The sequence below is a fragment of the Paroedura picta genome, chromosome 5, assembly GCF_049243985.1.
Source record: "Paroedura picta isolate Pp20150507F chromosome 5, Ppicta_v3.0, whole genome shotgun sequence".
NCBI lineage: Eukaryota > Metazoa > Chordata > Lepidosauria > Squamata > Gekkonidae > Paroedura > Paroedura picta.
Window position 1 is genome coordinate 28,638,319 of NC_135373.1, and position 72,089 is coordinate 28,710,407.

At 47.6% G+C, this 72,089-nt stretch overlaps 2 long non-coding RNA genes across 2 annotated transcripts in view; one reads left to right on the plus strand and one right to left on the minus strand.

The window, feature by feature from the left end:
- The first annotated feature begins 3,340 nt into the window (after nucleotides 1–3,340).
- Nucleotides 3,341–30,526, plus strand: LOC143837295 (uncharacterized). The gene is made up of 3 exons (XR_013230948.1): nucleotides 3,341–3,472; nucleotides 20,792–21,009; nucleotides 29,499–30,526. It is a non-coding gene; the product is annotated as an uncharacterized LOC143837295 (long non-coding RNA).
- A 36,743-nt stretch (nucleotides 30,527–67,269) lies between these two features.
- LOC143837296 (uncharacterized) overlaps nucleotides 67,270–72,089 on the minus strand; it is a 5,922-nt gene continuing 1,102 nt past the window's right edge. Inside the window, exon 2 of the long non-coding RNA XR_013230949.1 lies at nucleotides 67,270–68,656. This is a non-coding gene — a long non-coding RNA (uncharacterized LOC143837296). The remainder of the gene's footprint in view (nucleotides 68,657–72,089) is intronic.

Consider the following 72,089-nt stretch of genomic DNA (forward strand, 5'->3'; position numbering starts at 1 on the left):
GCACATGCCGCAATTGGACTCCTGGCCAGTGACAGGAGAAAAACACAAATGCGGAATGCCAGGCACAAATTTGGGGTCTACATATAGAATCCAGTGCAGTGAAAACTCGCTGTAAAATCATAACTGTGGAATCTGTCATACATTGTTCAAAACCTAGGTGCCATTAGGAGGTTCACCAGCGGGGCAGAACTCCAGAAGTTGCACCCTATGATTGATCGCTCCCTATATGCTTTCCTACAATGAGGTAAATTTTGCCTCCAAACCAAAGTTCCCTGTCCTACCCTGTCATTGTTTGATCTCTTTAGCTTTGTTCAGCCCTGGGAGTGTCTGGGAAGGAGAGCAGTCTTTTCACTAAAACCCTTTTAGCCACAGTGCCACAGAGATGTTTTTATAAGCTGCTAAATAAAAGATTTTATTGACAAAGAAGGAAGGGTGGTTGGGATCAAGCTTTTTATATATATACAATTCAGTCCAAACAGAGTGTTCCATCTATACCTTGGGGTAATAGCCACTCATGGACCTCTTTCAAGCAGGAAGCAGGCTAGGGTAGGTTACCATTCTAGTCAATTGGCAACCGTTCCCATCTGCAACCCAGGCTGTTTCTGGAGCTGATGCCCAAACATGGAGGTGGGGCCCAACACCGAGGCCTCCCTGAGTGGCACATCCTCTGAATGTCATTGAAATGAGAGACACATTTGGGGTGTCCTGAACTGAAAGATCTCATATAGGAATTTCAAGATGGTTCATGTGCATTTGAAAGAACCTAGCAAACAGGGCCAGTCCCATGTGTCTATAGGTCTTGGGCAGAGAGTACCTGGGAACCCCCTCCCCTGCTATGCTTACTGTCGTGTCCCTCCCTGATAGTTCCCTATCCACCTGCATTCTCCTCCCCCATTCCTAGACATTCATCTTCTCTTATCCACTTACACGTTTCCCAGTCCTCCCAGTGTTTGCACACACTTCCCTAATTGTGCTGAACGAAATGTAGGGACTCCTGCCTCCCAGTGGGACCTGGGAATGCCCTGAAATTATAGCTCATTCCTACAGTTTGTCTGGATAAAATTTACAGGACTATAGCCTGGCTGCCCAAGATCCCATCTTTGAAATATCTTTTCCTTCTTGCTACCCGCAAAGCAAACCCCCCCCCCTAACCAAACTCCCACCCACACCTCCCCCATGAAAGTCAAGCACCTATTTGCAATTAAGCATCTATTCTGGTGGATTGTCAGTGCCTTTTATCTTCACTTGGGCAATCGCTGCTCAGGACGTCCTCAAACATCATCCATTCTTGTCACAGACTGGGAAACCTCCAGTGACGTCATGCTAATATGTGGACAGGCCACCCAACTTTTTACCTTTCTTTTGTAATCCCATTAAGTTATTGTTCAGGCTTCCTGCTCGAGCACATGGCTAGAGGCCATATTTCAGCTGTGAGAACAGCTTTTTTAGCTCTATTTGGGTGTTCAGTGATTAGCCCCTCAGGGCTGCCTGCCAGCTCCAGATGCCACCGTGCGCTGTCATGCCGCTGGTCATGTGTCACTCTCCTCCGCTCTTCGATATTTTTGGATTGGTAAATATACTCTGAACACCTTCATTTCCTCCATTGCCTCTCTTAGGAACCTGTATGTTTTGCTCTTGCATGGTTGAGTTCTGAATGTACTCCAATATTTTCCCCAAACAAATCTCCTTAGCCTAAATCGACATTGTTATTTTTAAAGGGTTTCTCCCTGGAAAAAGGAGCTTATAAACATTGGTTAAAAAGAACCTGCAGTTGCCCAGCCTATTGCTATGTGTTCAAATTTCCCATAATTCCCCCCATGGGGTCCTTTTTAGGTAACTGTAGTACTCTACTATCCTTTTCCTAGCATCCCCCAAGTGTTTTTAGAAAGTGGGTGGGGCTAGGTGGAGCTTTTCCCCAGCCAGGCTTCTGATTGGCTGCCTAGATTAAGAGTTGACTTGTCAAACAGAGCTTCTGCCTTAAACTTTGAAGAGTTGCTATGAGAATCGCACAGCATATCCTGGCTTCCTACAATTTCTGAGCTTGACTTCACTCTCCTGCGGCAGCCGTTTGACTGTCACACCCACCACCCTGAGTCAGGATTCCATATTTGCCCATGAACTCAAAAAGGTTTGGGGGGCCCTGCTCTACAATCAACATGACATCCACACTACAAAGTTACATGTTCTCCAAGGGAATCGATTTTTGTAGGCTGGAGATCAGCCATATTTCCAGGACACCTCCAGGCCCCACCTGAAGAAGAGAAGAACTGGAATTTTATACCCCACTTTTCACTGCCTGACGGAGTCCCAAAGCAGCTTACAAACCCCTTCTTTTTCCTTGCCCCGCAACACACACCCAGTGAGGTAGGTGGGGCTGAGAGAGCTCTAACAACTCTGTAAGAACAGCCCTAACAGGACTTTGTCTAGTCTAAGGTTACCCTGCATGTGGAGGAGTGGGGAATCAAACCTGGTTCTTCAGATTACAATTTCTCGCCCTTCAACACTATGCCACACCGGAAGTTGGTAACTCTCCTTCTCTTTTTCTGTGTGAGAGAGAGAGAGAGAGAGAGAGAAAGAGAGGGAGAGAGAGAGAGAGAGAGACAGAGAGAGAGAGTATTCTCTACCTCTTTGTGTGGAACCCTCTTGTTATTGGGGGGGCTGAACCAAAGACTGCCATGAACCCCTCATTCCTGCCCCACCTGCCTTTCTCTCCTTGTTTGTAATTTTCCCACTGCTCCCAGAACTCCCACTCCGCCCTGACATCTCGGTTCAGCTTAGGAGCATCACCCCTCCCCTTGCCTCAGCTATGCATTTCAAAGACTCATCCCGCTTCCACGGCTCTTCCCTATCTCCCTCCATGTATGTTTGTTCTTCCTGGTTAGGCAAAACAACAGATGTTGGAAATGCTTTCACACCTTCCCTTATCAGAGAACTCTTATCCCAGTTTCCTGCATGAATGCCTGGTTCTCACCCCAGGCAGCTTTGTTGCCCCCTTCCCACGGCCCAGGTATATAAGCTATGCCACCCTGGTGACTCTGTCAAGGATTCTGTCTGTGAGCATATGCAAAGTGCAGACTCTGGATTGTGACTTTCCCAGTAAAGACTTTTGCTTAAAACTTCACCCAGATGTCTTATGTGTGAGTTCGCTGGGCCTCAACAGCTTGGTTCCTGACAAAGACCTGGAAAATGGACAGAGGGGGAAGCCCCTGCTGGTTTGGCTCCCATGCACTGGCAAACATAACAGGCAATCTCTGGGCAGCCAGCCATCTGGCAGCTTCCTTTGTCAACTCAACCAGGCCAACTGAAAGTCCAGAGTACTTTGTCAGATACGTAATTGGGACTCTGATTCTATTCTTTTTCGTAACGTCAACAAGGAAAGAGTAGGAGATGAAAAACCTTGACAATTGAATCACCGCCTGGAATTTTAACAGCCCATCATAAAGACACAGACCAGGATGAAACTTTTCAGAAGGTAAAGAAAAAGCCAGAGTGCTCAAATGATGGGGGGCTATGGTCAGACTGTCAACTCCAGGCTAGGATATGGGGGGGGGGGTATGGGGAAGATTGGATTTGGGAGGAGGGACCTTGGAAGGGACTAATGCCATAACAGCCACTCTCCAGTGTGTACTTGAGGGACTGCGTCCCCCAATATGTTTCCCGGAGACCATGCACTCTGCAAATACTAACTTCTTGGTGATCCCTGGTGAAGAAGAAGAAGAAGAAGAAGAAGAAGAAGAAGAAGAAGAAGAAGAAGAAGAAGAAGAAGAAGAAGAAGAAGAAGAAGAAGAAGAAGAAGAAGAAGAAGAAGAAGAGTTGGTTCTTATATGCCACTTTTCTCTCTCTGAAGGAGTCTCAAGAAGGCTTACATTCGCCTTCCCTTTCCTCTTCCCACAACAGACACCCTTTAGGGTAGGTGAGGCTGAGAGAGCCCAGATATTACTGAAGAAAAAGAAGAGTTGGTTCTTATGTGCCACTTTTCTCCACCTGAAGGAGCCTCAGAGTGGCTTATATTTGCCTTCCCTTTCCTCTCCCCACAACAGACACCCTGTGAGGTGGGTAAGGCTGACAAAGATGCCTGCCAGGCATCGACCAGAGCCAGGGTCTTTTCTGCCCTGGCTCCAACTTAGTGGAATTAGTTAATAGTTGAAATCCAGGCCCTGACAGAGCTGTCCGAGTTCCACAGGGCTGCAAGATGGCTCTTCTGCCAGTCCTATGGTGGAGGTTATGGCAAATGGATATCATACTGGCCTCCTCCATAGTCGGTCTGGTAGGAGACAAAAAGGCAGTCGGGGGGGGGGAGAGAAAGATGGATAAGTTGAGCTGTGTTTTAAATTGCTTTAATGATGCTTTAATTACCCCAAGTCCGCTTGCAGGGAGGGCCGGTATAAAAATCAGATTATAAATCACTTGACTGTAGTACATGTATGGGCCCCCCAGCTCCAGGGGCCCCACGTTGCTATAGGGACGCTTCACACTGTGACTGTTAGGGGCCTTCATACTTGTGTGACTTGCAGACCACAAGAATGAAAAAGGACAATACTCATGCTCTGTTAGTAAGTGAGCATGCACATCTCGCATTGAGCATGCATGCAGACCATGCTTAGATATTGGGGCATTGTACTTGTGTGCCCTACCAAGGCTTGAGAAACAGCAAGGATGAATGTGAGGACTACCATCATGCTTTCCTTTGCCAAGATTCCCCCCCAAACAAATTGAGGTTGACTCTTTGTATTATAGTGGTAAATAGTGAGCTAGGTAAAGGTAAAGGTATCCCCTGTGCAAGCACCGGGTCATGTCTGACCCTTGGGGTGACGCCCTCTAGCGTTTTCATGGCAAACTCAATACGGGGTGGTTTGCCAGTGCCTTCCCCAGTCTTTACCGTTTACCCCCCAGGAAGCTGGGTACTCATTTTACCGACCTCGGAAGGATGGAAGGCTAAGTCAACCTTGAGCCGGCTGCTGGGATCGAACTCCCAACCTCATGGTCAGAGCTTCAGACAGCATGTCGCTGCCTTACAACTCTGTGCCACAAGAAGCTCTTAAATAGTGAGCTACTGATATGCTATTGAAGTTCAAGGAAACATTTTCAGCAAAGCAAAGCTGTCAGTTGCTTCCAAATTTCTACTATCCTCGGGAAGGGTTCCCCACTTTTACATATTCAAGACAAGTAAGAGGGCCAGGTGTGCTCTGCAAAGGCCCTGCTATGGACTCTGCAAATCCTTAAACTGGGCCTGACCCTACATATCCCAATGACTCATTCTAGCGTTAATTACTACAGCAATTCAAGTCAAGGGGCGTTTCAAAGGTGTTTAATGCCAGTAACTTCTGTGGAAGCTTCTTGCTTATATTAAACAACAATATGCATAATAATTACAAGTACAAAAGGCAGTCAGATGCACAGGAGCCCTTCTTTGCCAATGGTTGCTCATCCAGCTGGTCTGTGACAATTTTAATCCCTCTTTGTTCCTTGTACCTTTCATCTCTTCTGGAACTTTGATTACAAGTCTTCCATAACAGCCGTAAGCAACAACCGCATCACAATAGAAGAAGAAGAAAAGTTGGTTCTTATATGCCCCTTTTCTCTACCCGAAGGAGGCTCAAAGCGGCTTACAGTCACCTTCCCTTTCCTCTCCCCACAACAGACACCCTGTGAGGGAGGTGAGGCTGAGAGAGCCCTGATATTACTGATGAAGAAGAAGAGTTGGTTTTTATATGCTGCTTTTCTCTACCCAAAGAAGGCTCAAAGCGGCTTACAGTCGCCTTCCCTTTCCTCTCCCCACACCCTATGAAGTGGGTGAGGCTGAGAGAGCCCTGATATTACTGCTCTGTCAGGACAGCTTTCTCAGTGCTGTTATGAGCCCAAGGTCAACCTGCTGGCAGCATGTGGGGGAGTGCAGAATCAAACCCGGCTCACCAGATTAGAAGTCCGCACTCCTAACCACTACACCAAACTCATATTACCACAAAACTTTCTGATAAGGTCTCTAAGAATTCTTTATTTTGCGTGGTGAAATTTGCTGCCAAGGCCCAGCCAACTTATGGCGAGCTTTCTTGGGGGTTTCGAGGCAAGGACTGGAGAGAGGACTGGCTTTGTGTTGTAGTCCTCGACTTCCTCGGTATAGTTACCAGCTCTGAACAGGGAAAAGCCTGGAGACTTGGGATGAGGTGGAGCCTGGGGAGTGCGGAATTTGGGGAGAGGAGAAACCGCCTTCCAAAGCAGCCATTTCCCCCTAAGGAAGCTGATCTCTGTTGTCTGAAGTTCAATTGTCACGGCAGGAGATCTCCAGGCCCCACCTGGAAGTTGGCAACCATCTTCCTTGGTGGCCTTCCATCCAAATACTAACCACAGCAGACTTTGCACAGCAGCTTCAATCTGAGGAGAGCGGGGTAACCCGGGTGCATAAGAATCTTATATTTCACGTTGTTAATACATTCTGTGTTGATGCTTCATTCCTAATGCCTCTTTAACTGCCTGTCATCTCATCGTGTTGTATTAATGCAAGCTCACCACAGGAATCAAGTGGCTTTTAAAATGTTCACACCTCAGACTGCAATCACAATAATGCACACAATAATCAACACAATCCCCACGCCGAGCGCAGAGTGGGCTAAGATCCGCGCCATCTTGGAATTCTGCTGAGCTGCAGCGAGGTTCCCCACAAGATTGGCCTCCCGGGTCTGAGGAGAAAGGAGAAAAGAAAGAATGGATAAGGGAAAACAGGAGATCAATCAAAATCACCAGCATGAGGGAAGAGGTTATCTTCTTCCTTTTACTGCACCGTGAACCTTTGCAACGGCCAAGGTTAAACTCCAGGAAAAGGTGCAAAATAGATTCCCCTTCAAAGGTATCTATCTACACAGGTATTGTTTGGCAGGAGATTGTAAAAGGCCACTGCAGGAGGGCAAGTCCCCACCACCGAGAGAGTGAATGAGGCACCTTTTCAACCATTGCACTGAGCTGCAGTAGAACACTGTGTTGGTAGAAAGAGAATCTTTTGGCCATGGACTCAAGGCAACGGTTCAAGAAAACAGTCAGCAAAAGAACACAAGAGATAACACTTTACAAGAAGATCGTATCAGAGGGCGGCCATGTTGGTCTGCAGTAGAATACCTGCTAGATTTGAGTCCAGTAGCACATCTGAGGATGGAAGCTTTGACCCTGAGAAGCTTACAACTGGGAATTATTGTGGGACTTTGAAGTGCTACTAGCCTTAAACCTAGCAGACATATTCTAAGACTTAACCAGTAGATGGGCCCATGTCTCCTTCCCTACCCAACCAAAGATGCTGGTCAAACTAGAACTGAAGCTTTCTCCAGCCAAGCAATTGCCATTGCATTGATGAAATCCCCCAGGAAACGTAATGTTGGAACTTAGGGACTTGGCTTGGTCCTGAGTCCCCCAAGAGAAATAAAGCTGCAGTGTGACAAAGTGTTTGAAAGTATGAGTTGCTTTGAGGTTTAAAAGAGAGCGACCTTTACTGGGAAAGATTATTTACCAATACATATCATAGTCACCTGGTTCAGTCTCCTTATTGAAGCAGAGTACAAAAACTTAAAGAGTAGTTACAAAAGCACCACATTGCAAGCCTCTATGCCTGCATTGCAGACAGGACTACATCCCGCACATCAGCAGATGGAGAGCTGAGACTAATGGTGGCTGTTCGCGAATGTCAGTGAAGGCACACCGAGCTCTTTCTGCTCTTCTTGAAGAAGAAGGAATTTGGTGGCACCCCCAACTTTAAAAAGGGAATCCCCAGGACATGGTTTTGAGGTTTTTCCATTGCAACCTGTCCACTGACCACTTGATGTCACTAGCAAGCACTTAGATACAGCTCAGCTGCTTAAACAGCTTAACAACAGCCCTTCGGGGCAGACTTCACCAAATTACTTGCTGATTGCAATTCCAGCACAAAGTTGAGAAGAAAAAAAAGAAAACATATATGCCTGTTGACCGATTTACTGAAAAGCACCATCTTGATTGACAGGAAATACCTGAAGATTTTGGGGTAGAGCCTGAAGAGGGAGGGAGGGGAGGGGCTTCAATGGGGTCTAATGCCATAGAGTCCACCTTTCAAAGTGGCCATTTTCTGCAGATGAGCTAATCTCTGTCTTCTGGAGATCAGTTTGAATCCCACATCTCCAACGACTTCCTGGAGGTTACAGCCAAACAAAAACAGGGATTTGCGCAGGATGTGCAGATAACACAATAGGCCATGAATCACTGCACTAGAGAGCCATTAATGAGCAATCCATACACATTCCGCAATTGTCAACCTAAGGATTCAAGGCCTAGCTCTAAAATGGCTCCAGTCTTTCCTCCAAGGCAGAAAATATCCCAGTAGTGAGCCCTAATATGCAGAGTCCCAAAGGGAACTATTCTCTCCCCAATGTTATTTACTGGTCAGGAATTTTGGGCTCGGTTATCACAAATATGCTGGTGACATCCAGATATTTCTGCTGATGAGTGACCATCTGTCAGCATCCCCAGGCTCCCTGGCCAAATGTCTGGAGGCAGTGGTAGTCTGGCTCAAGAGGAGTTGTTGTTGTTGTTTGTTGTTTGTTTGTTGTTGTTGTTGTTAAGTGCAAAGTCGTGTCTGACCCATCACGACCCCATAGACAATGATTCTCCAGGCCTTCCTGTCCTTTACCATTCCCCGGAGTCCATTTAAGCATGCACCTACTGCTTCCGTGACTCCATCCAGCCATCTCATTCTCTGTCGTCCCCTTCTTCTTTTGCCCTCAATCGCTCCCAGCATTAGGCTCTTCTTCAGGGAGTCCTTCCTTCTCATGAGGTGGCCAAAGTATTTGAGTTTCATCTTCAGGATCTGGCCTTCTAAGGAGCAGTCAGGGCTGATCTCCTCTAGCACTGACCGGTTTGTTCGCCTTGCAGTCCTGCCGCACATGCGCGGCCGCCGGATCGCCCTCCCCCACCCACCGGTCCGCAGCCTAAAAAAGGTTGCGGACCACTGATTTAGACTATGTAATTACTATCAGATAATTATGAATTGCCCCTATTTTGATGGTGTTTTTATATGCCCTTAAAGTTTTTTTGAAACTGTGGTGGTCAGTTGCCACTTGTCCTACATCTGTATTTGGTAACATTTTTCTCTGATTTGCAGAGGACTCCATGTCAGCAGGAGCCAAAGAGAACACAGCCCAAGGCAGGCATTTGGTTGCAGGGTCTGTGGCTGGGCTCCAATACAACTCTACCCAACTTCAAGCAACAGCTAGCCCCAAAGTGTGAACACCTCCAGGTTGGAAAATACATGGAGATTGTAGGGGTGGAGCCAAAGAAGGGCAAGGTTTGGGGATGGGAAGGACTTCAGGGTGGGCACAATTGCCAAAACTCTTCCAACATGCCCACTTTCTTTTGGTGAACTGACACCTGTCCCCTGGAGAGCCGTTGTAATCAAAGGATCTCCTTTTCCCACCTGGAAGCTGGCAACCTGTATCTCAATTTCCCTGTTCTCCATCTAATGGACTGTTGATGATTCTGCAGGTCTTCTCTACTGAGCAACTTTTAAGTCCGCAAAACAGTTTGCAAAAATTAAAGGCAAAAGAAAAGGATTGAAAATTAAAATTCAGAACAAGAGAGACTGTCCCAGAAGGCAAGTAATTTCTTCCCAACAGCAGAGTTGAAGGGAAAACACAAATAGGGATGTGGCCGTACTGAAAAACCCGAACCCATCAATTCTAAACCTACATGTAGCCAAAGCCAAACTCACTTCTGCAATAAATAACCGGACACAAAAGCTGATATTTCAATCAAGAATGCTGCACAATGAGATTCTCCATTCTACTGAAAACCAAAAACAAATGTATTACAGGCCTTAACAAGCCAAACCAGAATAATCAATCTGGGCCCTTGATTTGCCTTCTTTTGGGTCAGATGGTGACCCACCTCCTGTAGCTGATCAAGGAAAGACTCACTTGCAAGGAGTAAACCAAGGCTGCGATTCCCAGAGGCAGGCAACAGAAAAGCATGGTGAAGATGGAATATGCCAGGTGGTCTGGTTCATTGGTGGGCTGAACAGCAGTAACAACAACAGTGGTGTGCATCGGAGGCTGGACAATAGGCCCTTGGCCAGGCACTGCAGGGTAATAAGGCTGGTTCTGGGCTAGCATGGGGGGATTTGTTGGCCCATCAGCAAGAGGTGGTTTTTGATTGGAGGATTCTATTTCAGAATACGGTGGCAGATCCAGTGCACCTTTTTGGTCATTCAGGTGTTCCATAGTGAAAAGGTCTCTTTGCCTTCTTCCTGCTACTCCCCACCGAATATTCTGTTCTCTTCTCCTGGATGCAGGCTGGTCTTCTTCAATATGTTCTGCTCCTCAGCCTGCTACCTTCTGATATAGCCCTTTGGAGGCTGGGTAGAGCAAACCCCCCCACCTATCCAGGCCAGAAATAAGGAAGAGCCAGCAAATGGTTGGGCAAGGCATTGTGCAAAGAACCAGCCTCAAAGATTGACAAAATAGGTGAGAGTTTGGGGAAGAAGACGGAAGGACGAAACTGCCCTCCTGCCAAAGAACAGAAGTTTTGCTTTTTGCATATTTACTACAGGACACTCTGTACCAGGTTTTCTCAACAAGGATTTCATGAAACCCTGGGGTTTCTTCATGGCCCTGGGAGTTATGGGTGGGAGTTAATTAATTTTAGAAATATTTTTTAATTTGTTAAACATTTATTGGGTGATATGACAACAAGTGGTCATATCAACCCTTCCCCCCCTTCCCAAATGGCCAGTGATGGGCCTGGAGGGGGTGGAAAGGGAAGGGACCCCAGGTGGACATGTGCCCAGCTATGCTTCCCAATCATATTCTGCACGATCGCATATGCTGCCCAATCGCACCACTTCTGGGGTTTCTCGAAGCTTGAAGAATGTTTCAGGGGTAAAAGGGTTAAAAAAAAGTTGAAAAAGGCTGGTCTACACGATTTCACAAGACATGAGGTTTACTCTTGTTTCCAAAGAGGTATGCCATTTGGAAAGACCAAAATACATTTCCTGCTATGGATATTACATTTTCCCGTTCTCTCATCAAAAGTAGAGCCATGCCGGGAAGACGACTGAAGATTGCACCATAAAAAAGCTGGACTTCTGTTCAGCTCTTAAGCCATGCCGAGGGTCAGGAGCTTCTGCACCTGGCTGACCTGAGCAGATACGCAAATCTGCTCACCGGTCGCCCCAGGAACCGGGAACGGCATCCTGAGGGTCCTACAGATCTGTGGGGAGATAGGAGGACCGAACTCCCCGGATTAATAGCGGCCTGTGCTCAAGGTCACGATGGCGTCTTTGTCGCAAACAACTTTACAAGCTTGAAACGACCAGCTGACCTTATATTCTTCCCAGACCATCATTTACCAGATCGACAGGAGCAGAAGCTGACAGAAGCTGGAATCTGCAACAGTAAGAATTGAAAGCTTTCTGGCTTTTCTCTCTCTTCTCCCACAAGCTCTTTCCTCCCCCCCCCCCTCAACCAATTCACAGGCGAATTCCTTCTTTAGCCGAGTGAGAGACTCCCAGCTAATTATACCCATTAACCAAACAAAGAGAGTGCTTTGAAGATTTATTGGTGAAAGTTCAGTGGGGGAATTTGACTTGATACGGAGATCGACAAACTGATAATTTGGGATCGCTCGTGCTCCCGCGAGACCTCACGAGACTTTCTGTTTATAGTTTGTGACTGCCTAGAACTATGGAAGAATTAACTAAGGCACAGCTTTTCCATTTGTTATGCAAAGGAAACTCAAAGATACTGAAAGCAGTCAATAAGCTGGAAAAGGAAATTCATGGGACTAAGGGGGAGCTTTTGGATGGAGCCCATGGTCCGGAGAGACCAGCTGATGACGTAGCTCAGCTAACAATAAATCAAGTGAAACTTCAATGTCTGGAAGTTAATCAACTGGAGGGAGAGAGTGCCAGAGATGTAAAAACCCAAAGTACCTTTGAAGAACCTGGGAAAACAGATTCAAGGAAGGAAAGTACCAAAAACCTGGAAGTCTATTCAGAGCAGGAAATGATTTGGATCAGCAAAATAAAAAGAGTCTATTCAAAAGCGACAGCAACTAGGAAGCTATCAGGAGATATTCCTGTGCGACCAGAGGAAGAGATCCAGATTGACAAAGGATTCAGAGCCTCCTCAAAGGCGACTACAAGCAAGAATCAAGTAAGAGATTTCTTTGGCCCTGACAGAAGGACAATCAGAAACACTCTACTATGGAAAAAAACACAATTTCATTTTCTGCGACCACCTGAAAGATGAGCTGAACAATGGAGTATTCTCCTGGCTTCCTGTGGGAAAAATAGCAGCAGTAACTTTTAGGACAGGTCCAATATATGAAGGGAACTGACTTTATATCATCTAAGACAATAATAGAATATATCCTTATAATAGATTATACTCTCCTATGTATCAACAACTACTTTGTTAAGAAAGATGGTAATAACTCCTAGATCAGGATTAATATGCGATGGGAATTGAATATGTATGTCAATATGTATGCTAAAAGAGGATGACAAACCATATTTCATAGGCATTAACAAGACGGCAGTAGTAATTCTTGGGTCAGGGCCAATTTATGAAGGAGACTGACCTAATATCATTTAAGATAATAACAGAATGTATTCTTATAACAGATCATACTCTCATATGTATTAACAATCACTTGGCTAAGAAAAATGGTAAAAACTTCTAGATTAGGAATAATATGTGATGGGAACTAAATATCTATGTTAAAAGAGATGGCAAACCATATCAACTGGTCGCTTTTTCTTCACAATTTCTCTGTAAATGCTTTATATAATAATAAACAATAAAATTATTTAAAAAAAAAAGTAGAGCCATGCTCTCACCCACCAATTACCATTCCCAAACAAACAAAAGTCACTGAAAATTGTTCAGCTGGAGATCAGAAACTGGGCCTCTGCTTGGCTTACAGAAGGTCACAGGTTCAATTCCATGCATCTCCAGTGTAAAGGAATAGCCTGGAGGTGATGAGACCTCTGCCTGAGTCCCTGGAGAGTCACTTTCTGTCTGAGAAGATAATACTGACTCTGATGGACCAGTGGACATTTATTTGACACCCAAATTGTTGCACCTGTATTGATGGAACACTGACAGAACCAAAAATTTAAAGCCATTTTTTGTGTGCCCAGTACCTACAAAATTCCTCACTTCTATCTGCTTAGTTTTGATCCATGATCTATGTTCCCATATCCTTGTTCTTATAGCTCTCTCACTCATGCCAATGTATTTTTTGTTACATGCACAGACAATTATGTAGATTACCCTTTGTGGGCTAAAAGGTAAAGGTAAAGGTATCCCATGTGCAAGCACCGAGTCATGCCCTTGGGGTGACGCCCTCTAGCGTTTTCTTGGCAGACTCAATACGGGGTGGTTTGCCAGTGCCTTCCCCAGTCATTACCGTTTACCCCCCAGCAAGCTGGGTACTCATTTTACCGACCTCGGAAGGATGGAAGGCTGAGTCAACCTTGAGCCGGCTGCTGGGATTGAACTCCCAGCCTCATGGGCAAAGCTGTCAGACGGCTGCCTTACCACTCTGCGCCACAAGAGGCTCTTTTGGGGGCTACAATTGCTCAAAAAAATCAATGTGTAGCTTGAATTCCAGAAGAAGAAGAAGAAGAGTTTTCTATACCAGGAGTCCCAAAGCAACTTACAGTCTCCTTCCCTTTCTTCTCCCCACAACAGACAATCTGGGAGATCCAGGTTCAAATCACTCCATTCTGAAAGATCATTGGATGGTGTGCAACCAGCCACACATTGACTTGCAAGAGGGCATTTAGGCTGGAATAAGATGCGACACCACAATGTTGGGTATGAACATGGCCACAGCTTTATTGCCTCCCCACGGGAGAGTTGGCACAGCATGGGAGAGGGAGCCTGACCTAGCAGTCAGTTGACTGCACCAAACCCTCAGAGTCCAGAGGCACCCTGGGAATCCTCACCATTCCCAGCAGGGATAGCAGATCCCCTTGCCTTCTGAAATCTGCCCTACTGGAAGCGACATATGTGGGGGAGCCAATGAATGTCCACCTCATTTGGCTACCCGCTGGCCACCTAGCAAACAAGCCCCTGGCTGCCCATCAGGGTCAGCCACACTCATTTACATGCTGCCTCCTAGGGAGGCCCGAACCTCGTGGAGTCCTACCGCCCACGGGACTCCCTGCCAACAGGCTCCATCCCATGCAAACCCGCAACTGTGATGCATTATCAACAGTGAAATGATCCCTCATAACATAGAAAAGGCTGTATTAACACAGGGTGGGCGGGAGGAAAGCCGCTCTCTGCAGCATTCTGGGCAAGAGGCCCGGTACCCGTGCATGTGTTGCCTTTTATAGGCGCCACAGGTCCCGCCTCACCGTGATGCCATGTGCACTGCATGCCAGCAGCGCACCCAGCCAACAGGCTGCTTGGGTTGTCATGTCTGCATCCAGCGAGCCCTCTGTGGGCATCAATGAGTGGACATAGTAAGTCTCAACCTCTTTTTCTCAGCCTAACCTCACAAGACTATTGCAAGGATAAAAAGGGGCACAGAGTAGAACATGAATGGATTAGAACTGTACTATAATGCATTGGTATGTGCCAATCTCTCAGCTGCCCTTCAAATGAATTGACAAATATAAAAGAAACCTATAGGATGCTACTCTGTGTCAAAAATCTCTTAAATCAGTAAAGATGAATGGATTCTTTAATCATGTGTACCTTCCGTTACATTCAGCTTTTTACAAACTGCATTTTACCAAAAAAAATGTTGAACATAACAGAGAAAAACACATTCATCTTTATCTGGTCCTGGCCCCTACCTGGCGGAATGAGCTCCCGGAAGAGCTGCGGGCCCTGCAGGATCTTTCAGCATTCCGCAGGGCCTGCAAAACGGAGCTCTTCCGCCAGGTCTACAGTTGAGGCCAGGACACCAGGAAGATCTGGACTCCCTCCTGGACTATTCTACAGGCAGCTTGAGATTGTTTTCCATGCCCACCCCCGGAGTTGGTTTTAAGGGGGCATTTTAGCTTTTTTTAGATCGCGGCGTATGTCTTGGATGTTGGCTATTGTTAGGTATTGTTGTATTTTTAGGGGTATTTTACTGGGATTTTTTATTGAATGTAACCCGCCACAAGCCTTCCTGGGAGCGGTAGGCTAAAAAGCGAAAAATAAAAATAAAAATCCCCTCACGAGGATTACATATGTGAAATAAGTGAGAGATGCCATTAAGCATAACAGAGATAAACGTCCATCTTTACATACAAAAGTAGCTATGTTGTTCCCTCTCCTCTCAGGAGCAAATGAGCAAGGCAGATTTTGCTACAAGGGAGTTCCCTGATGACACAGATTGGCAAAGTTTCCCAAGGAATCAAAATGGCAGCCAACCACTGGCTGGATCCTGGTTTCAAGTATAATACAGGCTTTATCAAGCTACATTTTGCATTTGAAGCTCAAAGATAACAAATGTATGATCATATTAATAAAAAGATTACTAGTAATTCAATATTAAAAATGTTCAATGATGCAACACAATTGTTTTGAGTACTGTAAGAACTTGCACCTCAGCAATTTCCCCTTTCAGTGTGTTCTTGAAGTTCCCTTGTAATAAAACAGCTACTTTGAGGTCACCTATCAAATGTCCTGGAGCGATGAAGTATTCTACAGCAGTGGTCCCCAACCCGCGGGCCGCGGCCCGGCATGGCGCCGGCCCGCGGCTCCTTCCTCCCTCCCCCCCCGAAGCGAGAAGCTCGCCAGGCCGCGAGCAAATCGGCCGCCAAAGCGGCCGATTAGCTCATGGCCCGGCGAGCTTCTTGTTTCGGGAGAGGAGGGAAGAGAAGCTTGCCGAGCCGCAAGCTAATCGGCCGCTTTAGCGGCACGATTTGCTGGCGGCCCGGAGGGGCTGGGAGGGGGAGCCGTGGCCGCCGGCATGGCGGCGGTGCAAACGCGCATGCGCGGACTGCCGCGCACGCCCGTTTGCGCCCCTGCCGGGCACAAATGCGCGTGCACAGCAGTCCATGCATACGCGTTTGCGCTGGGGCTGCCGCGCGTGCGCGGACCCCCGGGCCGCCCTCTCCCCCCACTCCGGAGCAGCGGTCTGCAGTGGCCGAAAGCTTGCGGACCGTTGTTCTACAGGTTTCTCAGTCTTGGGATGCTCGATGTCAGATTTGTGTACATTTATCCATTCATCCTATGCAGAGAATAGAAGGTGTTGGAGTTTAGCAAGTGTCATCATATGAGCCATGAAAGAGTTAAACTATTGTTTTGTGGTTCACCTGTTTAGCTAATTAGAATAGGATCTATTAAGTGTCAAGTAGCTGTTTCCTACCAGGAAAGGGAAATCCTGTGTGGTAGCTTTAGGATTTACTATTGGTTGACCAATGTACTGGACATTGATAACATGTTTTCTATCATGTAGAAGAAGAAGAAGAGTTGGTTCTTATATGCCGCTTTTCTCTTCCCAAAGGAGGCTCAAAGCGGCTTACAGTCACCTTCTCTTTCCTCTCCCTACAATAGACATCCTGTAAGGGAGGTGAGGCTGAGAGAGCTCTGATATCACGGCTCGGTCAGAACAGTTTTATCAGTGCTGTGGCTAGCCCAAGGTCACCCAGCTGGCTGCATGTGGGGGAGTGCAGAATCGAACCCGGCATGCCAGGTTAGAAATCTGCACTCCTAACCACTACAACCAAACCACCACACCAAACATGTACACAGGGGGAGGAGGTTATGGTGCAATTTCCTGTATCTTTGGTCTCACTCTGATGCTCAAAGTGGAGGCCAAAATGATAAATTAAGAGGGTAGGACCCAGTGAAGGATCAAATACAAATCAAGTATTGAGGCACTGGGATACCAAGCTGGCAAACAAAATATCCAAACTAGGCTTCTGTAGAGTCTTCAATTTTCTGGAACGCCATAAGCTACGAGCAGCTGTTGTTATAACGACCTTATGCTCTGTTTAAGAGACATATATTTACTAATCTGAAGTTTGTCTGAAAACAATACATTTAACGTCCCTTGACAAAGCTAGTGGGCGAAACACGTTGGGACTGCTTTGAACAATAAAGTATAAAGAAATAATAGAAGATTGGAGACTCTACAGAAGTCTGTTTTGGATATTTTGTTAGCCACCTTGGTATCCCAAAGAAGAAGCCAGCATGGTGAAGGCCTAGAAAGCTCAGCTCGTCAGGAGGTTATTTTCTTTTAACCTTCAGGTAACTTTTCCTCAAGTTCTTTTTATAAACTTTTTATAGAAGCTAAATACACCTGTCTTGCATGATCATTTATTTTTACACCAACAAAAAGGCATTGTTGACATTTAATGATATATAAACAATGTTAAAAGATGAGCACCTGAAGTAATGTGCATGCACATGAAAGCTGGACTAAAGCTTCATTGGTCTTAAAGTTGTCATTGGACTCTAACGGTGTTCTGCTACTACAGACCAACACAGCCACACACTTGAATCTAAATAACAGACAATACACGTTTTCAAACCCTTCAGCTCCAAACAAGACGTGGTAGAAGAGTTACTATACAGGTTAAATTGGCTTAGACCGCAGAAAAGAGATTCCATGCTGCACCAAGAGCTATTGGGCAACTGTGTAACTAAAGTGCTGGTCCTAAGAGACCCAGGTTCAAGTCCCTACTGGTGCTCCAAGCCTCAGTTACTTCACAGGATGGTTGTTGGTGGGCTTGGTGAGTCAGTTGGGTAAGGCAGCTTGGTGTAGTGGTTAGAAGTGCCAACTTCTAATCTGGCGAGACGGGTTTGATTCCACACTCCCCCACATGCAGCCAGCTTGGGCGACCTTGGGCTCGCCACAGCACTGATAAAACTGTTCTGACTGAGCAGTAGTATCAGGGCTCTCTCAGCCTCCCCTCCCTCACGGGGTGTCTGCTGTGGGGAGAGGAAAGGAAGGCGATTGTAAGCCGCTTTGAGACTCCTTTGGGTAGAGAAAATACAGCACTAAAACACAGTTTTAAACCCTTGCAGTCTTCCTGCAGCAGCTGCTAGCTGTTGCTGGAGGTCAGATGCAGTGTGTCCAGCTTGGAGAGCTTGGTATTGGATGGCAGCCCTCAGGGCAGGCTGGTCTTGAGGCATGAAAATGCCTTGGTCAGTGCACACATTAACGGGTTCCTTTCTCAGAGAGAAGCATTGGCAGCATTCTTTTTGAGCTCTGTTGAGGCCAACAGCTGCCTGTTCTATTGATGCCGTCAACAGTGCCAGGAGCTCTAGCAGCGCACCTTTTCTAATTTTTATTATCCCACCACTGGTATGGCTCATAAGGGCACGTTTGAGTTGGGATGTCACCCTTTTCAATGCCCGCCCCCCATGGCTACAGGCCTACACCCAAAGGCAGGCATATGTTTGAGATCACTCTGACTTTCCTCACCTGCTTCCCCATTTCTGTTCTTGGTGAGGGTGGGACATACTTTGGCTTGCATACCAAAGCACAGTTCAGGAAGGAAATGCTGTTGTACAACTAAATACATAAAGATGTGTGTTTCTTCGAAGTAAGCTTTTGCAACTGTTCCATGCCACTTGGTCCTTTCAAAAAGGTTTCATTCATCATCTCCATAATGGTCCACATGCAAGAACCCACGTTCTCTAGGTTCATAACCTAAGCATTATGATCTAGACCCCTCCCCCTAGGTCTTTCTCCAGATGTAGCGGGAATTAATAGGATTTTTATAGGAAGTTGTAGGGCAGGAGATTCAGGACTCTCGACTACAGAAAGCTTTTCCCCCAGAGAAAGTGGCTCCTTCGGACTCTGTTGAGGTCCCTTCCCTCCTCAAACCCTTCTTTCCCCATGGGCCACCCCAAAAATCTCCATATACCTCCCCACTAAGAGCTGGATGTGGTGATGGCTGCCAACTCAGAAGACTTTAAAAATGGCACTTCTCATGTTCTTATGAACCTTCTGTCTGGAGAAACACATGTAAGCAAACCCCAAAGATTCTCTTTCATTATCCAGATGTAAACAGGAGTTTTACAGTCCCTAAAGGGCTAACAAAGGTTTGATTCTGACATTAGCTTTGGTAGATGACAGCACTTCAGCATTTCCTTTTCCTGCACCAGGTTAATCTAGCTACCCATCTGGACATGTGTACTAAAAGAACTTGCAAATGTAATTTCTGAGCCTCTGGCCATTATTTTTGACAATTCTTGAAGAACAGGTGAAGTGCCAGAAGATTTGAGGTGGGCAAATCTTGTCCCCATCTTCAAGAAGAGGAAAAAAGAGGATCCTGGTAACTACTAACCCATCAATCTGATGTATATAACTGGCAAATTTTTAGAACAAATCATCAGTCAGTCCTAGAGCAGCTAGAGCAGATGGCTGTAATTACTAAGAGTCAGCATAGTTTTCTCAAGAACAAGTAATGTCAGACTAACCTTATTTCTGTTTTTGAGGAAGTTACTACCTTGCTAGATCAGGGGAATGCTATGGACATAGTTTACCTTGATTTCAGTAAGGCTCTTGATAAGGTTCCACATGATATTCTTGTTAACAATTTGGTAAAATTCAGTATGGATCCTATTACTGTTACGTGAATCGAGAACTGGTTGACAGATCGCTTCCAAAGGGTGTTTGGAAATGGTTCGTCATCTTCTTGGAGAGGAGTGAGGAGTGGAGTGCCTCAGGGATCTGTCCTGGGCCCTGTGTTGTTCAACATATTTATAAAAGATTTGGATGAAGGAATACAGGGGGTACTTATTAAATTTGCAGATGACACTAAACTGAGAGGGGTAGCAACACACCAGAAGACCAAATTAAGATACAAGATGATCTTGACATGCTAGAAAACTGGGCTAAAATAAATTTTAATAGTGAAAAATGTAAAGTTCTTCGTCTAGGTAGGAAAAATCATATGCATCATTATAGGATAGTGGTAGTAGTGTGTGTGAAAAGGATCTGGGGGTCTTAGTAGACCAGACACTGAACATGAGTCAACAGTGTGATTCAATAGCTAAAAAGGCAAACAGGATTTGGGCAGTATTAAAAGAAGTATAGCATCCAGATCACATGAGGTGATGTTACCGCTTTACTCCGCTCTGGTAAGACCTCTCTTGGAGTACTGTGTTCAGTTTTGGGCACCACAACTGAAGAAAGATGTAGAGAAACTGGAGCATGCCCAGAGGAGGGCTACAAAGATGGTGATGGGTTTGGAGACCAAGTCATAAGAGAAAAGGTTGAGGGAGCTTGGTCTGTCTAGCCTGAAGAGAAGATGACTGATATGATAACCATCTTTACATACTTGAAGGGTTGTCATATAGAATATGGAGCAGAGTTCTTTTCTGTTGCCCCAGGGAGTGACCAGAACCAATGGGTTGAAATAAATTCAAAATAATTTTTGGCTAAACATCTGGAATAAGTTGCTGACATTTAGAGTGGTTCCTCGGTGGAACAGGCTTCTTCTGGAGGTGGTGAGTTCTCTTTCTCTGGAAGTCTTTAAGCAGAGGCTAAATAGCCATCTGACAGAAATGCTGATTTTATGCAAGGTAGATTGTGAGTGGGTGACAGGAAGGGATGTGCCAATATTTGTCTCTTGTGGCTCTTCCTTGCATACCCAGGGAATTGCTGATTGCCACTATGGGATGGTAGGTGAATTTCCTCCAGGACATGCTTGATTCTGAAGATTTTGGTGTGGGGGATCATTTGGACTTGAAATTGGGGTCCCTGTGGGTAGGCAGGTAGTTGTGAGTTCCTGCATTGTGCAGGGGATTTGACTAGATGACCCTGGAAGTCATTCCAATTCTATTATTCTATGATTTTATATTTTGTATCTTGGCAGAACCACAACAATAAAATCTTTCACCAGGGGCAAAAAGACTGAAGTGGCAATCACCAAAAATAAGAGAGACCAGAAAAGACTACAATGAAGATGAACAATTAGATCTGAGTCCAGTAACACCATAAGAACAAAAGTAGAACTCTACCAGGTCAAAACCATGGTCTACCTACTCCAAAAGCCTACAGTGCCCAACCAGTTCTTCTGGAAGACCAACAACTGTAAGCTCCTGTCTTCTATTAATGGGGTCCTAAGTTGCTGGAGACATACTTCAGCATCCCAACATTAAGGTTGCAATATAGTATATTTATTTCAAAAATGTATGTCCTCCCTTCTTCAGTCTGGAGAACTCCCAAGTATCACCCAGAACAATAGTCAATGAGTGCAGATCAAACAAATTCTTCTATTTAATAGGTGTGTAAAAGCCAACAAAGAAGGAGTCAGGAGATGGCCTTCAAAGAGCAAGTCCTATGTTCACTCTCTGACATCTTTCCACTAAAAAGGTCTCCAAACAGCAAAAGGTTTTACTCACCCTGAGTTCATGCTCAGAAACAGTTCACACTCAGCTAGAGGGATCCATTTGCTCACTCAGAGTAGGGGTAAGGAGGGAAGGCCATTGTATTTTGCCTGTTTGAAATTTGCAAGCCTACTTGGGTCATGGAGAAAATCGATAGACATTTTAAGACATGTCAGTTGTATGGTTAAGTAGTCGAGTTCCTCCTCTGCTGTGAAGATGAGGGTTGTTGCTATGTATGTACATGGCATCAACTTGCAACAAATTTAAGGTGACCCCAGCAAGGGGCTTTCAAGACAAATGAGAAGCATAGGTGGGTTGTCATTGCCTTTCTCCCCAGAGTCCTCCTTGGAGATTCTCCATCCAAGAATCAACCCCACTTAGCTTCTGAGATCTGACAAGACTGGACTATCCTATGACATTACCCATCATTACCAAGGGACTGTCAGTGCCCAGAACTTCCCCAATAAGCAGACTCTTGGTTGAAGGAAACAGAAGCATGAGGTTCTTTGCCAAAACTGAAGTTAGCACATGTATGACTGCTCCACAGCCCAGCCCCCAGGCACCCTTTGGCACACAAAATGCCAGGTGATACAACTTGATGTTGCCATGCCACAAGCCTGCAAAAGTGATTAAACAAACTGGCCAAGACATATCAAGACCTCAGTCCCAGCCATCCAAGGTCAAGAGATAGCCAGGAAACTCAGAGGGATTGCTTTGGAAATTAACTGCATACTTCCCCGGGGTTAGAACGTTAAGAAAGCAACGTTTCTTAAATATCTCCCAGCAGACACCAAAAGCACAGGCCCAACCCTTTGGACAGTAATGAATAAATGAATCCAAGTGCACAGTGTGGACATACAAAAAGCACGTCACTCATATCACTACAAGCAAGCCTCAAAGAAACAGCCCCATGCATCTGGACAGATCAACACAATGCAGAATATGAAATAATAAAATATTATGGCAAGAACCTGTGATAATGGGATCCTGTCAGGGACCTTGTTAGGTGACCATAACAAACAGGCAGATTTCTATGGGACTCAGTGATCCTCGAGCTTTATGGCACCTTATATATCCCAACAACATGTCTTTTTTTTGTCCTGAAAGTAATTAGAGGAAAACCCTTTTTCATCCCAAGTGGCATTTCAAAGATTTTTTTTCAAATGATAGCTCAGCCAGTCAGTCTCAATTTATTTTAATCCCTCTGTACCTCTTGCATTGCAAAACTTCTAGTGGTTTGATTACAAACCTTCTTCTCCAAAAATGGTTTTCCTCTTTCATAACACCTGGTGGTCGCCAGCTCATCAACCGCATCGCAATGTTCATGATCACAAAACATTCTGGTGAAAACCTAAGAGGTGTTTACTTTTTGGGCAGTGAAAAGTGCCATCAAGGTCAATTTATAGCCAACTTGTGGCGACCCTTCATGGGGGTTTCAAGGTAGGAGCTGAACAGAGGTGATTTGTCATTGCATGCCTTCATGTCTCAACCTCCTTGATAGGGTTGCTTGCTCTGAGTGTGGAAATATCTGGAGATTTTGAGTGGCCTGAAGAGGAGCCTGACCAAAACTAGGAGGAGGAGAAGTCCCAAAGCAGCTTACAACCACCTTTCCTTTCCTCTACCTGAATCAGACACCCTGTGAGGAAGATCTAAGAGAACTTCTCTGTGAGAACAGCTCTAAAAGAGCTGTGACTTGCCCAAGGTCTCCCAGCTGGCTGCATGCGTAGGAGTGGAGAATCAAACCCAGTTCTCCAGATTAGAGTCTGCCACTCTTTAACTACTATACCATGCTGGAGTTTGGGGAGATGAGAGACATCAGTGGAATATAATGTCAACAATTTTTTTTCCCCAAGAGGACGGAACTATGTTGTCTGGAGATCAAGTGTAATGGTAGGAGATCTCCAGTCCCCACCTAGAGGCTGACAACCCTATTCCTTGGTGGTCTCCCATCCAAATCCTAATCAAGGCTGACCCTGCTTAACAGCTGAGATCTGAGGGAAGTGGGTTAGCCTTATACAGAGGTTTTACTGGCACAAAGACAGTCGATATATATAATTAAGTTATTTAGCTTGTTAATTAACTCCAAGGCCCTTGCCCAATTGTTATACGGGTCACCACTGAGCATTACTACTAACACTTCCCAAGTGGAGAGGATACAATCCAAGTTTTTAAGAACAGTACCTCATGTCCCAACCAGTATATCTAATGCTGCAGTTCAGGTTGAGACAGGGATGGTAGTGGTCCAGACCAAAATGTGGATTGTCATGCATTTGTATTGGTTAAAATAGCTTCCCCCAACTCACCCCAGGGCTTAACCTATTGATTATTGTTGGATTCACTCGTGGCTCCATGGCTAAGAGCTCTTTAAAGAAAATTAAGCTCTTATGGTCTTTAACAACAACCACTTCTGTCTTTGGGCTTTGCACAAGCGAAAGTTTAAAAGTTCTGAAGGTGGAAAGACAGCATGATCCAAACAGGATCCAAAACTCCCCAGTTTCCTTTCTTCCATTCTTCCATTCTTCCATTCTTCCATTCTTCCATTCTTCCTTCCTCCAGTTTATATACTGCCCCTCAACGTTACTACCAATGCCTTAAAGGTAAAGGTAAAGGTATCCCCTGTGCAAGCACCGGGTCATGTCTGACCCTTGGGGTAACGCCCTCTAGCGTTTTCATGGCAGACTCAATATGGGGTGGTTTGCCAGTGCCTTCCCCAGTCATGACCGTTTACCCCCCAGCAAGCTGGGTACTCATTTTACCGACCTCGGAAGGATGGAAGGCTGAGTCAACCTTGAGCCAGCTGCTGGGATTGAACTCCCAGCCTCATGGTCAGAGCTTCAGATAGCATGTCGCTGCCTTACCACTCTGCGCCACAAGAGGCTCATCACCAATGCCTTACCTTTTCAATATAACCAATATTGCCAATAGGAGAACTTAATATATTGCATTATATTGTTTTTACATTGGTACTTTTGAGAGTACATTTTAAAATAGTGGTCCCCAACCCCCGTTCCGGAGACCGGGACCGGTCCGTTGATCAGTCAGTACCGGGCCGCGGCTCCTCCTCATCCTCCTCCCCCGCTGCTGCCCCGGGGGCTGCCCTGCCACTCTGCCGCCAGCTCACCTTTGGTGCTGTCTGGCATCCTCCAAGGCTGGGGCTCCCCTCTGCATGGCACTGCACAGCTGCTGCTGACAGCGCCCCCCAGCTGGTGATGGGAAGTCAGGGGCGCCGGTGGGAAAGCAAGCAGAGCAGGGGCTTCGGCGGCGGTGACGTCCCTCAGCAAAAGACTACCCCCCCTGGACCTCAATAAAATTGTCAAGCGTTGACCGATCCTCGGTGATAAAAGGGTTTTAAAAGATCCCTTTACAACAGGGATGGCCAAACTGTGGCTCTCCAGATGTCCAAGGACTACATTTCCCATGAGCCCCTGCCAGCATGTTTTCCAAGAGCATATGTGTATCTGCCAGAACAAGGACATAGGAGACAGCAGAACATGTGACGTCTGAATGTGAGATTTACAGTCATATTTGGCAAGAGCTCATAGCCCCCTCCCAATAGGTTTCCTTGCTAGCCAGAAAACCACCAAGTTTATAAAAGCACTCTTAGACTGGAACCGTGAGCTTTGGAATAAAGTGGCGAAAAGTGCTTGGTTTGCTAGAGAGCCAACTTGGTGTAGTGGTTAGGAGTGCAGACTTCTAATATGGTGAGCCAGGTTTAATTCTCTGCTCCTCCCCCACATGCAACCAGCTGGGTGACCTTGGGCTCCCCACAGCACTGAGAAAGCTGTTCTGACCGAGCAGGAATATCAGGGCTCTCTCAGCCTCACCCACCTCACAGGGTCTGTTGTGGGGAGAGGAAAAGGAAGGCAAATATAAGCCACTGAGATGCCTTCAGGTAGATAAAAGCAGCCTATAAGAACCAACTCTTCTTCTGCTGCTAGTAAGATTTGAAAAATCCTGGACTAGACCCAAAAAAGAAGAAATACACTTATGTTCATTTTATTACTTTATTACATTGTATTAACCAGCTAACTGTATACTCCTAGTCACATGAATCTATTGCAATTGCAATGGTTTAAAGGAAGATTTATTCAGTTTATGTTTTATTATTATATCACTTGAGCATTAGTACCAATACGGCGTCTGCTATTTGATATTCTGGTCGATGACTTGAATAAGTGATTTGATTCGATTCCAGTGGGCTGTCCTGGGATCATAAGAATCTGACGTCTTATATTGCTAATACATCGTATGTTGCTGCTTTGTTCCTGATGCCTCCTGAACGGCGTGTCTCTTCAATTCGCATGAATACAGGCTCAAACTAAGATTTCTTTGTACATATCCATAATTCTTAACAAAACTTCGAATGAAGTAGAAGACGAACAGGGAGGTAACATGGCGGACAAAGATTTTGCGTGTGTCCTCCGAGCTACTAATTATAGGCCACCACAATCAAAACTATGTATATGATAACAAACACAAGCCCCACACCAAGCGCAGAGTGGGCTAAGATCCGTGCCATCCTGGAGTTCTGCTGAGCCTCAGTGAGGTTTCCCTTGTGGTTGGCATCCCGAGTCTAAAGAGAAAGGAGAAAGGAAAGATTTAATAAAGGAAAACATGAAACCGAGCAACATCTCCGGCTTACGGAAAGAGGTGATTCTGAGCGGGGGTGGAACACTGTGTTGGCGGATGGAGAATCTTTTGGCCATGGACTCAAGGCTACCATCCAAGAAAATAATCTGCAATAGAACACACTAGGGCCTATTCTGCACACAATAGATAATGCACTTCCAGTGCATTTTAGAAGAAGATTTTCCTGTTCTGTACAGAAAAATTCAGCTGCCAAAGCACATTGAAAGTGCATTATCCTAAGTGTGTAGAATGGGCCTAGGTAACAGTTTATGTAGGTAAAAAATATCCCAAGAAGATCATTTCCGAAGGCAGTCATGTTGGTCTGTGGGTGAATAGAGCAATTTGAGTCCATTAGCACACCTGAGGATGGGAACTTTGACTCTGGGAAGCTTACACCTGGAAAACCTTGTTGGGCACTAAAGTGCTACTAGACGAATTGAGCAGACATATGCCAAGATATGTTCAAATTAGGAGCTGGTAGATGGTCCCGTGTCCCCTTCCCTACCCCACCAAAGATCCTGGTCAGACTGGAACAGCAGTTCTCTCAAGCTGAGCAATTAAATCCCCCGGAAATTTAAATCCCTAGCTAAGTTGAAAAAGAAAACTTATATGCCTGTCAAAAGGTCTCCTGAAAAGCACCATCTTGACTGATCAAGAATTGGCAGCTTCTGGTTGGAATTACCTGGAAGTGTTGGGGGTGGAACCTGAGGAGGGGAGGGATTTCATTGGGGTCTAAAGCCATAGAGCCCATCTTCCAAACTGGTTGTTTTCTGCAGATGAGCTGATCGCTGTCTCCTGAAGGTCTGCTGTAATCCCAGAAGATCTCCAGCTGCCTCCTGGAGATTGGCAACCCTAACCAGGTATCAGCCACCTGGTTAGCGAGGAAAACCTCCCATGGGGAGAAGCTTCAGGTATTTTCAGCTGTCCTTCAGGCTCCAGCAGGGGAGGGCATAGGGTTGCCAGTCTCCAGGTAGGGCTGATATCCAGAGTGCAAAGATCAATTCCCCCCTAATAAAATGACTGCTTCAGAGGAAGGCCTGGACTGCTTCAAAGCCCTGCTGAACTCCCTCCTTTCCCCAAACCCACCCTCCCCAGGCTCCATTTCAAAGCTCCAAGCATTTTCCAACCTAGAGCTGGCAGCTCTAGGAGGGCATTTTTCACATGCTCTGAAGTATGAGCCAGCCTGAAGATGCTCTAGGGTGGTCAGCTTTGAGTGGGGAAATATCTGGGGATTTGGGGGTGGAGCCTAGAGAGGGGCAACACCTCATCAGAGTATGATGCTATAAAGTCCGCCCTTGAAAGCAGCCATTTTCTCCAGGAGGAACTGAGCTCTGTTGCCTGGAATTGTGATTTCAGGAGATATCCAGGCCTCACCTGGAGGTTGGCAATCCTAGTCCCACATGATCAGTTACGTGGCTTTGAGTTATTTAGAGCGGGATTCTCTGTTATGGAAATCATGACTGCTAGCAGGTGAAGGTGTCCCCAACTCCAGGTGGTGGGTGGAGGAGATCTCCCATCCCACTATTACAACTAATCTCCAGGTAACAGAGCTCATGTCCCCTGGAGAAAATGGGCTCTTGGAAGCTGGACTCTAAGGCATTATGCCCCAAACACTTCCCCCCCTTACACTCCATCTCCCAAATCTCCCGGTGTTTTCTAACCCAGAGTTAGCAATCCTATACCAAGGTTTTGTTGCTGTTCTCAGTTCCGTCATGTTTATTGCAACAAACTGTTTAAACCCGGGACTTTATTAGGCTTCCCGTTGACACTACAGACAAAAGACCATAAAATATTGATGCAATGTCATGTAGTCCACCCTCCAAAGCATCCATTTTCTCCAGGGGAGGTGACCTCTATAGTTTGGAGAGGATCTACAATTCCAAGGGATCACCAGGTCCACCTAGAGGTTGGCATTGCTAGGGAATGCAAAGTGCTACGATGCCACATCTCAGCTTTTCTCTTGCTGTGCGTCACGGGGTGGGGAGATGGAATGATGGGGTTACTGGTTTTCATGGCAGTGTCCTTAGCATTAGGGCCCAGCTTTGGTGGGAGGCCTACAGTTGGGTTTCCCAGTAAGACTCCGTTTAACTCTTTGGGGGGGGGGGGAGCAGAAAGACCGATCAAATGTGCCTCTTAAAAAAGACCACCAGTGGTGGGGATGATATAGAACAGGGATAGTCAGCCTGTGGTCCTCCAGATGCCCATGGACTACAATTGGGAATTGTAGTCCATGAACATCTGGAGGACCACAGGTTGACTACCCCTGATACAGAAGACAGATTCAGAGGTTGGCCTGCAGTTAGATTTGAATCCAGGAGCACCTTAGAGCCCAACAAAACTTTCACGGGATGGCCTTTTTATTACAATATGTACCTTCTGTAGTGTGTATGATTAACAGAATACAGGGAATGTCCTGCAGGGGGTATAGAAGGAGATATTACATTACTATATTTATGTCAGGAACATCGCCCTCTGCATTTTTAAACTCTGGCAACGCTTTAGAGGGTCAAAGTTCCCTTTTGTCAGAAACAACAGGGGAACCTAATCTTGTTGAATCTATGGGCATTCCAGGAATGTTATAGAGTCAGGGGGGATCATGTCCCAAAATGGTTCCCATGGGGAAGCTAGGCCAATCACAAAATGTTCAGAGGTTGCAAGCCCAACTTACAGTCAAAGTCACTTTTGCCCCCATTGGTGCTTCTCACAGACAAAGGAGATGCCTCCTGGACCTCTTCCCAATTAGCTCCTTCTCCAGTTTGGGGAAGGGAGTCCAGAATTGGCTCTTAGAGTTTAGGAAGAAGCCAATGGATCCCGGTAACATGGAGCCCACAGGCACCATGTTGGAATCTCTGCCCTCTAATGCAGTGGTCCCCAACCTTTATTAGGCTGGGGACCGGCAGGGCATCGGGCCGCGGCCGCGGGCCGCGCCCGCAGGCTGCACCCGCAAATCGGGCCGCGCCCGCGGATTGGGCCGGCGCGGGCGCGGGCGCGGGCGCGGCCTGCACGGGCGCAGCCCGGCCCTGATTCCCTCTCCCCGCCCTCCCGCAGTAAGTAACTTCCCGGGCCGCAAGCTTGCGGCCTGGGAAGTTTTTTACTGCGGGGGGGCGGGGAGAGGGAGCCGCGGCCCGGCGCCATGGCCTTTGCGGCCCGGTGCCGGGCCGTGGCCCGCAGGTTGGGGACCACTGCTCTAATGTCCTGCTTGCTGAAAAATTAGAAATGGTGAAACTGTTGTGTGATAAGAAGTCCTAAGGAACCCAGTTGCCCAGAAGTCACCAGCTAGAATCATAGAATCATAGAATCATAGAGTTGGAAGGGGCCATACAGGCCATCTAGTCCAACCCCCTGCTCAACGCAGGATCAGCCCTAAGCATCCTAAAGCATCCAAGAAAAGTATGTATCCAACCTTTGCTTGAAGACTGCCAGTGAAGGGGAGTTCACCACCTCCTTAGGCAGCCTGTTCCACTGCTGAACTACTCTGACTGTGAACATTTTTTTTCCTGATATCTAGCCTATATCATTGTACTTGTAGTTTAAACCCATTACTGCATATCCTCTCCTCTGCAGCCAACAGAAACAGCATCAGAATCAACCTCTCCGTCAGATGGTCATCCAGCCTCTGTTTAAAAATTTCCAAAGATGGAGAACCCACCACCTCCCGAGGAAACCTGTTCCACTGAGAAACCGCTCTAACTGTCAGGAACTTCTTCCAGATGTTTAGATGGAATTTCTTTTGAATTAATGCTGCAGTGCTCAGTTGCCACTTGGTCTACATCTGTATTCAGTTACATTTTCTCTCATTTGCAAATGACTCGATGTCAGCAGGAGCCAAAGAGAACCCACACCCAAAGCAGGCATTCAGTTGCAGGTTCTGTGGCTGGGCTCCAATACAATTCTACGGGACCAAGCAACAGCCAGTCCCATAAGGTGAACAGCTCCAGGTTGGGAAATACATGGAGATTGTAGGGGTGGAGCAAAAGAAGGACAGGGTTTGGGGAAAGGAAGGACTTCAGGGGGGGTACAATTGCCAAAACTCTTCCAACATGGCTACTTTCTTTCAGTGAACTGATATCTGCCCCCTGGAGATCCGCTGTAATCAAAGGATCTCTTTTTCCCACCTGGAAGCTGGCAACCTTTATCTCCATTTCCCCGTTCTCCATCTAATTCTGATTCCATCTAAATCTGATTCTGCAGATTTTCTTTACTGAACAATTTTAAGACCCCAAAACAGTATATAAAAATTAAAGCTAGAAGACAAGGATCCTAAAGCTAGAAGACAAATTATAGTTCAGACCAAGAGAGACTGCCCCAGAAGGCAGAGCATTAGGTCCCAAAAACACAATTCAGGGAGAAACACAGACAGGGAAGTGGCCAAAGGAAAATTCTGCCAAAAGGAATTCTGGAACTCAAAAACCCAAACTCATCATTCTTAACCTCAAAGAACCTACAATTCAGCAGAGGCCAATCTCACTTCCACAACAAATAAGAACTGGACATAAGGCACAACCTGGCTAGAAAAGCTGAGATTTCTATTAAGACTGCTGCGCAGTGAGAGTCTCCAAACCAGAACATTGAAATGGGGCTCTTGCTTTGCTTTCTTTTGTGTTGGATGGTGGCGCCTCCCCCATCCCCCCCTTCCTGTAGCTGATCAAGGAAAGACTCACCAGTATGGAGTAAACCAGGGCTGCGATTCCCAGAGGCAGGCAACAGCAGAGCATGGTGAAGATGGAATATCCCAGGTAGTCCGGTTCATTGGTGGGCTGGACAGGAACAATAACGGTAGCATGCATCGGAGGTTGGACGATAGGCCCTTGGCCGGGCACTGCCCCATATGGGGTATAATAAGGCTGGTGCGGAGTTGGCATGCCAGGGTTTGGTGGCCCATATGCAGGAGGTGGTTGCTGATGGTAGGGCTGTTTCTCAGAGTTGGGTGGTTGGTTCTTGGCAGAAGGTGCATGTTCGTCGTGGTCCATCGTGAAAAGATTCCCTTCTCAGCTCTGCAAGGAGATTCTCCGTTGTCTCTGAGTAGTCCTTTCTCTGCTCGAGTTTCGACTTCTCCCCTATCCTTTGCCTTCTCCGTGTAACTCCCCTTCGAGCACTTTGTTATCTCCTCCGTGCTGCAGGTTGGTCTTCTGCAATATGCTCTGCACCTCTGCCTACTATCTTCTGATATAGCCCTCTGGAGACTGGGTGGAGGAACCTCCCCATGCCGGCAATAAGGAAAAGCCAGCAAGTGCCTAGGTGAGGCATTGTGTAATGAATCACCCTGAAAGATTGACATAAGGCGTGAGAGCTGGGAAGCAGGATGAAATTGCCCTCCTGGCAGAGAGAGGGGTGCCAGCCTCCTGGATGGAGATCTCCTGCTTTTGACACTGGTCTCCAGGTGCTTTTTGCCATTCTGCTTGCTGATTCTTGCTAAGGGACATGCTAATCGGTTTAGCAACACAGGCAGCTGAATTTGGCTAAAGCAGACGCAAACCATTTGGGAAGGCCAGAATGAGAACAAAATGTGAATGGAAATTTATAAAGACTTGGAATTTGAATTTTTTTCTCATTTTTAATCCCCTATTTTCAGTGAGAGAGATAATAGATCTTGGATTCTGATATATTGAGGAGGAAGAGGAAGAGGAAGGGGAGGAGGAGGAGGAAGAAGAAGAGTTGGTTCTTATACGCTGCTTTTCTTTACCTGAAGGAGTCTCAAAGCAGCTTACATTTTCCTTCCCTTTCCTCTCCCCACAACAGGCACTCTGTGAGGTAGATGAGGCTGAGAGAGCCCTGATATTACTAAAGAAGAAGAAAATTGGTTCTTATATGGCACCTTTTTCTAATGGAAGGAGTCTCAAAGCAGCTTACATTCGCCTTCCTTTTCCTCTCCCCACAACAAACACCCTGTGAGGTGGGTGAAGCTGAGAGAGCCCTGAGATTACTGAAGAAGATGAAGAGCTTTATCAGTGCTATGGTGAGCCCAAGGTCATCCAGCTTGCTGCATGTGTGGGAGTGCGGAATTTCACCCGGCTCACCAGATTAGAAATCTGCACTCCTAACCACTACACCAAGCTGGCTCTCAAAGGTTATCATTAATATCTTAAAGATTGTCATTAACATAGAGAAGTGATGAAATGTGTAATATAGATTATGTAGCTATGATGAATATTAACCATATCGAGGTAAAATAGACTAGGCATAACGTTTAGCAGTTGAGATGTCTGAAGTGAGGATTCTTGCAAAGATGACAATGAAGAGAATGCTGGGGAGAAACATAACATTTGTTTGTTTGTTCTATGCACCCTGCAATGAATAATAGTTTTTGAGGAATGTGATTCGTTACAGGGCCCCTTTTCTCTTTTTGTTTCCCTTTTGTTTTTCTGTTTGTTCTCTAAAATGTTTTTTTAAGAATACATTTCCTGACACCGATATTCTCCTTTCCTGTTTCCTCATCTAAAGCAGAGCCATGATTTCACCCACCAATTACCATGTCCTGGACTACACAATTCACTGAGCATTGTACAGCCAAACAGCAGGCATACTCAAAAACTGAGCCTCAGTGGAAGAGCCCCTGCTTGGTGTGCAGAACATCACATGTTTAATCCCCAGTTAAAAGGAATAGACTGGAGGTGATGTAAAACAGGGGTAGTCAACCTGTGGTCCTCCAGATATCCATGGACTACAATTCCCACGAGCCCCTGCCAGCGTTTGCTGGCAGGGGCTCTTGGGAATTGTAGTCCATGAACATCTGGAGGACCACAGGTTGACTACCCCTGATGTAAAATACCCCTGCCTGGGACCCTGGAGAGCCACTGCCTGCCCAAGTAGACAAAACTGACTCTGATGGGCCAGTGGCCTGATTCAGTATGAGGCAGCCTCAGGTGGGCCTTAGCTTCAGGTGACTCAAGGAAAAAGCAAAGCCAGATGCAGGATTCCTGGACCAAACCACAGGGGTTAAAATCCAAGGGGTGATCTTGAAGCGTGGTACGTACCAGGCTATGTTGTGTGCTGTCATCCGTGTGGCTGATTCTCAGATGATTCCTATATTTCGAGTGACCTCAGGCAAAACAATGATAGCTCTCATCCACAGCTGATCAACTTAGTCCTATCTGAATAAATACCTAAAAGCTGTTGTGATCAATAATTGGATTTGACAGCAAAAGCTGAAGCCTGCCCTCCAGCCAAAGGGCATCTATTTCAGAGTCCAGCTTGCCCCATCCACTGCACACGATAGTCTAACTTCCTAAGAGACATTCCCCTCAGTATTCAGCTTGCCCCAGCCTGTTCTTGTCAGATCTTGGAAGCTAAGCAGTATTGGACTTGGTTAGCGTTTGGAAGGGATACCACCAAGGAAGTTCAGGGTCTGCAAGGACAGGCAATAAATAGGCTGCCCATCCATGCCCTCTTGAAGGGGACAGTACCCTTTTTCACATTACCTGGCCATCCCCTCATTTTAATAAAAATGTCAGTTTTGTCCCCTTTTTAATAAAAGGTATATACTTGCCGTAAGAGCCTTTTGTGGCGCAGAGTGGTAAGGCAGTGTTGTTTGAAAGCTCTGCCCATGAGGCTGGGAGTTCGATCCCAGCAGCCGGCTCAAGGTTGACTCAGCCTTCCATCCTTCCGAGGTCGGTAAAATGAGGACCCAGCTTGCCGGGGGGTAAACGGTAATGACTGGAGAAGGCACTGGCAAACCACCCCGTATTGAGTCTGCCATGAAAACGCTGGAGGGCGTCACCCCAAGGGTCAGACATGACTCGGTGCTTGCACAGGGGATACCTTTACCTTTACCTTTATATACTTGCCGTAGCGTTAGGTTTTGGTTTTGTTTTACTTGTAACCCATGTCCTTTTCAGTTATGTTTGACTTCTATTAAACAGAAAGGTTATGGAGCATGGGCAGTCGGTAAACTTGCAGCTGCATGATCCCCACCCCCTTAGTTCTTCCGGCCTGCAGAGAGAGAGAAAGACCTGAGCTTTAAACTGTTAACTTGCAGGTATGTTGTTGTTGTTAGCCATTCAGTCATGTCCGACTCTTGGCATCCCATGGCACAGCTGTCACCACGATCCCCATTCCCAAACCACCTCCCTCAGCCATGCAACGTTTTGGCCGGTGTCCACTCCAATTGCATCTAACCACTTTGCCAACCTGGGCCCATTCAGCATACAGGATAATGCACTTTCAATGTGCTTTGGCAGCTGGATTTTCCTGTGCTGAACTGGAACATCTACTTCTAAAGTGCATTGAAAGTGCATTATCCTATGTGTGCAGAATAGGCCCTGGTTTCCTTTTTCCACTGACCAATCCTAGCCTAATTGCTTTCTCCATGGAGTTGGATCACATGATATGGCCAAAGTAAGTAAGTTGGAGTTTTGTGATTTGGCCTGCCATTGATCTATCAACTTTATGCACTGTAGTATTTCCTTGTTTGTGACTTTTGCTGTCCATGGGACTTGCAGAAGCCTTCTCCAGCACTGGAGTTCAAATGAAACGATTCTTCTCTTGTCCGATTTTGTCATCATCCAACTTTCACAGCCATAAGTGGCTATTGGAAATATGACAGATCTAACTAATCTATGTTTGGTAGTCTTGCTGATGTCCTTGTTTTTCCATGTTTGGTTCAAGCTCATCATTGCTGAGTGACCCAGAGAAATTCAGTGTTTTATTTCCATAATGCAATTGCCACTCAACCAGGGCCAGGGCCTTTTTGGTCCTGGCCCCTACCTGGTGGAATGAGCTCCCAGAGGAGTTGCTGGGCCCTGCAGGAGCTTTCAACATTCCATAGGGCAGCAAAACAGAGCTCGTCCACCAGGTCTGTGGTTGAAGCCAGTATGACTAGGGAGATCTGCATCCCCTCCCCTTATAGGACAGTGGTATGAATGACGGTTGCAAACTCCATCTGTGCCCCTCTTCCCACCCCTCTAGGAGATGCTTACTGGGGGGATGACCTCCCTCCTACTTTAGAGACAGTAAGTGAACTAGAGGCTCCTTGGCCCCCTTTGGAGGGTTCACTGAGTAACTTCAGACAACTCATACTGACCTAAGTGGATAAGTTGCTATAAGCAGCAAAACCAACTACCTGCTCTCTAGATCCATTTCCATCATGGCTGCTAAAGACATCCGACACTAGAGTAGTAGCCCCCCTCCAGGAAATAATCAATCTCTCCATTTCAACAGGAGAATTCCCAGAGAATCTAAAAGAGGCAGTGGTGCGCCCACTACTTGAAAAACCTTCTCTAGATCCACGACAGCCATCCAACTATCACCCCGTCTCACACTTAGCATTTCTGGGGAAACTGCTTGAAAAAGCAGTCATAGACCAACTATCAGAATCCTTGGAAGATGCTTCAGTCCTAGACCCATTCCAGTCTGGTTTCCTGCCTGGCCATGGGGTAGTGCTAGTCACCCTGATGGACAACCTCCGTCGTCAGCTGGACCGGAGCGGATTGGCGCTGCTTATATTATTAGATCTCTCAGCAGCGTTCGACACAGTAGACCATGAGCTTCTAGCTCACTGCCTTGCCAATGCCAGGATCAGAGGGACTGCCCTTCAGTGGCTGATCTCCTTTCTCCGGAATCGCGAACAGAGGGTAGCATTAAGAGAGAGCTCATCAAGCCATCACCAACTGGCTTGCGGAAGCAGTGACAGAATGGCTTAAGCAGAGTTGTCTGAAGCTCAAGCCTTCAAAGACAGAGGTCCTGTGGCTGAGCAGGAAAGGTTTGGAGGAAGCGCGCCTTCCCAATATAGATGGAGTGCAGCTAGCAGTGGCCCACTCCACCAGGAACTTGGGAATGATATTTGATGCGGCTGGCATTTTACCACCTCCACCAAGCCAAACTACTAGCGCCCTACTTGGCCCCGGAACACCTAGCCATAGTGATCCATGCAACTGTCACTTCTGGACTGGACTTCTGTAACTCGCTCTATGCTGGCCTGCCCTTATCCTTGATCCGGAAACTGCAATTAGTCCAGAATGTAGCTGCTAGGGTCCTCACAGCAACACCTCAGAAGTCCCACATCCAGCCTATCCTCCAGCAGCTGCGCTGGTTTCCAATTGAATTCCGGATCAGGCTTAAGGTTTTGGTTATCACCTTCAAGGCCCAGTCTGGGCCCAGTATACCTGAGGGATCGCCTCTCCGCCTACACGCCTCAAAGAGCCTTACGCTCTACCTCCTCCTGGTGGTCCCTGGCCCCAAGGAAGCCCACTTGACCTCAACCAGGGCCAGAGCCTTTTTCATTCTGGCCCTCACCTGGGGGAACGAGTTCCCAGAGGTGATCAGGGCCCTGACAGAACTAAAGCAGTTCTGCAGGGCCTGCAAAAGGAAGCTCCTCCCCCAGGCATTTGGTTGAGGTCAACCTATCCATCGCTTTCAATTGGCCCCCCAAGCCCTCCCCTCCTACCATGACTGTTAACAAATCCACCCAACTCCTGGGTCTCCGTACGAATTGAGCTAAAGCTCTTTGCAGTTTCACCATCCTTTAATTGTTATTGTTGTTATTGTTATCATGTTAATGTTGTTATTGTTACCACCTCACTGTTACCAAAATGATGTTACCTGTACCATTTTGTTGTTTCATGTAAACTGCCCTGAGCCTTCGGGGAGGAAGGTCTATAAATACAATAAATAAATAAAATAATAAATAAATAAATAGTGAGGGAGTTATTTTTCCACCGTATCTTCTTCTTTTTTGATTATGAATTGTGCTATTTTGTGTCTGAAGTTTTAATGGGGGTTTTATGGAGGTGTTATGCAGACATATGTAACACACCACAAGCCATCTGGGAGTGCTGGGTAATGAAATAATAATAATAATAATAATAATAATAATAATAATAATAATAATAATAATAATAATAATAATAATAATAATAACCCTTTCCCCTAGCTGAGTTTTTCTGGCCTGCAGAGAGGGAGAAAGCCAGGACTTAAACGGTCAATGTATTTGACTGGCAGGTGGCGACTCTTCCAGCAACGACACGACTCCAAATTGTTGGCAAATAACTTGGCCGCAGCCTTTATTAACAAAACAACCCCCTCCCTCTTAAACGTGGGGTTGGCCTTATGCAGGTAAAGGGGGAGCCTGATCCCCAGCAGCCGTCCGGCTGCAACACTTTAATCCGCGGCGCTCCGGCTCCACGCCTCGCTCCCAGCCGGGAGGATGGGACGCCTTCCGCCGCGGAATCCGAGGAAACGGCCACAAGGGACCCAAAGGGCGTCCGCCTCCATTGGGTCCCCCTGCCGCTTGGCCCCGGGCCCCTGGCCTCCCAGCCGGGTAGGCCGCGCCCGGGTACTGCCGGTCTCTTTAATGAGACCCCCACCTCAGGGAGTCCCGCACGCAGGCGGGCTCCCTGCCAACAGGCTCCCCGCCTAGCATAACCGCCACTGAACAAGGGTAGCACCCCTGTTCCCGCCAACCCTACGCCAATACCCCCAACAACCCAGTCCGGAGGTCGTCCAGCCAGAGTTCACTACCACGCTCGGTCAAGTGAACTCCATCCTTCCGGTACAGAAAGGGGGCCCGAAAAGAAATCCCCGGGTGCAATACGACGCACCCGCCCAGGGCCCTTACGGTCTTCACTGCCACCTTGTTGGCCTTGTGTTTGGCCCAGTTCACCCGGTCTGGCCGGACTGCCGCCCGCCAGGACAACCTGTCCAGCATCTCCGACCACAGCAACACGGCATCTGGAAGGCGCTGTCGCAAGGTGGTGAGGTCCGCTGTAATATTGGCGCTGAGCTCTCTCCCGGTCATCGCTGGCAAATCGTTCTCGCCCAGGTGTACCACCAGTATATCCGGTGCTCCACCGCGATGAACTCCTTCGGCCACCACTTCAAGCAAGGACCTCCACCGCATCCCGCGTCTGGTCCACCAGGCGATCCGACAACGATCCTCCAGCCCCAGGTCCGGTCCCCTCGCAGATGCTGCTGCCTGCCGACCGGCCCAATACGGTATGCTGTGGCCCACGATGGCGACCGACGCTACTGGGCAAACACCTACAAAACAAAAGGATTAGTCCAACTGCCAAGGGCGTATGTATGCCTCAAACGCCCGGGATTGCCACCTTCCCAACCGCTTGATGTCCCCTTCAGACCGCCCCGACATGTAGGCCTGGGTGGCGGCCCCAATCCTGAACGAGTGGGACCCGAATGCGGATGCCTGGAATCCCGCGGCAGACAGGCAAGCCCTCAAGACCGCGACGAACTGAAATCGAGACAGGCAGGTCCCGTTCTGGTGTACAAACAAGGCCCCCGGAAGGGGTGGCCGTAGGCGTAGGTACTGAGCCATCCGCAGTCGCGGGCAATCGGGCGAACCCCGGGAAGCTGGGAGTACCACCACGCTGCCCCTTCCCTTCTGATCGGCCTTGGACCTCCGCAGGAAGCACTCGACACCCTGTTCGTCAATCCGGACGTCCTCCACCCCAAGTCCCGACACGCCCGTGGACGATCGGGAGCGGGCCGTAATTTCCCCGACCCGGAAGGCCCCATGAAAGGCCGTGCAAAAGGCTGCTGCAAACAATACTCCTTCGTAGGGGGATCGGCAAACGCCCTGTATGCAGTCGAGCAAACGCCCCAACACCGCCCGCGTGATAGGGCGGCAGACGTCCGGCCGGCCAGGAGCTTGCCGGCCCCAACCTTTGAGGGCCCGCCGAGCCAGGAACGACCTGCCGGGATCCCACGACCCGACCGCCTGGCTGCAGAATGACAGTCCTGACAGCGTGACCCTCAAAGATCGATGCGAAAGCCCGCGATCGTGCAGGTGGGCCAGATACCGCAGGGCCATCTCCTCATCCATCGGCCAGGCAGACCGGCTACCCAACCGGCCTGCGAACTCCAGGAAGCCTGTCGCCGCCCGGCGGTAGGAACGCCTCGTGGATTCGGCCAGCGATGATAACACGCCGTCCCATATCACTCGGCTCCAAGCCGCCACATCTCCGCTGGGCAAACCTCCGGGTCCCTGGCCGCTCCGGGAGCGAGCCGACGAAATCTCTCGACCTGGAACCGAGAGAGAGCATCGGCAAGCTCGTTATTGACCCCGGGCAGATGCCGTGCCCGGAACGTGATGTTGTGTGACAAGCAGGCCAAGACGAAGCGCCGTACCAATCGCATGACCCTGGCAGACTTCGAGGACTGCTTGTTAATGATGTAAACCACTGCCTGGTTGTCACACAAAAACTCGACCCTCTTGTCCGCAAAGTCCTGTCCCCACAACAGCACCGCTACAAGGATAGGGAAAAACTCCAAAAACGTCATGTCTCGGAGAACCTCCCCCTGCCAATCCGCGGGCCACCGCTCTGCGCACCAGCGGCCTGCGAAGTACACCCCGAATCCGACGCCCCCTGCCGCATCCGAGCAGACCTGGAGAGTGTCGCGGGGCGTAAACGGCGACTGCCAAATAGCCACCCCATTGAAACTTTCAAGGAATTCCTTCCACACTGAAAGGTCCAGCTTAATGGAACTGGTCATCCGCACATGATGAAAGGGCCGGGTCAAACCCCTCGTGGCCCTGGAGAGGCGGAAACAGAAGGCCCTGCCCGGGGTGATCACCCGGCACGCAAAATTCAGGTGCCCCAGGAGAACCTGAACCTCCCGAAGTGTGCACTTCCGCTTGGACAGGGCCGAGGAAATCAGACCACGCAGCGTGACAAGCTTGTCCTCCGGTAACCTGGAAGTCCCCGAGACAGTGTCCAATTCAATGCCCAGGAAAGTAATCCTGGTGCCCGGGCCCTCCGTTTTTTCAGCTGCCAAAGGGACCCCCAGGCACGCCATGAGGTCCTGAAACCTGCGAAGGCGAGCAGCGCACAGCACCGAGCCCCCCGGCCCGGCCATCAAGAAGTCATCCAAATAATGCGCTATCTCCGCGAACGGGCCCCTGACCCGCACCACCCACTCCAGGAAAGAACTAAAGGCCTCGAAGGCCGCGCAGGCAATGGAGCACCCCATCGGCATGGCTTTATCTACGTACCACTTGTCCCGGAACCGAAATCCCAGCAAGCAGTAGTCATCGGGGTGGATGGGCAGGAGCCGGAACGCAGACTGCACGTCACATTTAGCCATCAGCGCGCCGCGTCCACAGCCCCGCACCATGGCAACGGCCGAATCAAACGGTGTGTATCTAACTGCACACAGTTCCGGAGGGATCCCATCATTGACCGACCCCCCTTCTGGGTAGGAGAGGTGCTGAATGATACGAAATTCACCTGGCGTCTTCTTGGGCACCACACCCAGGGGGGAGATCCGTAAATTCTGTAATGGGGGCCCATCGAACGGCCCGGCGATCCTCCCGGCCGCTCGTTCCTTCTCGAGCTTCGCCGCCACCACGTCAGGCATCTCCCTGGCTGACCGCAAGTTACCACTCGCGGTCGCCACCCTCTCCCCGGTATAGGGGATGCGGAAACCCTCACAGAATCCCTTGGCAATGTAAACGGCAGCCTCCCTGTCGGGGTAGCCCCGCAGCCAGTCCACCAGCGTGCCCAGCTTGACTGGCGTGGGAGCCAGCCCTCGAAGCTGGTGGTCCACTTCAGGCCGCCTTTTGTCCCGTGGAAGGTGCTGCAGCCCCCGATCCACCGTCCTTCTTGCCGGTGGATCGGGCCCCTCGAAAGGGCTGCGCGGACGACTGGGGTTGAGTGCACACACCCATCGAGTGCCCTGCCCCGCAAGACTCGCAGCGGTGCTCGAATCGGCACTTGCGCCGCTTACACCCTCCTCTATTGTAATCCCAGCAGACGAGCCCGCTGAGCTTCTTGGCTGGGGCAGATGACCCGGGGCGCACCCGTTCCCTCCTTGGCCGACCCGGGGACCCCACCTGGACGACCCACGCGTCGTGCAAACGAAGGTCCCAGCGCGTGGACGCGTTGTGGGAGGCGAGCTCACGGAACTCCCTATCGTACTCCATGGCCGCTTCCTCCCCACCCCGCTCCCAGGCATCAAGCACCGTGTACAGATATCTGCACAAGTGCCAGCCCCTCTCGGGGTACGCGCCACAGATGAGCCCGTGGTATTCAGTGAACCCCTTGAGCCAGTTCAACATGGACCGCTCGCAAGGTTGGGGCTTCTGCGCCTCCTTATCGCTGCGCTCCCCCGTGTCGCCCCCTTTATTGCGCCCGCGGACCATGTCGAAGAGATCGACAAAATACCCATCGAGGGCCTTCTCCCGCAACTTCGCCGGGAGGTGAACCCCAGGGGGAGCCTCCCCGTCCCTGAACCACCCAGGCGGCTCCCTACGCCGTTCGCTGACGCCCATTTCATCCAGCTTGCGCTTCATGGAGTGGCGCCTGCTCAGCATCCACGAGGGTATCCCTGGTACAAAACCGGCCTCAATCCAGTACCACCCGTCGTGTACTGTACTGTCCCCTTCTTCTCGCGAGGTCGACTCACCAGAAGAGTGGGTGTGCCGCGAAGACCGACGCCTCTTATGAGCTTTCTGCTGCGTCTTCCTCGACCGCTTCCCCGTACCCCCGAGAGAAGTCGACGGCCTGTCTGCTTCCGCCGTCCGTTCCCCGCTCCTGGACGAGGAACTGCGACGATGGCTCGAACTCCGGCGCCTCGATCGCCTATCGGTAAATCGGGCCAGAGCCTTAGCGTACCCCTCCCAATATCCGGCCGACTTGGGCGACCCGCCCCGTCCCGAAGAACGGGAACGGGACCGAAATGGGGAGGATCCCCTGCCCCGGTCGCGCCCGGAGCCCCCCGAGGGCCGACGCCCCTCGCCCCTCCCGGCCGACGACCCGCTCGAGCCCCCCGCCCAGCTGCCCCGACCCCGCAGGGGCCGGCACAATGGCGACGGGGTCCGCGGCCGGACCTGCCGCCGAATCGTGCGGTCCCCCCGATCCCAACGTCTGATGGCTCGTGGACCGGACGACCCGCTGGAGCCTGATGGCGCCGACACCCCCTCGCGCCGCCGCAGCGGGGAGCGGGGTCTTCCCGGGCCGTCCCCGAGCGATGAGGGGGAAACCCTGTTGCGCCCCCCCGGGGCCCCCCGCCGCGCGGCCGACTCGTGGACCCCATGGCGGGTACCCCGCGCGGGCCCGTCCCCCGACCCGCCTGCCTCGCGGCGCCGTGCAGCCGGAATGGCCGTAGCCCATGCCCGGCTGGCCCTTAGGGCGCTCGCCCGCTTGTGCGCCCCTTCGTCCCGGCCTCGCTCCCGCCCCGGGGAAGACGGGGGGGACCTTCCCCCCCCGCCCCTGCCCCGCGCCCGGTCCCGAGCACGTGGCGAGGGCCCCCGGGTGGCCTTGGTCCCGGCCAGGGCGGAACTAGAGGCCTGACGTGACCTCGTCCTCGGGGGGGAGGCCCGCCCCCTCCCCTGGGGGCTACCCGCCTCCTCCCCCGAGCCCTGCTCCCCTTGGGCCCCGATGGGAGACCCCGACCCGCCTCCCTCCTGGCCGTGCTCCCCCGCCGCCCGGGCCGCCGCCCCCCGTGCCGCCGTCCGCCGCCCTCCACGACGAGCACGAAGCCCTGCCGGGGATGAAGCCCTAGGCCGCGCCCGCGGGCTCTCCTCGCTGGCCCCGGCCGCGGCCCCTGCGACCTCTGGACTCCCGCGGCCTTTGGAAGCCGGCTGCCGCCGGCGGGGCATCTCCGCGCCGGTCCTCCCCGCCCTGTTCCGTCTCCCGGCCACGAGGAGCCAGCAAGCGCCCCTAGCGCCGTCCGCTGCTCCCCGCCGGGCGAAGTAGGCCTCCTCCTTCTCGCTCGGGAACAGCACGCTGTTCCCTCGAGCGGCCAGGCGCAAAGAGGGCGGGTGCGCGTGCGTCTGGCCTATTTAAGGCCGCGCGCCCCGCCCCTCGCCTGCCGCGCACCGGCGCGGCCCGATGACGCCATCGGGAGCCGCGTCTGTTGCCGGGCGCCCCCGCGGCGTCAATGGCGGCCGCGCCGAGCCGCGGCCGCTCTTTGTAGTCCCAAAGAAGTCCAGAGCAGCGAACTCATAGTTTTAAAAAATTTTCCTTGCCATGTCAAAGAGGCAAAACTAGTTTTAATGATGATTTTCAGAAAGAATTCAGATTTATTAAACTGAACAAGCTGTGTAGTGAGGGGACAAAAGTGGTTATGCCAACATTGTAATGTCCATTTTTTCTGTTGCTCATGGAGGCAGAAGCAACATCAACCAGCATCTACGTTACCAGAAACATAAGGAAGCTGAAAAGACTCCTCTGGCTTCAGTTAAAAAACTCAACTTGTTTGTGAGACATTATGGTGATTGTTGTTGTTACTTGCAAAGTTGTGTCCGACCCATCGCGACCCCATGGACAATGATCCTCCAGGCCTTCCTGTCCTCTACCATTCCCCAGATTCCATTTAAGTTCGCACCGTCTGCTTCAGTGACGTTATGGTGATAGTGAAAGTCATAAAATTGCAGCAAGGGAAGTTCCTGCTGCTCGTCATACTGTGCATCCCGGCCAAAGTTTTTGCGCAAATGACGGCTTGTCGACACTCATAAATGCAATTTACGACCCATAATGTTCTTCAGCATGTACCACCGTTTTATCACCACACATACTGGGCAAAGTAATAAAAGATTTGAAGGAAACCAAAAGCATTCTGCCCCAACTGGAGTTTCCAAATTGATTCTGGCTAATGTACAGAGCATTGCAGTCATCTGGTCTAAATGTTACTGGGGCATGGAAAATTTGGTCTGTATGGAGCAACAAAAAGTTTCATAGAACTCATAGAACGCAAAAATAGTATTGTAATATTTTTTTTTAAATTTCAATATAAGTACAATTTGCCAGGTGCTCCCAGATGTCCCTCCAAAAGTGGGACAATCTGGTCACCTTAACTTTTATATCTCCAAGAACTCAAGCAGGGTTGCAACCCACTTCAGTTCTTGGGCCCGCCCAGCCAGACAGAGACAGTCTTACCTCAAAGCCCATCTCCTGATTAGCAAGTGTTCCACGTTCAGAAGGGGGTCTCCGCCTTTCACTCCTAATTATTTAGAAGAATAACATCATCGAAGAGCAGGAGAAGTTGTTAGTAATCAACCTGCCAAACTGCCTGCTTCCCCTATTCTCTTTTTTTCCTCTCTCCCTTTTTCTTTTCTATTTCCCTTTCACTTTTTCTAAGGATCAAACTTTGCTTAGTGTTGTTGGTGGTTGTTTTTTTTTTTTACGTTCTTGTAATTGAACTGTACTCTTTGTTTTTTTTAAAGCCTATCTGAGCATTCTCTTAGGAACAAATTGATCCGCTGTGAACAGTATCCTCAAATGTCTACTGAAAACTAACTGCTTAAAAAACAATTGCCCTCATTTGGAATTCAGCTAAGCCTGAATTGGATCCCTCATTTTGATATTGAACTAATTATAGAAGAAGAGGACAGCGTGGACGGTGTGCATTCTCACGTCTTTTAAGTCTTTTAAGCCTTTATAAGAACTGAAAATTAATCATTTTAAACTAATATTTTGTCTCTGGATTAATATTTTTTAATATTTTTAATATTGTTTTTAAGGTGTTATTAATATTATGTTTTTTTAATTGGATATTGTTTTATTTTATTTTCTGTGAACCACCATGAGCCAGCTTGCTGGGAACAGCAGTATATAAATGTAAACATAAATAAAATAAATACAGAAGAAAGCATGATAAGAACATGCTGAAACCAACCAGTTTTCTGTCTAGCTTTTCTCCTGGCAGCAAGGAGGAGGTCTCCATACCTTTCTAAAACTTGCTATTTTTTCTCCAAATCCATGTCTACATAGTTCTTCTTCACTAAAATGTTTAGAAATGCTTATATAAAACACACCGCCTTAATGTTTTTGGAATTTAGCCAAAGACAAATTAGAAAGTTGTGACTGGGAAAAAAGGGAGTGAGTTGCGAATTAAACAATTTATTTGTTATAACATGAACTGTGACTTTGATTTTAAAGAGGAAAGAGTAATTATATTAATGTCTTGAACTGTAGCCAAGGTCTAATTAGCTGGCTTTTAAAACATAAGTTGGAGGATAAAGAAATTTTACAGCACTGAGACACTATTAAAAACCGGCTTAAGCAAGAACTCTTGTTTGGTTTTTTGAAGACAGCAGCTGATTAACGAGAAAGACTGCCATCTATTGTTCTGCTGAACAAAAATGAGGAAACTCAAAGTGAATGTTACTTGACAAACTTTGTTATCTGCAAGCATTATTAGCTATATAAATAAAAGGGCATAGCCCTCCTGGGCGGAGCGTGTCGCTGTGTGATTCCTGATTGGGCCGGCCCCACTACTGCTCGCCTCCAACAACCCCAGCCAGGAGTGCTCTGGCAAACTCACCGCCATTGTGCTCCTGGCCACTGCTCTGAGAGCCTGTTGGAGGGCTGCTGAGTGTGGGGGGGAGGCCTAGCTGCTCTCCCCCCTAGCCCGGGAAGCCCTCCCAATGAGGCTTAGGGCCGCAGTAGGACTTTTTGCCCCACGGGTGAGTGTAGCCAGGAGGGTTGCCTGTGGCCGCCTCTCACAAGCTCACTGGCCGTTTTCGGGGTGAGGGGGGAAGGCTGTGGCAGGCCCTTTGCTGACCCTTTTGCTAGGTGACCATAAGGAGCAGGCAGACTTCTGTAGGACACTGTGATCCCTCATCTTTGTGGATCCCATGCTTATTGCACCCCACATATCCCAGTGACACACATTTCTTTCATTAGTGAGGACAGCAGGGGCATTTCAAACACGTTTAATGACATCAAATTTCCAAGGAAGAGGAATGGGAAGGCGACTGTAAGCCGCTTTGAGCCTCCTTCGGGTAGGGAAAAGCGGCATATAAGAACCAACTCTTCTTCTTCTTCTTCACTGAAACTTCTTGGTTGCCTCAGACAACCATCTTCCTAACATGAATGAAGTTATTTAAGCTATTCATTCCGAGTACAGAAAGCGATAAGGTGTACAGAAGACCTAGCTCAGCCAGTCAGTTTTGGATGGTTTTAATATTGCTTTGTTCCTTTCACATTTCAAAACTTCTAGGGAACTGATTACAAACCTTCTTTTTAAAAAAACGGTTTTCCTCTTTCGTAACAACGGGTGGTCACAAGCTCATAAACTGCATCACGCTGTTCATATTGCCATCAGACCACACAACACTGTGGTGAAAATCTAAGATGTGTCTATTTTTTGTGGAGAACATGGCCATCAAGGTCACTTATGGTGACCCTTCATGGGGGTTTCAAGGAAAGAGGTGAAGAGAGGTGGCATCGTGTTGCAGTCCTCGACATCCTTTGTAGGGGTGCCAGCTCTGAACAGAGAAATATGTGGAGATTTGGTGTAGGATGGAGTTTGGGGAGAGGATAGACCTCAGTGGGGTATAATGTCACAGACTCAGCCCTCCAAAACTTTCATTTTCTCCAGGGGGACAGATCTCTGTCATCTCGAGATCAACTGCAGTGGTCCGAGAACTCCAGACGGAGGCTGACGACCATCTTCTTTGGCAGCCTCCCATGCAAATACGAAGCAAGCAGCCGAGATCTGAGGAGAGTGGACTAGCCTGAGCTCATAAGAATCATGCCGTTTACATTGCTGATATACTGCATCTTCTGCTTCATTCCTGATGCCTCCTTAACACATGCAGTCTCTTCATTTCGCACCACTGCAGGCACGGAACTGGAATCAGGTTACTTTCAAAAGGTTCACAAATTTTTAGAAAAAACTTTGCATGAAATAGAAAACAAAGAGGAAGGAAATTCAGTGAACGAATATTTTTGCAAGGTATTACTACCTACGAATCACTATAAACACAACAGCGACCACAATACCGCCCACAATCCCCACGGCGAGCGCAGAGTGGGCAAAGGCCTGTGCCATCCTGGAGTACCGCTGGGCTGCAGCGCTGTTTCCCTTGCGGTTGGCATCCTGAGTCTAAAGAGAAAGGAGAAAGGAAAGAATGAATAAGGGAAAACATGAGACCGAGCAACATCTCCCGCATGCGAAAAGAGGTGATGCTGAGCTGGGGTGAAACGCTGTGTTGGCTAACCGAGAATCTTTTGGCCATGGACTTAAGGCTACACAGAGACATATTCCAAGAAGATCATTTCAGAGGGCAGCCATGTTGGCCTGCAGTTAAATAGCTGGATATGACTCTCTGAGAATGGAGACTTTGACTCTGGGAAGCTTACACCTGGAAAACCTTGTTGGACAAGTGCTACTAGACTTGAACTGAACCAACATATGACAAGATTCTCGCAAACCAGGAGCTGATAGATGGGTCTGTGTCTCCTTCCCTACCCAACCAAAGATGCTGGTCAGACTGGAACTGAAGTTCTCTCAAGCCGAGCGATTAAATCTCCCCGGAAACATAAATCCACAGCCAAGCTGAAAAAGCAAATTTATATCCCTGCCAAAGGCTGTCCTGAAAAGCACCGCCTTGACTAATCTAGGATTGCCAGCTCCAGGTTGGAAATACCTGGAAGGTTTTTTTGTGGGGGTGAAGCCTGAGAAGGGTGGGGTTTAGTGAGGGGAGGGACTTCAATGGGGCCTAATGCCATAGTGTTCGCTTTCCAAAGGGGCTGTTTTCTGCAGATGAACTGATCTCTGTCTCCTAGAGGTCTGTTGTTATCCCAGGATATCTCCAGCCACCTCCTAGAGGTTGAAAAGAAATAATAGGATTGACTGGGGCTGTACAATAAATTTACTTTTATTTGAAATCCACACATCTTTTCATTCTCAATGACAAAAAAGCAAGAGTCTGCCAGAACTAAGTCCCAGATCTTACTCTCGTTTTCAAAGGTAAATGCTTTCATCAGTGGCTAACTCCTTGAACAATAATCAGACAAAATGTTAAATTAATGTTATAACTATACATGTACAGAACGACCGCACTATAGTAGTAGCGCCAGCTGATAAGGGCGGCGGAGTTGTCATTTTTTAAATAAGAGTTATTATGATAGCAAAATTAGAAAACTATTATCTGATATTATAGGCAGATTAATCATGATAAGATTGGTGACTTCACGAGAACAATCAGGATAGTAGTGCTGGGCTCAAATTTCATCCAAAAAGCTGAAACCCAGTTATTGGGAGATGTATGCTTGATTTTTTAAATATTTGAGAATTATGTGGGTTTTTTAATCCTTTTATGTTTGTAACCCACTGCAAGACGATACTCAATAGCAGGGGGCAATAAATCTAAATGAATGAATGAATGAATGAACGAACGAACGAATGAACGAACGAATGAACGAATGAGAGTTGATGCATTTCCTCATATATCAAATGCATGGACAGGAATACATTACTTCATTTTGATTCCTATCATCCCAGACACTTAAAAACCAACTCGCCACAGACCCCATAAAGCTGATGGGGGGCTCTCCAGGGCTTTCCATGACTTCTCTGATGTTAGATGGGACATAGAGAGCCCTCTACAGGCTACTTCAGGCCCTGTAGGCCCAGCAGGAGACCTTTTCAGGGCCTTCTGGGCTGCCCCCACCCCCACCCCTACCCCTACCCCTACCCCTATCGGTCTCCAGAGGCAAGAACTCTGTTTGTGTATCTGTGGGGTGGGCTATATAAAGGTAAAGGTAAAGGTATCCCCTGTGCAAGCACCGAGTCATGTCTGACCCTTGGGGTGACGCCCTCTAGCGTTTTCATGGCAGACTCAATACGGGGTGGTTTGCCAGTGCCTTCCCCAGTCATGACCGTTTACCCCCCAGCAGCAAGCTGGGTACTCATTTTACCGACCTCGGAAGGATGGAAGGCTGAGTCAACCTTGAGCCGGCTGCTGGGATTGAACTCCCAACCTTATGGGCAAAGCTTTCAGGCGGCTGCCTTACCACTCTGTGCCACAAGAGGCTCATGTGGGCTATATATATTTATTTAAATTGTATGTTTGTATATGTAAGCTGCTTTGAGTCCCGAGTATAGGGGGAAAGCAGGATTTTAATTTTAATTACTCAATAAATCAATTCTAACTAATCAATCAATTAATTACATCTGAAATGGCACCATATTGCCTAGTGGAGAACTAATAGCAATGTTGGGGAGGCTACAAAAATCAGCTCTTCTCATCATTTTTAGCCTTTAATTCTGCGTCATCTTTAACCGCTCCTGTGGAGCGGATTAAATAAAGCCCTAAGGGCTATTGGGGAGGAGTTAGGGCGGGCTCTGTCCGTGATAAAAACTCGAAGGGGCGAATCAGGAGCCGCGAAGCCCCTATGAGTGCCACTCTTGGACCACGCTGCCAATGGGGAGGTACGCTTTGCGCGCCTCCCCATTGCCCGCTTGCCCCAGCTTTGCCCACCATAGAACTCCTTCCCATCGCCCTAGGGAAAGGAGCAGTTGTCCTTAGCATTGGGGCCTAGCTACATGGGAGACCTGCAATCATGTTTCCCAGTTGGAGGTGAAGGATCCCCCCATTTGGAGCTTCTCACCCCATATCTGGGCTATCAGGAACTGGTGGAAATCTCCCCCACCCTGATCAAACAGATGAGAAGCCATAAATAAACAAATAACTATCACCTTCCTCAGTGGTCTTTCCTTCCAATAGAACTTCTGCTTGGGAAATTGTTCTTCTTTCCTACTCTTTAGGGGTACCAGGTCCATTGGACCAGCTGGCGGTGTTGCGGGGGAGGGGGCAGTTGCTGGGTGTGGTGAGGGTAGAAGCCAGAATCAGATTCAATGTGCCTGTGTCGCCCTGTAATGTTGGGGGAGGAGCAACACTTTGATGTGGGGGGAGGGGGAGAGAAGAAGCTAATTCTACCATAGTTTTACCAACAAACCAGACCAATATCCCTGATGGGCCTACATCACTTCTAGTGACTCTGAATATTGAGACTGTTTTTGGCTTCTTCCCTTCTTGCACTCAGTAACCCCAACCCCCACCAGCTGGTCCAATGAACCTTTCAACCCTGAAAAGTAGTAAAGAAGAGCAATTACCCAGATAGAAATCTCACACGCAGCTGTTTAAGTCCTAAGGTCAGATAAAACACCACCAGGGAATAGGATACGTTACATTAGGCAGTTTCAGAGGGTGGCCCTGTTGTTCTGCAGAAGATCAAAGCCCAGGAGCACCTGAGAGACCTACAGAATTTTCACAGTATACAGCTCTTGATCCTCAAAGTTCCCTTGCTCAGAAACAACAGGGGAACCTAATCTTGTTGAGACTGTGACAATTTCAGAAATTGTATAGACTCAGAGGGGACCATACCCTAAAATGGCTCCCGTGGGGAGCTTAGGCCAATCACAAAATGTTCAGAGGTTGCAAGCCCAACTTACAGAGGAAGTCACTTTTCCCCCCATTGGTGCTTCTCACAGACAAAGGAGATGCCTCCTGGGCCTCTTCCCAAGTAGCTCCTTCTCCACTGTGGGGGAGGGAGGCCAGGATTGGCTCTTAGAGTTTTGGAAGAAGCCAATGGGTCCTGGTAACATGGAGCCCACTGGCACTCTGTTGGGATCACAGCTCTCTAATGTCCTGCCTGCTGAAAAATTAGAAATGGTGAAACTGTTGTGTGATAAGAAGTCCCAAGTTGCTCAGAAGTCACCAGCTGTGGTAGTCAGTTGCCACTTAGTCTACATCTGTATTCAGTCACATTTTCCCCTATCCACAAATGACTCGGTGTCAGCCGGAGCCAAACAGAACACACTCCCAAAGCAGGCATTCAGATGCAGGGTCTGTGGCTGGGCTCCAATACAACTCTACCAGACTTCAAGCAACAGCTAGCCCCACAAGGGTGAACAGCTCCAGGTTGGGAAATATGTGGAGATTATGGGGTTGGAGCCTGAGGTTTGGGAAGGGGAAGGACTTCAGGGGGATACAATGCCAAGAATTCACCTTCTAACATGGCCACTTTCTTTGAGTGAACTGATATCTTCATAATCAAAGGAAATCTACTGCTCCCACCTGGAAGCTGGCAACCCTATCACATCTCTATTATCTCTCCAGTGGACTGCTGATCATTCTGCATCTTTAGGCTCCTGAAAAGTGGATCATTTGCTCCCAAAGGCCCAGTTGAGGGAGAAACACAAACAGGGATGTTGCCGAACGAAAATGCTGCCAAACGAATCCTGCAACTCAAACACCCAAACTCATCACTCCTAACCCAAAACAACATACATTTACCAGAGGACAACCTAACTTCCACAACAAATAAGAACTGGACATAAAGCAGAACCTGGTTAGAAATACTGAGATTTCAAGTAAGACCATTGCGCAATGAGATTCTCCATTCTACTGAAAACCAAACCCGGAAGAAGTAAAGGTGTTACCAAGCCAAACCAGAACAATCAGTCTGGGTCCTTGATTTGCCTTCTTTTGTGTTGGACAGTGACGGCTCCCCATCACCACCTCCTGTACCCAATCAAGGAAGCACTCACCAATATGGAGAAAACCAGGGCAATGAGTCCCAGAGGCAGGCAACAGCAGAACATGGTGACGATAGAATATCCCAGGTAGTCGGGTGCGTTGGTGGCCAAAACAGGAATAACAGTGGTGGTATGCAGCAGAGGTTGGACGATGGGTCCTTGGCTGGGCACTGCCACATACGGGGCATAATAAGGCTGGTGCAGAGTTGGCATGGCAGGGTTTGCTGGCCCATAAGCAGGAGGAGGTTGCTGATGATAGGGCTGTTTTTCAGAGTAAGGTGGCAGGTCCGGGGCAGAAGGAGCAGTGACTTGGTTGTTCAGGTGGTCCATTGTGAAAAGGTTCCCTTCTCAACTCTGCAAGGGGATTCTCTGTTCTTGAAATATTCACACGGTCCTCCCTGAATATTCTTTTCTCTGCTTGACTTGTGATTTCAATACAGTACTCCCTTTCTGCTCGCCAGTTCCTGTTACTACCCTCCCCCTTCCTGAACTCACTGTTAACTTCTTCCGGCTGTAGGCTGGTCGTCTTCAGTCTGTTCCACCCCTCTGACTTCTACCCTGTGATGTAGACCTCTGGAGAATGATTGCACAATGAATCTCCCCATCAGATTGCCAAAAGGTGTGAGAATTCTGGGAAGAAAGGTGGAATTGCCATCCTGCTAGAGAACAGAAGTTCTGCTTTCCGCATTCTGGCTATGGGGCATGCTGACTGATTTCAGAACATGAGATTATTTTTTGTTTGGACCACAATCTGCCATTTGGAAAGATCAAATTACTTTTTCTGCCACTATATCCTCATTTCCTGTTTCCTCTCTAAAGTAGAACCATGCCCTCAGCCACTTTTACCATTTCCCTTTTGAGCTTTTAAAAATACTCAGGGGCTTTTTGCATGCCTTCAAAATAGCACAATGGTTGCCAATTGAAAACGCTACTGATTTGCTGTTTTGCACAATGTCGTCGACAATCTGCCACACACCTGAAACCAATCTGCAAAAAGCGCTTCCTTGTAGCGCTTTCAGGGAAATCCCCAAAAGTGGATTCACCCTCCGGAAAGCGATACACTCCTGCAACCAATCTGCAACACTAGCGGAAAAGACCTGTGCGTTAACATTGTTGCGGTTTCTACAAAGTCCCTCCCCCTGGCTCTCTTCTCTGATCTTCCGGCGAAGCGATCGCCATTTTGTTTTTCTCCGAGCGAGCGGGGATAAACGCACCAGCAAGCCTCTTTCAGTTTAGAGGCTTCCCCGGCTTCAGTCCCTCCCCTTCAGTCACTAAGCACAAAGAACAGAGAAGCCCGTTTGCTGATGTATTTTCCCTTTATTTTTTACACATTCATTCAGCCGAAAATCGGGCCCGTGAGAGGGGGGGGGATTTTTTTTTCACTCGGAGGGAGCGTGGCAACGATCAAACGACAGCTCAAACACACCAGGCAGCTGGATGGGTCTCTCCGTTGCAACGAATTAACACAGATTCGTTGCAATGGGTCTGTTTTTTTTTAAAAAAAAACCTTTCTTAAAGGGAAAGGGGCTGTTTGGGAGCATGCTAACGGCTGCCCATTGGCTGCTTGACGGCCAGGGGCGGGACGAGCTCGGCAATAGCGCTTCCTTTCTAGCGATTTCTGCCGAGACCGGAAGCCTGTGGGAAACGCTACAAAACGCAACTGGATTCCACTACAAAGGCAGGTATGCATAACGACGAATTCCACTATTTTAAATGGCGATTTTTCATTGTGACCAATTTGCTACAAAGATCCCAGTGCGTAAAGCCCCTCAGTACAAGAGAAATACATTCAGCAGTTCAGGACAGAACCTGAGCAATGTAAAACAGGTGGGGTTGAGGTAAGACCTTCAACTGTGGCTAAAGACAAATGGGGGCAATTCTGGAAGTTACAGACAGACAGACAGAGACAGACAGAGAGAGAGACAGAGAGAGACAGAAACAGAGACAGAGGACAGACAGACAGACAGAGACATGAAGACAGACAGACAGAGACAGAGACAGGCAGACAGACAGAGAAACAGACAGACAGAGACAGAGACAGAGGCAGAGGCAGAGGCAGAGGCAGAGGCAGAGGCAGAGGCAGAGGCAGAGGCAGAGGCAGACATACAGGCAGGCAGGCAGACAGGCAGACAGATATAAATACAAGTTAAAACCTGGGTGTTTAAATCTGAGGCCCTGATAGTGTATTAATCTTGCAATCACAGTCTGCTCCTTGGTTCAAATTAATTATTTTTAAAATTTATTTATGTATTTATTTATTTATTTATTTATTCACCTTATAGATTGCCACTCTTGGACCACTTGGCCCGCCCCAGATTCTCTGCCCACACTCCATCTCCATATGGTTCCCAGCACACGTCGAAGACGCGGCTGCCCTGCTCCTTTGCCAGCAATGTACCATCGCCTCCAGCACACATGCCCCCGCCGCCCTGCTGCGTCCACGTTGTGGCCCGCCCTCCAAAATGGCCGCGCAAACGAACACCCCCCACCACGAGCCACCGCCCGCCCTCAACCGTCGCCGCTGACAGCAACGCGCAGCAGAAGACCCCTCCGACGAGCCGGCCGCCGCGCTCCAACATCCCCGCCAACACGCCCACGCCGCTGGAGGAGCCGCCAAACAGAAACAACCTGCCATCGAGCCGCCACCCGCCCTCCACGTTCCCCGCCGACATGCAGAGCCCGCCGATGACCCACCCCACGAGCCCACGGCCTCCCTTCTTACCGCCTGTGGATGCCCACCGCCACCAGAACGACGACGCCGAGCCGCCACCCACCCTCCAAAATGGCACCTCGCTACGATAAGCTGCCTGCCCTCACGCTGCAGTTCAGAGTTCAGAGCAGGCCTAACTAGGCATTTTCGATGAGGACAGTTTACATCCCCTCAAAAGCAGGATGGAAGACCCAGAAAACCTCCAGAGAATATATTAAAACGAGCACTCCGGCATCGATTTTGGAGGTGGGGGTAGGGAGGGATCAGATCACAGCGGCAGCAACTAGATTAAAGTAGCCTCAAGTGAATGCCTCACGACAGACTTTTTAATAAGGATTCCTGATGTGGCAGGGGAGGTCTCAATTAATTTGTAAAGCCACCACTGTCTGGCAAGGAAGCTCCCAGCACACGTGATGCCCCTGGTCCCAGTAGCTCCAGCTGCCTTCCACATGCCTGGGTGCTGGGTGGCCAATGGGACACCACGAGCATTCCCCTGCACGGGCCAGATGACCTGGGAACAAAGTCCTGCTACAAGACAACACCCGCACGGTATCCAGGGCCGAGAGGATGCAGCCTGAACTTGGCAAACCACCCACCCCAGCCATCCAAATGTTCTCAGTCACTTGCAACTAAGTTTGTGGGACATGCTGGACTTTTTGCTGTTGTGTCCTATGGCAAGCTTTGGCAGCCGGAGTGGCTTGCCCCCACAGGAAAACTGGCCTGTAAATGGCAGCTACAGCACAAGGATGGCCCCACAGCCAAAGACCCCACCATATATATACACACGCTGCCCTCGCGTCTTCCTCCCTCTGCCTCCGGGGTCTCTCCCAGACTACGTGTCGCTGCCAATGCGGCACATCTCCCACCCCTCTCCCTTTCTACCCTCTCGCTGGCCCTACCGCGCCCGCAGCGTACACGACCACTTTCACTTACCCCTGCCAGCGCCCCCCCCCCACAACCGCCAGCTCCTGCTAGTGCCCATTGTATTCTTACTACAATGGGCTTTATTCCTAGTATATTATAAACCATTATATCCTGAATTGGCCACTTTATGAAAAAAAAAACCCAAGGCCAAATTTTTTGTTCTGCTTCTCTCTAGTTCAAACTGCCATTTAGTTGAAGAGAAATTACTATTTTGGTTATCAGACTCTGAGGTCTGTACACCCATAAAACCTCTTTGTTTGCTCAGAAGCTGCTAAGAAGCTGAGGTCAAATGTGCTCTCTCTCTGGCAGGTGTTACTCAAGGCTAATTTTATTCCTTGTATTGTCATCTTATAGATTATGTAGAGTTTGACCGTTTATCTTCTTGTGGTACTGAACGGTAAAGGCAAATCTGAGGGAGGGGTTTTGTCTTATTCTGCTCCTTTTTATATTTGACTGTTGCGTTTGTACTGGTTGAGGACCATAACAGTAAACTGACTGACTGACACACACTCCGTTTTGGAAGATCACTGGATGGCCAGCAATCAGCCACCCATTCTCAGCCTAACTTACCTCACAAGGTTATTGCGAGGATAAAAAGGGGCCGAGAGAAGAACCTGAATGGATTAGAACAATACTATAACAGAATGGCTCAGAAGGTCACTTTCATAAACTGGTCAATGTTTAACTACCGGCTCTCTGAACAAAATAAATAAATGTATGCATATGCTGCATTATTGTACCTTTCATGCCTCTGCTCCTGAGTCCTGAATAACGTGTCTTGGGGCAGGGTTAGGGGCCCTTTTGCACAGCGCATTGGTGTGTACTGATCTCTCAGGCAGATACAGGGGCGCTCCCCATAATGAAAGAATTCACTCTAACTGCCACAATGAACCAGACTCACTCCATCATCTTTTATTACGTCTGAGGAAGAGCGCATGCAATGAAAGCTCACGCCCTGAATAAATCTTTGTTGGTCTTAAAGGTGCTACTGGACTCTGATTTTGTTGTATGTTGTAGCAGTTCTACTCAACTTTGCCATCTCTACTCTGTTTCCTTCTGTCCATGTAGAAGAAGAAGAAGAAGAGTTGGTTCTTATATGCCGCTTTTCTCTACCCGAAGGAGTCTCAAAGCAGCTTATATTCACCTTCCCTTTCCTCTTCCCACAACAGACATCCTGTGAGGGAGGTGAGGCTAAAAGAGCCCTAATATTAATGAAGAAGAAGAGTTGGTTCTTATATGCCGCTTTTCTCTACCTGAAGGAGGCTCAAAGCTGCTTACAGTTGCCTTTCCTTTCCCAACAGACACCCTGTGAGGTGGGTGGGGCTGAGAGAGCCCTGATATTACTGCTCAGTCAGAACAGCTTTATCAGTGCTGTGGAGAGGCCAAGGTCACCCAGCTGGCTGCATGTGGGGGAGTGCAGAATTGAACAAGGCATGCCAGGTTAGAAGTCCGCACTCCTAACCACTACACCAAACTGGCTCTCAGAGGATGTATCAGAGGATGCGGCTGTTACCTGATTGCTAGATGACAAGTCCTTGGAAATTACTGAGCAGCTTGCAGAATTCCTATCCATGGTTTTGTTGCACAGGCCTGTAGGATAACTGTCCTTAGATTGTTTTGGTATTACTTAGACCTATATCTATATGAAGAGCCTCTTGTGGCGTAGAGTGGTAAGGTAGCCGTCTGAAAGCTTTGCCCATGAGGCTGGGAGTTCAATCCCAGCAGCCGGCTCAAGGTTGACTCAGCCTTCCATCCTTCCGAGGTCGGTAAAATGAGTACCCAGCTTGCTTGCTGGGGGGTGAACGGTAATGACTGGGGAAGGCACTGGCAAGGCCACCCTGTATTGAGTTTGCCAAGAAAACACTAGAGGGCGTCACCCCAAGGGTCAGGCATGACTCGGTGCTTGCACAGGGGATACCTTTACCTTTATATCTATATGATTGTCCCTGCTTCAGTTGTAAAGCTTGCTGTGTGTTTTATTGTGTTTTTTAATGCCATTAAAGGTATCTGACTCTCTCTACCGATCTCTCAATAGAATGTTATTTTCCCTTCTGTAGGTATGAAACACGACATGCCTTGGGGTTTAACAAAAATTAAAGATACTTTCCCTCCAAGTGCCATTTTTCCCCCTTTCCGCAAAGCCAATGAATTGGACAAATTTAGCAAGATGACTTTTCCCTTGGTCAGACAACCCGCCATGTCACAGAAAGTGCTTCGGAAACAGAGGACCACTGCATGGTTGACTATTGCAGATACTGTAGCCACAGCTGGCCCATCTGCTGGTGAGGAAAATACCTTCATAAATGATCCACCCCAGGAAGAGTCATGACTGCAATTCAGTATATATTCTGGAGCTATGGTTGCCAACCTCCAGGTGGGGCCTGGAGATCTCCCAGGATTAAAACTGATCTCCAGAAGACACAGAGCAGTTCCCCTGGAGTAAAATACTAGGGTGAGTCGGTGAGTATTCCAACTCCAGATCTCCAGGAATTTTGCAACTTGGAGCCGGTCATGAAGACTGAGCATTTTCGCACATTGTTAAAAATAGTGTTACGCCAGCTGAGTGGCATAACACTATATATAACCGCACCTCCCAGCCGGTCCTTACCTTTTTTGCTGCCTCGCTCTTCTCTGCCACCATTTCATGCTTCTCACCCTCCACAAGTGCTGCTGGAAATGGCAGAAGAGAGCAACATGGTTTATATGTGACTCTCTTCCGCCTGTCAATCAAGCCAGGCAGCTAATCCCCTTTTGCCATGCTTTAAAGGGCCTGCAATGCCCACTATTTTTTTAAAAAAATCAATAGCTCTTCGTTGAAAGGCCTATGCATCTGATCATAGCTGTATAGTGTTTCTTAATTGGCCACCACTTACGAAATCATGAGTCTTAGTTTTTTGAAAAATAAATCTCATTCCTGATTTGGGGGGGAGCTTAGAGAGGCATGCTTTGTGCCACAACATTGAGAGGGAATTTTTTTTTTTTTGCCTTTGCCTTTGTCTGCACGATTGAACACCTATTCATTGCTCTAGACAGTTCACTTAAAAAAAAAAGACTTCCCATCCCCGGGAGAAGGGATAGGGAGGTAGGTGCGAGGACATTGGAGGCAGAATAGCACTTATTCACCTCCATACATTTTTCTTTTTTTTTTGCTGGTGGCCTGCTGACTGCTCTCCAGTATCTAGTGCTACATATGTTTTTTTGGATTTTTGGGATTCACCAACTAGCCCTTTAAAATGGAGGGTGTAGCTGGCTGTTTACTGCTCAGATTTTTAAAGTGTGTGGAAATCCCCTGTGCTTCCCTTGAGAAAAAGAACTTCAGAGGCCCTCAGCCTTGAGTAGCCAAATTTTTGAAAACAGGAAATGAGTATGCACTACCCAGAGGCTAAAGTATGTACAGTAAACAGTATTGGGTGAAGATGTCAGAGTTTGCACTAGATCCTGCTTGTGTTGGGGAGGGAGAGCAGGAGGAATGGACAGAAGGACGAAAAGCAGCAGTTATGATAGCTAAGACACAAATACTAGTAATATATTTGCAAAAGGATGTGCAGCCAGAGGTACCATTTGGCTGAGGCTTAGGAAACCAGCTGCTATTTACATACTTATTTCATTTGTGTAAGAGCCTCTTGTGGCGCAGAGTGGTAAGGCAGCAGATATGCAGTCTGAAGCTCTGCCCATGAGGCTGGGAGTTCAATCCCAGCAGCCGGCTCAAGGTTAACTCAGCCTTCCAGCCTTCCGGTAAAATGAGTACCAAGCTTGCTGGGGGATAAACGGTAATGACTGGGGAAGGCACTGGTAAACTACCCCATATTGAGTCTGCCATGAAAACGCTAGAGGGCGTCACCCCAAGGGTCAGACATGGCCCAGTGCTTGCACAGGGGATACCTTTACCTTTACCTTATGAACTTCTATTCCATGACATTGTATCTATTGTATCTGATGTATGCAAAAGTCTACACCTGGAATAAAACCTTGTTGGTCTTAAAGGTGCCACTGGGCTCTAAGTTTGTTGTACCCAGTCTCTGTGTGTTTTGTGGCTGTTTTCTATTAGCCAAGGCAATAATGTCCAAGTCACGGTTTGGTACAGACACTCTTAAAATGTCATGTAAAAGTTCATCTGTAATTCTGGACCTAGCCTTGGATTTCATAATTTTCTTCTTGGAAAAAGGTTGTTCATAGATATGTGGGCTGCCCAAGACTGTGAACATGCCTGCAGCAAATTTTTTTAGCATGATAAATATATCCGGTAGACCGAAATAGAGATCTAAAAAGCCATTTTCTGTTGTAAATGTCTCTGATATGATCACTGGCTTGCAAGTCAGATAATTCCACCTGGGGGGGGAGGGTAATTACTTGTATCTTCTGGTGCTACTTCAAATGTGTTGTGCAACACTAACCGTTTCTGCAAGGAGGGCAGAATTGCGCAATGACCTCAGCCCGCAAATGCTGGATAGTAAATGGCGCCAGTTTTCCCCTCCATGCTGTAAAGCCTTACTGCTATTTTCTGCTGCTGCATCACGCTTCCCCCCCCCCCCATCACTAGCGGTGGAAAAGTCAGAAGGGAGATCAAGGCACTATAAACTTTCAGCTCCTCAATCTGTCAATCACTGGTGGCATACAAGAGTATAAGAAGGACGGTCTAATAATTAAACCAAACAGAGAGAAACACACCTATCCACTGGAAATACAATAAATAGATTCATAAAAGAAAGTAAAGTGTCCTTTTTTTTGTAGTTTTCCTTTTTTCTTTATTCTGTAGGACTTCTGTCAAAACGGAAGCCAGATAATATCCGTTTTCAGTGAGATTCTTTCATCAGTGACAAGTCCTCTGAGTCGTCAGTATATTTATCAATAAGTATTGAGAATTTAAACCTTATATATAATAATAGTATAATACTGGCCACAGGCTCACATAGGTATGGGGATACCAACACGTTCCCCACACCTATGTGAGCCTGTGGCCAGTATTATACTACAGCCATGGATCAAGTGGCCACCACCGTTTCAGGAAGCAAGGGGAGGACAATGTGTGCTGCAACGCTCAAAATTCCTTATGCACAAAATGTGTTGTCTTGTTTCCTCTTCATGTTTAAGACCAATGGTCCCCAACCTTTTTATCACCAGGGACCGGTCAACACTTGACAAGTTTACTGAGGCCCAGGGGGGAGGTAGTCTTTTGCCAAGAGACGTCGCTGCCACCGCCTGAGCCCCTGCTCCACTTGCTTTCCCGCCAGCGCCCCTGACTTCCCACTGCCTGCTGGGGGGCGCTGCCAGCATCAGCTGCGCAGTGCCATGCCAAGGGGGAGCCCCAGCCATGGCAGCCGCCAGAGAGCACCAAAGGTGAACTGGCGGCAGAGTGGCAGGGCAGCCCCCAAGGCAGCAGCCAGGGAGGAGAATGAGGAGGAGCGGCGACCCGGTACTGACTGATCTACGGACCAGTGACCGGTCACCGGTGACCGGTCACCGGTGACCAGTCACCGGTGACCGGACCGGGAGTTGAGGACCGCAACTTAAGACAATCAGCATATCAGTTCTGGAATTCCCTCTGCAATACATCCAGTGCTTTGATATGCCTTTCAGCACTGAACTGTAAATTCCCATCCATGTCAAATTTTAGTCCCCTGCAGCATGAGAAGTTTAAAGTTACCTTCACTTGCTTCCCAAAAATATTTTGTTCTGCTTCAAAAGCTTTCAGTACAGAATCTTATCAGCTCATACTTATAGGCAAAGTATAAGAGTAGATTTACATACAGCATAATGAAAATGGGTAACAAATTCCAGAGATAAAAAGGAAAAACAGCAATTTGGGTTTGTTTGTATTCACTTGAGGTTGAATTGCATTGGAAGTATTATGTGTGCAATAAGTCCACAGAAAGAGAATAATGAGCAAATATATACTCAACTGCTGACAACAGGTGAAACCTTGCCCTTTGCCCCTTTCTGTCCTCTCAAGCATGGGAGCATCTTAGGGAGAAGGGACTACGTAATCATGTGATGCTAGATAAAAGGACTGCAGAATAAAACACTGTTCCAAAATGGACTGTGATCAAGTTGACATTTCTTCATTGACCTGAATGTTTACCTTTGATCTAAATAGATGGGCCATTTTGATGTAATATGTGGCCCTCTTCAGACACTCTAATGCAGCCCCCATGTGCCAGAAGGGTGAGGACCTCTGGTCCAGGAAGATCATTTTCGGATACAGCTGATGCAGGGGAAGCTGTCAGTATCATGAAACATCTTGGAGATGCCACTTGATCATTCTGATTGGCTGTAGCTCTCCAGGACCTCAGGGTGAATACAATTTCTGTCTCTGAAGCGAAGGTATCAGGGACCAAATCTGGGAGTTTCAACATGCAAAGCAGATTCATTAGCAGGCAGATAAAGCATTTGCTTCTGTGGCAGTCATTTTGGGGGTAGTATTCAATATCCTCCCTCAGAATTATGATGCTAGGTCCTTCCTGGCAGCCAGCGGGATATGGGGGGCTTACCAGGAGTGAGAGGACGGTTCCAGCTATGTTGCTGAACACATGACAACAGCATGTACCATGAATGATGCCATTGCAGTTGTACAATGTCAGGTAGTCCTCTGGTATTTGGGCAAAATCTCTATGATAAAAATGGCTTCTACCACAGATTGTTGATCAAATATCAGAATATTCCCTGGGTGTGGCTGTCACATCTGGTACACACTGGATGTCATATTACTATCATTCAAAACAACGTACCCTGGGCCTCCCTCCTTCTCCTGGTAAGGCCCCCTGCTGGTCAGCTGATGAGTGTCAGGGCTCAGAGGTAGTGGATGTTCCTCTTCCAAATTCCAAAGGTATCCACAGACTAGTAAAGGTTGGGGGACAGGGAAACCCTTGTTCCTCAGAGGAAACCAGGGCTCTGCTTTGACTAAATTAGCCCCCCACCCTTCCTCCAAAAAGCTCCAAGCATGGAAATTTATTTACTTCCCCTACAGCCCACCTGCCTCGTTGGAAGTCAAGCCAGAAAACAAAGAATCAGTAAATGGCTATGCAATAAAGTCTATTTATTCCATTAATTAATTCCTGTATTTTTTCATATGAAGGTTCACCACTCTGTAGTGGACGAGGGTTCACCAAAACACAGTCCCGTGTTCTAACCTCATTTTCAAAAGTAGTACCTTCCTCAGTGGATTACTCCCCAGGTAATAATTATGTCCAATTACAACATAAATCAATGTACAATATTGCCATCTTATAGAAAATACCATCTATAGCATATTTAAGCTATTTTCAGTGTATGGTTATCCAGAATATTTCCCAATTGAAATAAGATCTACAAATAAGAAATTCATGTTAGTTATCACAATGCATTATTAAACCATGATAAAAATAACTCTCCCAAACTTTAATGTTACCTTCTAGCAGGGGTAGTCAAACTGCGGCCCTCCAGATGTCCATGGACTACAATTCCCAGGAACCCCCTGCCAGCGAATGCTGGCAGGGGGCTCCTGGGAATTGTAGTCCATGGACATCTGGAGGGCCGCAGTTTGACTACCCCTGCCTTCTAGTATCACATGGGCCAATAGCTCAGAAAATAATGGAGAATCCCATGCATACCACTATGTTACTATCTCAAATCAGTTCTCTGTCTGACACCATTTAATACATCACTTTGTAAAACAGGTGCACCACAGGTGCATCTAATTAACAAAGTTAAAGGGACTTCTACCTTGTATATGAATACCTGCATATAGTCACTTTATAATCATTTTATAAAAAACAGGGTAAGTGCCAGGAGGTATTCAAACCATTTGTTGTGATTGTGTCCATGGAAAAGATGAGGAAGCATTACCTGTGTAATAACTGCTGATTAATGGCCATTCTTTGAAATTGGCAAGGTCTGATTATTTCCATGGCAAAGAAAAATAAATCATCCAAAGAGTGATTGTGTCTGATCCAAAGTGCCATAAATGGAGCTTCCATGGTGCAATTACGAATCCTGGACAGGTGCTCCATAATGAGAACTTTCAAAGATATGGCTGAAATTCCCACACCTAGAAGTACATTTTATTCCGTAAATGACATTTTTGACAAACAAGTAATAAAACAGTCAATCTGTGTTTTAAAATTGTTTGAATGTGTGTTTTCAGAAATCTCTAACATCAACTTGCACACTGAACAGTGGCCACATTTATGATTACCCCTGGGCAGATTTCTGAACACCTTATCTGATTCCTACTCATGAGGAGTGATCTGTTCTCCAATATTGTGGCCCCAGCACCATACTAATAAGGGTTCACGCCCTAGAATATCTGACACCAAGTGCCAGTGCCGAAAAATAACATTTTTTAATTGGCTAGCAAAGTGGGATAATTCAAAAAACATGTTAGTCTGTTAATAGGGTTCCCTCTCTTAGTAAATTAAAAGTGTCTCACAGTCTATCATATCGGCACAAGTACATGCCTTTTCAATGGTCCATTTAGGGTAGCCTCTCTCTAATAAGGCTGAGTTATGTTGTTCACAAGCTCTTATATAAGATTCCCCTGAAGCACTGTTCTGTCTAATTCTCAAAATCTGTCCAACAGGTAGATTCGCTTTTAAATGTCTGGGGTGAATCATAGAATCATAGATTTGGAAGGGGCCATGCAGGCCATCTAGTCCAACCCCCTGTTCAACGCAGGATCAGCCCAAAGTATCCTAAAGCATCCAAGAAAAGTGTGTATCCAACCTTTGCTTAAAGACTGCCAGTGAGGGGGAGCTCACCACCTCCTTAGGCATCCTATTCCACTGCTGAACTACTCTGACGGTGAAAATGTTTTTCCTGATATCTATCCTATATTTGTAGTTTAAACCCATTACTGTGCGTCCTTTCCTCTGCAGCCAGTGGGAACAGCATCCTGCCCTCCTCCAAATGACAACCTTTCAAATACTTAAAGAGGGCTATCATGTCCCCTCTAAACCTCCTTTTCTCCAGGCTGATCATTCCCAAGTACTCAACCTATCTTCATAGGGCTTGGTCCCTTGGCCCCAGATCATCCTTGTCACTCTCCTCTGTACCCTTTCAATTTTATCTACGTCCTTCTTGAAGTGAGGCCTCCAGAACTGCACACAGTACTCCAGGTGTGGTCTGACCAGTGCCGTATACAATGGAACTATGACATCTTGTGATTTTGATGTGATGCCCCTGTTGATACAGCCCAAAATGGCATTCGCCTTTTTTACTGCTGCATCACACTGCCTGCTCATGTTTATCTTATAATCCACAAGTACCCCAAGGGCTCTTTCACATACAGTGTTGCCTAGAAGTGTATCCCCCATCCAGTAGGCATGCTTTTCATTTTTCTGACCCAGATGCAGAACTTTACACTTATCTTTATTAAATTGCATCTTGTTCTCATTTGCTCATTTTTCCATTGTGTTCAGATCTCGTTGAACTCTGTCTCTTTCTTCTGGAGTATTTGCCAGTCCTCCCAATTTGGTGTCATCGGCAAACTTGATGAGTAGTCCCTCCACCCCCTCATCTAGATCATTAATAAATATGTTAAAAAGTACTGGACCGAGCACCGAGCCCTGAGGTACCCTGCTACTCACCTCCCTCCAGTCTGATGAAACACCATTGACAACAACTCTTTGAGTGCGGTTCTCTAACCAATTCCCTATCCACCTAACTATCTGAAAACCCAGATTGCAGTCCTTCAATTTATCCAATTTATCAGAACATCATGGGGAACCTTATCAAAAGCTTTACTAAAATCCAAGTAAACGACATCAACCGAATTTCCACAATCCAGCAAACCTGTCACTTGGTCAAAAAAGGAAACCAGGTTGGTCTGACAGGACCTGTTGGTGACAAATCCATGCTAACTTCCTTGGATCAGCAAATTGTCCTCCAGATGTTTGCAGATCACTCCCTTTAATATCTGCTCCATTATCTTACCCACAACAGAGGTCAGACTCACTGATCCGTAGTTTCCCGGGTCATCCTTCCTCCCTGTTTTGAAGATCGGAATAATGTTTGCTCTCTTCCAGTCCTCCGGGACATCACCAGTCCTTAAAGAGGTCCCGAAGATGATGGACAAGGGTTCTGCAAGTTCTCCGGAAAGTTCTTTAAGCACTCTCGGGTGCATTTTATCCAGCCCAGGGGATTTGAACTCATACAGTGCAGCTAAATGCCTCTCGACAGCCTTTCTGTCCATGTCAACCTGCCACCCAGACACTATCCCTTGGCTACTGCCATCTCTAGATGTGTCTAAACCCTTTGACCTGTGGGAAAAAACAGATGAAAATAGGCGCTGAGCCTTTCTGCTTTCTCTGCATCCTCTGTTAGAGTTTGTCTATCTGCACCCAACAGTGGGCCTATTGCCTCCTTTACTTTACGTTTGCCTCTCACAAAATTGAAAAAAATCTTTTCTTGTTACAGTGGGCTTCTCTGGCCAACCTTAGCTCACTCTCAGCTTTGGCTTCTCTGATGATTGAAAAAATCTCCAGAATTCAGCCTGAAGGGAATTCACCTACCATCCCACAGTGGCAATCCACAATCCCTTGAGTACTCAAGGAAGGGCCTTCCTCATTTCATCCTTAAACAGGATAAAATCCTGTGAAGCAAGATAGGCTGAGAAAGAGAGAAAATGACCGGTGCAAAGCCACCCAACACTCTTCATGATTGAGTGGGGATTTGGATCTCATCTGCTGCGGGGCTCAAATTTTGTTCTTGAGTGAGTCGGTCTGGCATTAAAAGCCTAGATGGCTTTAAAAGTGGGATTAGACAAATTCACAGAGGAGGGGTCACTCAGTGGCTACTCACCACAAAGACCAAAGTGAACTTCCACAGTTAGGGGCAGCAAACTTATAAATATCAGTGTTTGAAAGCAACATCAGGGAAAGGCCTTGCCTCCTGTTGCCTGTTGTTGGACCTCTAGAGGAATTTCTTGGCCTCCATGTGAAACAGAGCACTGGACTAGATGAACCATTGATATGAACCATCAGAGATTGCCTTGGGCTAAGAAAGGTGTTTAAGATAGCTCTGCCTTTCCGCATCTGCTTCCCCCTTGCTACCTTTCTGCTCATGGCGTGGGTGGGACAAATTTTGGCTTGCGCAAGCAAGCCTGGAGCTCAGAGAAGAAATGCTCAGAAAGGAAAGCATATGACCAAAGAGGGAACTAAATACATTGAGGACAGCTGGGATGGGCCGGAACAGGCATTAAACAAGCAAGATTACCACAAAAAACAGTGGGATGAATTACAGACACTTGGGAACAATATTTTAGAAATGAAAAAGTGGAATCCTCACCATTTCATTAACCCGCCAAAATGCCTCTGGAATACCCCGGAACAGCATTAAACAAATAGGACCTCAAAAAGCAGTGGGATATTTAAGGCATGCCAGAATATTTTGGAACTCCAAATACAAAAGTGTTGTCCACATTAACCTGTTTGGGCTAAAAAATTTCCAGAACACCCCAGAATAGGCTGCAATGATCATTAAACAAATCATAGTACCTCAAAAAAACAGTGGGATGCATTAAAGGCACTCCAGAACAATATCCTGGAAATCAAAACACAGGCATGTTGTTCACAGATTAACCCTTTCCATGCCAAAATGCCTCCAGAACGGGGAGAAGGGGAGGAAGTATTCCAGTTAAGTGGCGGCATTCCAAACTGAGCCGAGGGTTCCAGAGAGGTGCTGGGTAGTTCTTGCTCATGGGTTCAGGAGTGGACAGAACAAACCCCAGGCCAACAACGGCTTCAAATTTGCAGCACCTCTCCCAGGAATGTGAGGCTTCACAAGACTTGCTGGGCACATTGCTGGGTATCCTGGGATGAGGAGCTACAAGTAAGCATATGCTATGTCTGCATTTAGAGTTCCAAAATATTGTTCTGGGGAGCCTTTAACTGTTTTTGCTGTTTTTTACTATTACTATTATCACTCCAGCCTGTTCCAGGGTGTTCCAGAGATATTTCGGCCCGGAACGGGCTAATAAAGGGGTGAGAGTTCCACTTTTTCATTTCTAAAATATTGTTCTCAAGGGCCTCTAATGTATCCCACTGTTCTTTGTGATACTCTTGTTTGTTTAATGCCCATTACAGCCTGTTCCAGAGGCATTTTAGCCCGGAAAGTATTAGTCAAGGTGCTGTTTTTTGTGGTACTCTTATTAGTTTAATACCTGTTCCAGCCTGTTCCAGGGCATTCTGGAGGCTTTTAGGCCTGGCAACAGGTGTAGAATTTCCAGCTTTTCATTTCTAAAATATTGTTCCCAGGTCTGTGTAATAAATCGCACTGTTTCTTGCAGCGGCCTTGTTTGCTTAATGCCTGTTCTGGCCTGTTCTGGGTCATTCTGGCTTTTAGACTGTGTCAATACATAGTGGTTCTTCCAAAGCAACTTTTGGAACTTGTGACAAGCAGACTTCTGTAGGACACTGTGATCCCTTGTCTTTGCAGATCCCATGCTTATTGCACCCCACATAGCTCGATGACACACATTTCTTTCATTAAAATAACGAAGACATCAGGGGCATTTCAAAGCCGTTCAATGACAATAATTTCCGTTGACGCTTCTCGGTTGTGTCAGACAACAATCTTCCTAGCATGAATAAAGCTATTTATGCTATGCATTCCAAGTACAAAAAGCGGTAAGGGGTACAGAGGACCTGGCTCAGCCAATTGGTTCCTGACGATCTTTATTTCAATTTTGAAATGTAATTTTATTTTAATAGACATAGAAAGTAAAAAATAACAGTGGCATCAAGGGTAATGTGTGGAAAAAAGAAAAACACGAAGCCAGTTAACAACCACAAAACAAACACAATATGATTAACTAAATACAAAAACTAACATATTTACATAATTAACTCCCAAACATTGCTATTTAAAGGGGTTTTTTTTGTATTCTATAACATTTTTCCAAACTAAATCAAATTCATTCCTTTGACAGACTCCTTGAATTGTTCTTATATTTTAAGTTCTTTGTTCTAGTATCATTAAGTTGCTTTAGTTTATTCCACCAACTTATTTGGTTCCTGATGATTTTAATATTGCTTTTTTTCCTTCTACATTTCAAAACATTTGATTACAAAACATTTGATTTTCCTTCTACATTTCAGTGATTTGATTACAAGCCTTCTTCCCAAAAAAATGGTTTTCCTCTTTCATAACCATTGGTGGTCACAAGCTCATAAATTGCATCACAAGGCTCATCATGCCATGAGGCCATAAAACATTCTGGTGAAAATCAAAGACCTATTGATTTCTTTGTGGAGAAAATGGCTGTCAAATACGCAATTTCAAGGCACGCGGTGAAGAGAGGTGGCTTTGTGTAGCAGTTCCTCGACTGTAGGGATGCGAGCTCTGAGCAGGGAAATATGTGGAGATTTGGAAATATTTGGAAATATGTGGAGATTTGGGGTGGAATTTGGGGAGAGGAGGGATGTCACAGATTCCACCCTCCAAAACAACCATTTTCTCCAGGGGGACTGATCTCTGTCATCTGGAGATCCTGTAGAGGTGGGATATCTCCAGGCCCGACCTGGAGGTTGACAACCCTCTTCCTTGGCAGCCTCCCATTCAAATACTGGCCAAGCAGCGAGTAGGAAAGTGGGCTAGCCTGGGCTCATAAGCATCGTACAGTTTACATTGCTAATACACTGCGCCTTGCTTCTTCACTCCTGACGCCTCCTTAACAGCATGAATGAAATAGAAGACAACGAGGAAGGTAATACAGTGGACAAACATTTTGCATGTGTCCTCAGAGATATTAATGGTTTGAGGCCACCACAAACAAAACAATGTACACAATAATGAACACAAGCCCCACGCCGAGTGCAGAGTGGGCTAAGATCCGTGCCATCCTGGAATTCCGCTGAGCTGCAGCGAGGTTCCCCATGTGGTTGGCATCCCGAGTCTAAAGAGAAAGGAAATGAAAGAATGAATAAGAGGAGACATGTGAACAAATGACATTGCCGGCCAGTGCTTCTGAGCTGGGGTGGAACATTGTGTTGGCTGATAAAGAATCTTCTGGCCATGGACTCAAGGCTATGGTCCAAGAATGTATTCAGCAACAGAACACACTAGGACAATTTCCGCACATCAGCAAAAACAATGTTACGCCAGCTGAATGGAAAAGCACTACATTTTATCATCCCTTCCAGCCCCTCCTCACCTTTTTGCTGCCTCGCCTTTGTCTGCCTTCTTTTCACCCATCTTACCCCCCATATATGCTGCTGGAAATGGTGGAAGAGAGCAACGCGCCTCATAGGTGCGCGCTTCCGCCTGTCAATCAATCCGGGTAACCAATCCCATTTCTCCATGTTTTAAAGGTCCCATGATGCCTGCCATTTAAAAAAAAAATCATACTTATCCGTTGAAATGCCTATGCATAGAATCATAGATGCATAGTGCTTTTTGAACACCACCCATTATGGGATCATGAGTCCTTTGATACTTTTCAAATTGATCTCATTCCTGATTTGGGGGGGGGGGAGAGAAAACTTTGGAGAGGCACACTTTGTGTTACAACTCTGGAAAAAAATTATTTTATTTCTGGCATTGTCTGTATGCTTGCCCACCTATTCTTTGCTCCTGGAAGTTAGCCATTTTAAAAAAGGAATTCCAATTCCTATCCCTGGGAACAAGGGAAAATATATATGCCTGTCAAAGAGTATGTCCTAAAAAGCAACGGTTGCCAGTTCCAGGTTGGAAATAGCTGGAAATTTTGGGGGTGGAGCTTGAAGAGGGGAGGCGAGAGACTTCAATCGCATATAGAAGAAGAAGAGTTGGTTCTTATATGCCTCTTTTCTCTACCCAGAGTCTCAAAGTGGCTTACAATTGCCTTCCCTTCACTTTCCTCTCCCCACAACAGACACCCTGTGAGGTAGGTGAGGTAAGGCTGAAAGAATAGCTTTATCAGTGCTGTGGCGAGCCCAAGTCTCCCAGCTGTCTGAGTGTGGGGGAGCGGGGATTCAAACCCGGCTCACCAGATTAGAAGGCCGTACTCCTACCCACTACACCAAGCTGGCCATTTTCTCTGTCTCCCAGAGATCAGTTGTAATCCCAGAAGATCTCCAGCCACCTCCTGGAAGTTGACAACCCTAACCAAGTGGCAGTCACCAGTAGAAAGATAGAAAGGCAAACATCCCGTGGGAAGAAGCTTCAGATTCTCTTCACCTGTCTTTCAGCCTCAATCAGGGGAGGGCATAGGGTAGCCAGCCTCTGGGTGGGGTACTAGGGATCTCCTACAATTATAATTGAAATCCAGACTGCAAAGATCAGTTCCCCTAAATATAATGATTGCTTCAGAGGGAGGCCTGGACAGCTTCATAGCCCTGCTGAACTTCCTCCTTTCTCCAAACCCACCCTCCCCAGGCTCCACTCCAAAGCTCCAAACATTTCTCAACGCAGAGATGTCAGCTCTAGGAGGGCATTGGGCACATGCTGTGAAGCATGCTCCAGCCAGCCTGAAATTGCTGGTAAAACCCCCATCCTACCTAGGGTGGCCAGCTTTGAGTGGGGAAATATATGCTGATTTGGGGGGGGGGGGTGGAGCCTGGGAAGGGGGAGATTTGGAAAGAGGAAAGCCCTCCTCAGGGTATGATTTTCTGTAGGAGAGCTTAGCTCTGCTGTTGGAAATCAACTACAATTCCAGGTGTTATCCAGGCCCCACCTGGAAGTTATACAATCCAGAGAAAGTCAGACTACTGTGAAATGCTAACAATAAGTGGAGAGTCCCAAATATACCAATATCATAATAATGCTTGACTCAGGTGCATACAATGCAAACCCACCTCAATTGGCCCTCAGTGGGGGACTTGCATCTGATAGGGAGAGGGCAGTCCCCAACTGACGGCCAATCCTCTGTTCTCTTCCTCCTCCTTTGTGCCACTTCTCGAGCTGCCAGAAGGTAGGCCAGGGAGAAGTCAATCACAATCCATGGTCAATCACAAGTGGCCCAGCTAACTGGTTTGGCCACCACGCTCCCAAGCCTCCTGGCTGCCGGGAAGTGGGGGAGACGGCCAGTCACACTCCCCTGTGAGTGCAGCACCAGCCCTGGCTGCCCATCCCCTGTGGCTGGGCCATCACGCTCTGCGAGAGACCTCCTACCCTTTGTTTTTAAAGTGGGCTTTGATCCTAGGGTATTGATAAGCATGTCGAGTCACAAAGATAAGGCACCACACACTAACCGCCGTCATAACATAGCCCAAAGTCCACTCACTGCAGGCAAAGCCTTCACAGATTCACACATTGCAGGTTAACTTTTCCCTGCCTGGTGGAAAGTTTCCATGGAGTCACACTAGTCAATAAGGGCTGAAACGAACATTTCACAAGATAAGGGTCTTGCTGTGTAAACAAAGGACCAAGTGAAATTGCGGGTATAACGTTGTGTTTCGTAAATCTTCATCCAAGGTCAATTAGAACTCCTAATAAATACATGGTCCTCCCTCCAAAGCATCATTTTTCTCCAAGGGAACTGGATCTCTGTAATCTGAAGATGAGCTGTAATTTTGGGAGAGCCCCAGGACCCACCTAGAGGCTGACTTCTCCAGGGAATGCAAAACATTGTTCTGCCACGTCATTCGTCCTCTAATCTTGCATATCAAGAGGAGAGACAGAATTGCAGGAGAACTGTTTTTCATGGCTGTCTAACTATTTCTGTTTTGCTCTCCTCAGGGCCCAGTTACATAGGAGGACTGTAATCAAATTTCCTAGTGAGCTAGTTTGGTGTAGTGGTTAGGAGTGCGGACTTCTAATCTGGCATGCCAGGTTCGATTCTGCACTCCCCCACATGCAGCCAGCTGGGTGACCTTCGGCTCGCCATGGCACTGACAAAGCTGTTCTGACCGAGCAGGAATATCAGGGCTCTTTCAGCCTCACCCACCCCACAGGGTGTCTGTTGTGGGGAGAGGAAAGGGAAGGAGACTGTAAGCCACTTTGAGCCTCCTTCGGGTAGAGAAAAACGGCATAAAAGAACCAATTCTTCCTCTTCTTCTTCTTCTTTTAGTAAGATTAGTAGGGTTTCTGGTCCTCAGTTTGGAGTCTCTCCCCACCCCCTTTTTTGGACTATCAGGAACTGGGGGAATTTTACATATACCCCCCCCCCACCCCAACAGGCAAGAAGCTTACAATAAATGTGACATGCCTCCATCACTTGGAAGGCATATAAGTGATACTGGGGGGGGGCTTAATTTTACCATAGGGGCTTTGCCCACAAACAATAGGCCTAAGTCAACTCCCTATAGCTCCATTTTCTTGATTTCCGTCAAACAGACTGCTGGTCGTTCTGCTGATTTTCTCTATTGAGCAACTTTCTAAAAGGATTTGTAAACACTGAAGCCAGAAGG